The sequence below is a fragment of the Lissotriton helveticus genome, chromosome 11 (assembly GCF_964261635.1).
Source record: "Lissotriton helveticus chromosome 11, aLisHel1.1, whole genome shotgun sequence".
NCBI lineage: Eukaryota > Metazoa > Chordata > Amphibia > Caudata > Salamandridae > Lissotriton > Lissotriton helveticus.
In genome coordinates, this window is record NC_136072.1 from 927288248 (window position 1) to 927360336 (window position 72089).

The 72089-nt window shown below is 41.7% G+C and overlaps 1 protein-coding gene across 1 annotated transcript; it reads right to left on the minus strand.

Moving 5' to 3' along the window:
• Positions 1-1657: 1657 nt before the first annotated feature.
• OSM (oncostatin M) lies at positions 1658-35447 on the minus strand. The gene is made up of 5 exons (XM_078665999.1): positions 35272-35447; positions 32844-32992; positions 19111-19197; positions 16060-16143; positions 1658-3513 (listed from the first exon to the last, which is right to left on the minus strand). The coding sequence occupies exons 1-5, from the start codon at positions 35306-35308 to the stop codon at positions 3079-3081; spliced, it is 792 nt and encodes a 263-aa protein (XP_078522125.1). The 5' UTR covers positions 35309-35447; the 3' UTR covers positions 1658-3078.
• Positions 35448-72089: the final 36642 nt, after the last annotated feature.

Below are 72089 nucleotides of genomic sequence, written 5' to 3' on the forward strand. Positions count from 1 at the left end.
CGGTACATTATTAGAGGTACATACCATAAAAACTTACTACAAAATAATAATTATAATATTTAGAATAAATAGAGGAGAAAAGCAAGGCAAGAGATTCGCTCAAACAGCTTGGCCGCTACACAAGTACTTAATGTAATAGTGATCCCCACCTTTTTAGTTAATCTTACCATACACATTAAAAAAAAATCATATGCCTTTTAAAACTTAGCAATAAAGAACAAATATAGCTTCATTGGTATTTTTTTTCAATATTGCAACCTCAAAATTATATTTGTTATGGCAACGTTCTGTATTACACATACACAGAAAAAATACATAATTGTAGATAGAGAGAGGCTACCAGGTTCACCATCTGTGCCTTATCCCCTTCCCCCTCTGAGCCCCACTGACTAATTTAGCTCTAGCTTTTCACAGTTGTTCATCCTTACTGCGTAACATAGGCACTAGTAGTAATAAAAAAAACGGATGCAAAATAACATTTGTGTGGGTTTTTACATTGCCTGCGATCACAAGCTAGGCATAAATTATACTCGCCCTGGTTCATCCTGGTTTTGGCTGGCCTTAAAAAGCAAGTGTAAAAGTATGAAAATATTGAATTAACATATAAATAATGAGGAATAACTTTGTAACAGCAAAGGTCCCATGGCCCTGAATTGAAGCATAGAAAATGGATTCCTCTGCCCTCTTGTTAGGTATTAAACGATAGCCATAACTGAGGTGAAGGAGGCCACTTACACCCCTGGTCCAGTGCTTCTGCACTAATGATAGCTAAACCCTATCAAATAGCGTTTACGCGGCTTGTTACACATTGTTTACCCTGTGAATAAATAGGCTGCAAACACACAGCAGATATCTGCTCTCTGGGTGGTTTTGTGCCCATTTGTGCACCAGAATCTAAATGAGGTTATTAGCATCTGTCCGAAGCTTTAAATTATGCTGGTTCTCATATGAGCTAACCCAGCTCATTAAATACATACATACACTCTGTAAATAAATACATACATATATTTATGGAATTATATAAATATACCCTAGCAGTACACACACACACACAGTCCGTTTTTCTCCTTTTGGTTCCTGCAAGCGTCTTGGAGCGTAAACTTATATATATATATATATATATATATATATATATATATATATATATATATATATATATATATACATATATATATATATATATATATATATATATATATATGTATATATCAACAACACAGTCCTTTACGGGGGAGCGCAATCCAGCTGGTGCTCGTGGCGAGAAAGGGCCAATCAATTCGCGCAAAATATTATCTAACGTTTAAACAAGTACACAGCACTCTCCTTGACGTAAACAGGATTCTTTATTTTAGACCATTCCTCTCCTCCTCCTACGCATTTCGAACATCAAGTTGTTGTTCATGGTAGTACCGTGAACAAGAACTTGATGTTTGAAACACGTTGGAGGAGGAGAGAAATGGTCTAAAATTAAGAATCTTGTTTAAGCCAAGGAGAGTGCTGTGTACTTGTTCAATTGTTGGATAATATATATACGTATATATAAAACTAAATATATTAATGAGAAAAAAAATATATATATATATATATATATATATATATATATATATATATATATATATATATATATATATTATTCCAGTTTATAAAGCAACCGGCATGGAGTTAGCTGTCGCCCCTTGCTGGAAAAAGGCTGATTTCCAGCATAACTCTAAAGCACCATTGGGAAGCTGACCTTTCTAAGCCAAGGCCCCTCATGAGTGCATCATGTAGAGAATAGTAACTTCTAGATACCAGAAGTCATCTTCTGCATAAGGCAGTGTAAGCAGGGGGATCTGCTGCAAGGACAGACAGCATCTGACTGTGCTCCTTAGAGGGGAGTCTCTTTGTAATAAACACTTACGTTATCCACAATTTCCAAAAACACAAGAATACATACACCTGTGTTCAGTATCCTAGTACCGTACAAGGTCACCATGGAATGCCTTGGATATTTTTCATCAAATCAATGCTCCAGAAGAGTCAAATGGAGGTGATGAATGCATTTAAGTGGACTTCAGTTATTAAACTCCTGCTTGAGATAAGCATCAGTGAACACAGACTGAATTTAGATCAAGGAGTGACATTTCAGGTTAGGTCAGAGACCTTTCACTATGGCAATCTTCCTGGGAGATACAGAGGATCAAGTTAAGCACTCAGGGATGGCCTCTATCTAGAACTACCAGGTTACAAGTTTCAACATCAAGTTGGCTGACGTGGCTCTTATGAGGCTAACAAAACAAGCATACTTCAGCTCAGTTATGTTAGTACCTGCCACTGTGCTGCAAAATGGGAAATTCTATGTAAACATAAATATTATTGACATCTTAAAGTCCTTAGCTATTACGTCAACACAATTACTTTCACCTGAGTATTAAATATCTTCATGTGATACCTGGGGACTTCCACCTGAACATTTTTCCTCGAGGACAACCTCAAATTTAGTTGCAGACATTTTTCTGGACTGAGGTCATTTAATTTCTTAATGCATAGGGTAGTTGAGTTACACTTTGAGTATGTCTGTTGAATCCTCCAAGGAACCACTCTATAGTCTTCCTCCTTTTCTATAGTTTGATGACTTTAAAAGGCCTAGGGGGCTACCAGTCCTTTAGCTTTTGATGCTCACCAGTGAACCTCCTTATTGAAGCCTAGTTAGAGTCAAACAGGGAATACAGAATACCATTTTAGCACACGTTTGGTGGCCAATTTGTCCACTCTGGATTTTCAGCATCTATCCGATACACAGGAATTTACACTTATCATGAAATGCAGTTCAATCTATGAATCCTGGGCTGGTGTCCCCTGCTCCACCTAATGAACCAGGACTCTCTAATACCTAGAGGAATAAACGGCTGGTTATCCAATTGAGAGCATGAAGAAACCTGGACTTAGTAAACTCATCAGAGGTACTCCACACTCTAAACGAACTAAACAATAACCTAAGTCTCACAAGCTACTTTTGCAGCTGGATCTTGGAAGTTCTCGGATAGAGGATGATTGGTGTGCGGAGTAAGCAGTCCAAAAATTCACATTCGACCTATCCTATCTATGCCGCCAGCAGCCATGCTGGATTAGTTTTGTCAGCCCTGTGGACACCTCACTGATGAACTTCACATATGTTTTCAGAACTCTGCACCCCTGGACCTTCTGTTCAAAGATATCGTACGGGGTTGGCATATCGGTGGGGCTGAAAGAAGGTGGCACTTTACGCAGGATGTACAGGACACAGTAAATGTTGGACAGGAGCCCTTGTGTACTGTGCTCAACAGAGGTCAGAGAATGAATCAAAGAACTGTTTGGATTCAGAGCTTTCTGCTGCCCTATGATGCAGGTGATGGCCTTTTCCATTGTCTCCAAAGTCCAATAAATCAATTGGAGCATCTTTATCTCTGTCAGACTAGGTATATCCTCCTGAGGGAACCACTCTGCTAATGCATCACAAAGTTTCAGATTCCTCTTCAGCCCTTGTTCAGACACCTAAGAGTAGGAAAAGGGAATCGAAAATTAATTAAATCAGGCAAAGGAAACATGTTGTTGATTTTTTTTGCATAAAATTTGAAGGGAAGAGTATAGTATTACAGTGACATTAATGCACAGCAGATGGTGTGTGAGAGCATTGATGACAATAACAAATAAACATATTACAACATTTCTGAGCCAGAATATCACTGCTAAAATATAATGAATGTAAGTTTATCTAGGTAAGTGTAGATGCACTTTTTCTGCCATAATAAACACCAATTCCTGGATCAGTGGCCAATATATATATATATATATATATATATATATATATATGATGGAGAATATATGTATATATATGATGGAGAATATATGTATATATATATATATATATATATATATATTACCTACTGGCGGTCGCCAGTAGGTAGTTATAGTTAGGACCTAGTTTCCATAGGAAATCGTCAACATTCTATTTGGATTAACTTTGGCCCTGGTGGATGAATCTTTGCGAATTTCTCAAAGAAGATGGCTTGGTCCACTGCGCTCCTTCCCTGAAAATTTGGGGGGGATTGGTGAAGTGGGGGCTGAGATAAAAGGGGGGTCCCAAAACGTGTTTTCTCCATGTTATTTTCCATGGGACGTTTAGACACGGCTACAGGTCGAACGGCTGAATGGATTTATAAGAAATTTGGCAAAACTGTAGAGTCCGGCTCGCAGATTACGCTTTTTGTGGAATGGTGTAAATCCATTCAGTAGTTGCTGAGAAAATGAAAGTTAAAGTCAATTATATATCTATAAGCGCGGACGGGTGCGCGCACTCAAGCGGCTGCGCGCGAGCGGAATTTTTTTTTTGCTGCGTGACGTCTGTTAACGTTCGATTCGAAGGAAATCAGGAAGTGTTGACCGCCATTTTGTCACTGCGAGTAAATATATTGTCATTTCAAAGCGTTGGAACATGGAAAGGGGAGAAGGTAGAGGTTGTTTTGCTGCGTAAGTTTTCTCAGGGTGTGCAGTAAGGTCCTTAAAGGCGAAAATATATATATATATTTTTTTTTTAAATTGCGGGGTGCGCGCACACCTATTTACAAGAGTGTGAAAATGGAGATAAATCAGAAGTTTGAGTGCTTTGATATAAGGTGGCTCTGAAAAGAGCCCTTGTGTTTATTGAGTTGTTTCTGCATTTATAAGTAAGTACCGATGCAGAGTCTGATGTTGCAGAGGAAGATACTGTTTCCCTCATCCGTGAAATGAACACCATCTGTCCTATAGATGTCTTGCATGTGGTAACGCAAGTTGTTGTGGTAAATAGAACCCATGCTATAATCTCTGAGGAAAGCAGAAACAGATTTATTAACATGTCTCCTTGCTTTCTCAATTTGTGCACAATGTTGATTGGACCAATTCCATTTCTGTCTTTGGCATATATTGGAATATACCAAGGCAGTTCGAGGAAAAAGTGTCATCAATTGTCTAAAGGTGTCTTTTAGAAGCATTTCCAGACCTACCCCAGTCAATCTGCCTAGATCGTTCCCACCACAGTGCACAATTATAAGGTCTGGTTCTGGGAGATGCATAAAAGTTTTCACCAATGGTATTAATTGGTGACATCTTAATCCTCTTTGCCCAATCCACGTTATCTGCACATTTGGTAAATCAAGTTTGGAAATTCGTCTGCTTGCTGCATATTTTCCACTCCAGTGAATATAGCTGTGTCCTAAAAGCCAAACCTTCATTTTCAAGGCAGATGCAGTCGTGCTCCGATGGGTTGTGGAAGTGGAATGGCAGTTAGAAGCTGAAATTCAGGATAAAAAAAATGGATGAGGCTTGGTGTGGTTGAAAAACAAAAGATGATTGGTTGATTCTAATACGTGAAGATTGAAGACTATGTTGCATGTTAATGTTATGTAAAAGAAAAAGTAGTATTGGGTGTGAAAAAAATAACATGTAACAGAGCTGTGGATAGGCAGGTGTTTCTGGAGGGAAAACAGTGTTGTTAGTTTGCTGTAGAACGTTGAGATATGAACTTTTGACCTGTGCCTTCAGCCAGGTGCAGAATGAGGTGTTACCATGGAAACAGCCAGAGATGGCAGTGGGTGATGGGTGACTTTTATGTGACATTGAAAATATTGTGAGGGACAACCAACTGAAATGTGAATTTGAATACAAAATTTTGCGGGAGGAAATATGATTGGCTGAAGAGACATATATGAGTCTGTATTGACTGGATATCTGTGCCATTGAATTTTGGTTGCAGTGATAGCAGCATAATTGAGACTTCCGTCAAACGAATATCTATTTTGTGACTGTCACTGTTGTACATCGTACAAAGCATTGGTAAAGGTAAGTCTGTAACTGTTTGTTTTGTCATGTACTGTAAAAGAAAGGGTTCACGGGCTGTTATAGGCCTGTGGGTTCTAGTATGAGTAAATCAGGTCGACAAAAGAAATATTATATGGTTTTTATATTATATATTATATATATATTTTTATATATATATATATAACTCAATAAAAAAAATATATATATAAACAAATATATATAAATTTACTGAAAATATTAAGTTAGTACAGCTGAAGTTACGTGGAACTCATGAATACTGTTTCAATATACAATCATTTTAGTTGAGATTATGGATTAAAAGAGAGAACGTGTATATTTGAAATGTTTATTCAGAAATGCACTGTTTTCAAGGCAAGTTTCTTATCTAATACGAGTGCAGACATTGTAAAAAACAAAGTAATCGGTATAGCCACTAGTACATAAAATACAAACGGTATAGTTGATGAAAAATGAATATGGTTTAGCAAAATTAATTATACACTCTTATGAGGAAGTATATTGGGGCAGATTTATGAATGCCTTGTGCCACCGGTGCGTTACTTTTAACATAAATAAGGCTCATTATATGTTAATAAATGGATGAAGGTCTCTGGCTTTTCAGTTTAGGAACGATACATGAAAATGCTAGTGGTTAGACCAGTGTTTCCCAAACTGTGGTCCGCGGACCCCCAGGGGTCCTTGACCCATTCTCAGGGGGTCCGCAGGCAGCAGTTTTAAAAGCACTTCAAAGTTCCTTGCAGAATTATCAGTTTTGGAGCAACAATAAAAGTGTCACGATAACACCAGTGATTAATGTACCTGCTGGAGAGAGGAGAGTTTTGTCCAGTGGCAACTTCAACTTATCTAATGTAGCACAGAGGGTTACTGCAAAGAATATGTACCATGTATTTAATTTAAAAAAAATTATATGCATAGGTCAGTGGGTTACTTACTGCTTTTGTAAGTAACTTATTTTTCTTCCCAGATTGTCGTATCCTTGTGCATAATAAGGTCTTCATTTACTATTCTTTGAAAGCTAATAAAATTCAATCTGTAATGATAACTGTGTTGTAGACTGCACCATTGTTTCCCAAAAACCTTTGGGGGAGAGCATTCCAAAGCACCCTCTGTAGTGGTCAGGCTCACTCATTGCACTTGGTATGCACCGTATGGGGACTGGTCTGAAAACATTTTCTAGGGCTGCTTTTGGTTTCCAGACTGGCCCTTGCAGGAGTAGGAGCCTCGAACAGCAAAATAAAACCAGCCATGTAAAGGTTTGTCACTGGGATGCAGCACCAATCTTCCCATTAAATTATTTAGTTTTTTGTAAATTCACAGAAGTGGCGGTGCAAAAGATTTGCTATGTGGCGACATATTTACAACTTGATGCATCTAGGCAGATGTGTCATGCTGTAAAGTCCTGTGCCACATGAAACCTGCGTCAGTTTTCATATGGGTGTTTTGTTGCAAGGTATGCATTAATTTGCATGAAAGCCCTGTAAAACTAACACGGTGAAATTTAGAAAATTTCACTGAGTCAGCTTTATGGCATTGCTGAATCAAATCCTTACGCCTGTTTGAAACAGGCATAAGGAGTGATGCACCATGCAATGTGTGGCTTGCCCCTGTGCATTGCAGTAGACATGTCGCGCTTACGACGTGATTCCTGCAATGTGCTGCTTTTGCGGCACAGATGCGTGACGCATCTGTGTTGTTTTTGCTCAATGGTGCTCCACATTGTAAATGCGGCACACCATGGGTGGCAGAGCAGCGGTGCACATTAACTGGTGCAACTCTGGGGATGCGCCAGTTAACATAAATCTGCCCCTTTACATTTAAGTATGAGCAGGGGACACAGAGTTGGTGAGGCTTATCCAAGGTTAAAAAGAGATGAGTCCTGTTTACTATTATAGTCTCTGAGATTTGTCTCTTACTCTGCAACATCTCATTGTTGTTCTCTTTCTTTAAAGATAACGACAACATTAACCATGAGTGATAATGAGCAATCCGTTGATCTCGATCTTATCGTTGAACTTGTCATTGAAACGTCAGTGGAAGTGGATCCCTTAGATGATTTAAATCCTGAGGATGATGAAGAACATGATGAGGATGCCGATTTGTCAGAATTGTATGACATAGGGTGGGAAGCTGACGTGCTTCAGCCTATGGAACTATAAACATTTATTTTTAGAATTTATTGGAAATAAAAAGTGAAAATGTAAACCGTTTCATTTAAAATTAAACATAACTTGAAAAACAGGTTATGTGTAGTGTCTTTCATAAAATAGTCAAATATGCTCATAAAAATATTTCTAAACCAATGAAAAGCTTTATTAACAAGTCACATGACCTGTTATGCTTCCGTTACGCGCTCCGCGCCGCGCCCCGGATTGCTTCCGGGAAGCTGTGCTTCGCGCCTCGCGCACCGGAGGACTTCCGGGTGCGCTAACGCGGCGTGTCATATGACGCATTATGCAACAACGCGATACGTCGTTGGGGCTCCACCGGAACTGATTGAATTGGTAGTCTACAGTGTTTCTGGATGTTTCAGACTGAAGCTGGCGTTAGCATGAGAGCACCCCGTGGCTACGTCGTGGCCATTCTGCGAGCAATCATGGCAGAAGCTTCCCACCGGAACTCTGCGGGAGTCGGGGGCCCCGGTGACTCTTGTAGAATCTTCAAGGCTGATTGGACGCTTTTGGGAATGGGGCCCATGCCGTAGCAGTGAAGCGTTCGCGTTCCAGGGTTGTCCAGAGCCATCCTTGCAGGCCAGGCCCAAGTCTGTGGAGCCGACCGCCATTTCCTGAGCTCCGTGGCAGCCGCCTGTCGCTGTACCGCAAGAGTGGGTGCAATTCAGCCGGATGGCGGGTGAGACGCTGTAATAGCAAGAGCAGGCGTAATTGATCTGGCCGAGCGAGGGAATGTGCCGCAGGATCGGGCGCAGCTCAGCTTGTCGAGTGAAGCGCTGGGGTGCAGCTGAGAAACCTCCACCTGGGGAGGTGGGGGAGGCTCGTTCGCGCCGCCTCTCCCTTCCAGTGCACCCCACGCCGTCTCCTGGTGCAGGTATATGTGATGGTTGGACCAGGGCACCGCAGGACGTGTCTTCAGGTCAAACGGATTGTGGGACAAGGTCCAGAATGGAAAAGTCACCAAAAGGCTAAAAGTTCCGCCGGACCCCGGGAGCCGGCCGCCTATGTCGAGTGAAGTGCTGGGGTGCAGCTGAGAAACCTCCACCTGGGGAGGTGGGGGAGGTTCGTTCGCGCCGCCTCTCCCTTCCAGTGCACCCCACGCTGTCTCCTGGCGCAGGTATATGTGATGGTTGGACCAGGGCACCGCAGGACGTGTCTTTAGGGGTGTAGCTGAGAAACCTCCACCTGGGGAGGTGGGGGAGGCTCGTTCGCGCCGCCTCTCCCTTCCAGTGCACCCCACGCCGTCTCCTGGCGCAGGTATATGTGATGGTTGGACCAGGGCACCGCAGGACGTGTCTTTAGGTCAAACCCTCAACTATGGCACCCAACATCCAGGACTTATGACATTTGTGGAAGGCTGTGACATCGAAGCATCTCAGGGACCAAGCATATGCAGAGTCCTTTCTACAGCCTCTGCGTTCCTTCTTACCTAGTTATGGTTTTTTCACTGCCACTCCAGGCTTTTAGTCTGTGGATGGCAATCTATGAACCTACACTCACCTATGAAAATCTTACTATTGATGCTTGACTGAGGACAAGGAGATCAGTGAAGCGCTGGGGTGTAGCTGAGAAACCTCCACCTGGGGAGGTGGGGGAACCTCGTTCGCGCCGCCTCTCCCTTCCAGTGCACCCCACGCCGTCTCCTGGCGGAGATGTTGCAGCAGGCTGCCATGTAAATAGTTCTTTAATTAAACGTTTTACCATGTTACTTTGTTGGTGTGTTGTATATATTTATAATATTTGCATAGGGTTTCTCGTTATTTTGGGCGGGGTGGGCGGTGGAGCAAATTCACTGAAAAAACCATAGGTTATAGACCATATATAGTTAAATATCTCAAGTCCTTCTGTGCACTCGATGGAGATACAGGTCGTCGATCAGAAAATGTGCTGGCCACCTCTAATGGTAATAGCGTGGCCAGGGCTTTTGTCGATGCCTCTGCAAATTGCACAGGGTGCACTTGTTTGACATGCCGCACCATGGTATGTATGGAAAAGGAATCTTTTTTGTTGGATTTCCTCTTGAGAGAAACGAGTCACATATCGTGCAGGTTACTTTTGGTGCATTTACTTTCTTTTGATCTTCAGGATAAGTGAAAAATTGCCAGATGAAAGATTCTTTTTTTCTTCTTAAAGGTAGTCGATCATTTTGGAAGTGTTGTTTTCATGTTGCAGCAGGCTGGCATGTAAATAGTTATTTAATAAAACGTTTTACTCTGTTACTTTGCTGGTGTGTTGTATTTATTTATAATATTTGCATAGGGTTTGTCGTTATTTTGGGCGGGGTGGGCGGCGGCGCCGAGCTATGTTGCAGCCATCATGGCGTCGAGCTCGGTTTCTCTCACTAGTTTCATATTTCTCATGAGGGGTTGTTCCTAATGTTTCTATTTTAGCGAGGTCAAAAAGAGATCCTATCAGTGGCCTACTGATTTTGCTCTATTCTTTTTGTTTTCTCTAACGATTTTTAAGTTAAAGTTTGCTAGTACGATACAGCGGCTAGTCCGCATTTTATATATATGTCTTTTTTATTAGGGGTGTCCTCCGGTGGAGTCGGACGATCTACCTCTAATAAACGGTAAGGGTTGTATGTTTTTTCAACGAACTCCGTTGTAACGCATGCCTTTACCACGCATGCGTTACAACGGAATGCTATTTACACGCCTATCTTTTTCCACGTATTTTAGTGTGGTGACATCATTAGTAAAAAAAAAACGGCCTTTTCCTTCCTCTCAGATGTCGATTGCCTGCACATCACGTCTAATGGTGAGTGGTTTTTTTTGGGTGAGGAAGCCCCCCCCCAAACCCCCCTTTTTTATATGTACCCTTTACCATACATGCCTTTACTACGTACCTCGTAGTAAAAGTATGCGTGGTAAAGGCTGTCGTTGTAACCACGCATGCGTTGTAATGCATGCGTGGTTAAAGTTTTCGTTGAAACGGCCTCGTTGTAGTGGTCGTTTCCCTTCAGGCCCATGCTGTTTCAAAACTGTGCATGTGCTTGAAGCAGGCGTAGGTATTGACGCAGCATAGAAACTACTAAGAACCAATTGGAAGTGTTGTTTTCAAGTCACATGACTTCACATGCGCGTCTCAGGACGTGTACGCGGTGATAGTATCTAGTCACGTACGCCATTTGGAAGTAGCGGTCTAATTCAACGAAGTTTCAAAACGTGAAAAGGAGTAAATTCAAACATATCCGGATTTAATATATCTTTTGAGCTTGATTCAAGCATACAATTGTTAAAGTATAAAACCTTTTATATATTTTTTTGAAAATAGCAAGGTGTGTACATTCGGTCACACACGAAAGTTTAAAAAGACATTCGGCTCCATTTAATGAAAATTTTCATAATAATAAAAAAGAAGCCTAGGTTTAGTGTCTTTGACGTAGTATAAGTTCTTTGATGGGTCTATGAAGAAATTCAATAAGTTCAGATTGCAAAGTTTTCGCGAAATATGTAGGTGGGTGCGCGCACACGGTCGCGCACGAAAGCCTGGAAATGCGCTATTCATTTTATTGAGAACTGTTGCCGAGAGTGCGCACACCGGGTCGCGCACGAAAGTTTAGAAAGGCTATTTTTATTTACAGACAAATTTTAATGCATTGAAAAAAAGGCAAGGTACAGACTTTCTAATTCTGTATCGCTTTACAAGGAGTCTCTATGCAACCTGAACAGTGAAGAAAACGGCTTGTTTCCGAAAAAAATATTGCCAGAACTTTATTGACAAAAGTATAGGTTGTATACACGAGATATTTCTGAATTAGCATTTTAAAAACCAATGAAATTCACTGAAAAAACCATAGGTTTTACACACGTTATAGTTAGGAATTAGCATTTAAAAAACCTTTGAAATTCACTGAAAAAAACCATAGGTTTTACACACGTTATAGTTAGGAAGTAGCATTTAAAAAACCTATGAAATTCACTGAAAAAACCATAGGTTTTACACACGTTATAGTTAGGAAGTAGCATTTACAAAACCTATGAAATTCACTGAAAAAACCATAGGTTTGACACCAGTTATAGTTAGCTGGAAATTTTACTGATATAAAACCAATGAAATTCAACGTTATAGTTAGTTGGACTCACTATAACTTGCGCGTGTAATGCACTGCTGATGACGTCACATATTACATCACTCATGACATCACTGATGACACCATCCTTGTGACACAGTGACAGACCTCCTTTAACTGTAATCTAACCCTTGAAACGCATATTCAATAATAGAAACTAAAGTTTTCAAAAAAATGGAGATACCCATACCAGTTACAACAACCAATTCAATAATTCCACCATCTATATACACATGCACTAATTCACCAACAGTTCTATATAGTCACTCATACATATATTCACTAATCATATGTAGTGATACACCTACACATCCTGTTACACACCGACAGTCATCCAAAACTTATTCACACACATACTCACACATGCAAATAAACTATTGAACATCCATTTATTTGCATAAACAGCTATACACACACTACCACTTTACTTCTAAGGAAACTTACACATACTTACTCTCTTAAAAAATCACTTATAGAAACACATACTAATTTAAACAGGAACTCTTACAATACCTCACTCTCACATATACTCACTTATATACATCAATATTCACATATACTACATTAAAACATATGTAGTTACTGATAAAGACACTAATAAGAGAGTCATTCACTCACTAACACAGACATATACACACTCATCCACACATACAGTCCTGCACATATGCTGTCTTCAAAACACATACAAACAGAGACTCAGTCATTCTTGCATCTATGTACTAAGTAATACCCCCACCAAACCATGCAAACACTCATACTGATACTAAGACAAACATCTAATAACCTATATACATACACATGTATCTACTCATCAACCCATGGAGCCACTTATACACAAAGTGAAACACTAATACATATATTTAAAAATTTAAGCATTACTCAGTAATATATGTATTCACTAAGATATTCAATAATATATACATATGTAACACATATTTATTTTTCAGAAAGACACACATTCACTGGATGGTGTCATCAGTGATGTCATGAGTGATGTAATATGTGACGTCATCAGCAGTGCATTACACGCGCAAGTTATAGTGAGTCCAACTAACTATAACGTGGAATTTCATTGGTTTTATATCAGTAAAATTTCCAGCTAACTATAACTGGTGTCAAACCTATGGTTTTTTCAGTGAATTTCATAGGTTTTGTAAATGCTACTTCCTAACTATAACGTGTGTAAAACCTATGGTTTTTTCAGTGAATTTCATAGGTTTTTTAAATGCTACTTCCTAACTATAACGTGTGTAAAACCTATGGTTTTTTCAGTGAATATATATATATATATATATACATATATTCTCCATCAAAGGCTTACAGTATTCCTGGACGCACTCGATGGTTGCTGTAAAACTCTGCGGTTTATTTCTTACTGGCAAACCCACATTTCGGACCGGAATTTAGCTTCTTTTGCCAACGCGCTTTGAGATAACTACCTCTTCTTCTCGGGGAGCTTCACAAATGTCTTACAGAGAGTTTGCATGCTTTTGAATCCGGCCTATTGGTAGGCGTGTGCTTAGTGCATTTCCTTACTTTTCTTTGTAGATGTGGGGGTGCGGCGTAAGCCTCGTAAGCCTCCGAACTCCCACTTCTGTCATGTGCGATAACATGAGTTACCGCGCATTTTGCAATTAACCAAGCCACTTGGAATATTTTTTGCAAAATAACATTTTCAGTCCCTCTTGCCATCTTGGATGGGGATATAGTTTTGAAATTTATTAGTACACATGGGGCCTCATTTATGAGGCTGTGCGTCACTTTTACGCCGCCGGGGGTCACGTTTTGTGACGCACCAGTGGCGTAAAAAATACGCCTTGTTGCGCCATATTTACAAAGTGACGCATCTAGGTAGATGCGTCACTTTGTACACCCCGGCGCCAGGTATAATGTATGCAAGGAGGGGCGTTTTGACGCAAGAAAGGGTCATGGAAGTGACGCAGTGAATTCTATAAGATTTCACTGTGATATTTCTTGGCTGCTAATGCGTCAAAATCTTACGCCCGCTTCATGGCAGGCGTAAGACTGACGCAGGCACTAACAACATGGGTCTTGCCCATGTGAAAGTACACATTGCTTGAGTAGCGTCACTTTTGTGGCACACTCCAGCAATGCGTCACTTTTGCGCCTACAGATACGTCAGAAATACTGCCGTATCTGTAAATCCTTGCGACATGATGCGTCATATTATAAATATGACGCATCAATCCTGACTGAGAAGTGACGCATCGCTGCTTTCACGCAGCGATGTGTATTTCTCATAAATGAGGCCCATGATATTTAAGTCTGTGGTCTCAAAGACATTAAAAGTGAATTCTGCAATGTTGCTTTTTCTCTCAGCCCACAGGATCAGTTATCCCTTTGCACAAGAACCTCAGTCATTATTCCCATGAGTCAAACGGTTTCTTAATTTCCTCATTTAAATTTTTAAAAAATCTATGCTATATCTATTCTGGATCTTGAGGCCACCCCAGACGGTTTCATGCTTGAAAATCTTTCTATGAGTAAAATGGGCAGGCTAGATTGTAGGAGTAGGTACTTGTTAGTTGCCAAGGTAATTCTTACTTCTTCTACCTCTCCCGTTCTTCATAAGGACTGTTGCCCTTTCCACTGCTCGGTGATTGAGTGAATATGTTCTGCAAGCAGGAAGTGAAAAGAAGTCTGATCGCAGGAGTCAGTGTTTTTCCAAGATAATTTGGTCACATCACTCAAGCCCATGTTTCAGAATGGAGGCTTTTCAAATTGTTGCTTATGCCCCCTTTCGGCCAACTAATTGATTCTGTAATAGGAGCTTGATCCTTTTCATGTAAATTTAACTAATGCATTTTTTAACTTGTATCATACTGTTTTTATTTTTTGTGTACTTTTATGATTGCTCGCAGCTGAATAAAGATGAAATGATGATGATGAAAAGAAAGTGCAACAGCGAGGATAGGGTCTATGTGGTTTGGCACACACTAGGGCCATCCGCTTATAGTGCTTGAGCACGTTTGTTAGCACTGTTACAAAAGAAAAGGGAAATCCTATCTGGATAAAAACGCAGGTATGGGCGCAAAAGATTCAAATGTACTACATTGAGTAACTTTAATTGAGGAGATACTGAAAACAAAATGTGTCCTGATTCAGAGCAGCCACTTAAGAATAATAGGCTCCAGTCTAAGGGAGACAGTGGAGGCAGCAAGAACTGATAGCATCTAAGCTTGTTTCCGGTCCATGGAAGGCATGGCTGTCAATTCGGGCTGGACTGTTCCCATGAGGCACAGGGTCAGACTGATTTGCATATGGCCATGTCTGAACTGGGGTGGCAGAGTGGGCTAAAGAACGGTGATAGATTAAACCCAGATCTGTTGACTGGGTGTGAGTGTTTGATTGGTTCAGATGCTCCGTCCATCACCACCTCCTTTTGTACCACTTTGTTTGCCATAAGTTGGCAGGGTATGCTCAGACGTGAGTCCCTTGCTCACTTTGCCACTGGATTCAAGCAAGCCGGGCTGAAGACGGCTGAAATGCCAGAAACTGGTCCTCGGAAGCTTGTTTCCGGTCCATGGAAGGCATGGCTTGGCAGTTCGGGCTGGACTGTTCCCATGAGGCACAGGGTCAGACTGATTTGCATATGGCCATGTCTGAACCGGGGTGGCAGAGTGGGCTAAAGAACGGTGATGGATTCAACCCAGATTTGTTGACTGGGTGTGAGTGTTTGATTGGTTCAGATGCTCTGTCCGGCACCATCCCCTTTTGTACCAGCATCTAACCTGTGACACAGAACACACAGTGTGCTGGTTCTGACATTACAGAGGTTGACAACAGGCTCTCAATTGCTTCTACAGGGTTCTGAAGAGAGAACAGCCGGTCCCTTCACTGTGAAGGGAGTACACCAAAAAGAGAGCGAGAAAGAAAAACAGGGACTGACCTGTTCCATAAATGTATATGGTCACTGAGATGACATAGTAAAGCCATAAAAAGACACCAGGTACTTACAAAGAGATCGAAGAGCCGCTTGATTTCCTCCTCCATTAAATCTGCCTTGGCTCTGCTCTGATTCAAGATGTCCTGTATGTCTCTCTGTCATGAATTAAAATTACAGAATACACAAATTTTAATACAGAATTGCACTATATGTATATATATATATATATATATATATATATATATATATATATATATATATATATATATATATATATATATATATATATAGAGAGAGAGAGAGAGAGAGAGAGAGAGAGATATGGCAGTGACAGAATTCACATCTTCAGTTAAAGTTGACACAACAATCAATGGGAAAATCAATTTTGCATGGTCAATAACTACACCTTCCATGACCAATTTGCACCGAAGTTTGTAAAATCACTGTTGAAACCTTAATCCTACAAAATTAGGTAATTATAACTCTTGCCATAGGGTAACAATAACTCGTGCCCCCACCATGCACAGTTTGCTCATCAATAATTTTTTTCCAAATGTTGCAATGATATTATCAATGATGTCATAGAAGATGTTATGAATGATATATTATGTGGGGTAGTTAGCAATGCATGGCGAGGCCGCGAGTTACAGTTATCTTATAGCACGAGTTATAGTTAGAGTTATCTGAAGAAACTATAACTGCTGAATTTCTATAGTTTTGTGTGGGTAAAATGTGAACATAACTATAACGTCCCTCTAACTTTTGTTTCTTTCTGTGAATTTCTAACAATAACGCCCCTGTAACCTTTAGATTTTTTAGCGAATGTTTATGTTTTTTTAACGTAAAGCAATATTTAATTAACATACATTAATCCGACTGCCGATTTTTGCCCCGGGAACCCCAGGGCCTGGCCAGTAAATGGTGGGTGCCCTGGCCCAACCCAGGGCACCCAGTTTATTTTGGTGGGGTCATAGGGGGATCCTCAATGCCTGTTGTTCCTGGTTGAAGTGTTGGCAGTCAATCAGATCTCACAATGAGATCTGTCAGATCTGCTGAGGATGCACGTCCCTAGATATACATATAAAACTTTTGTCTTTAATACCTCCAAACTACAGAATGGATTTGCACATAAGAGATCTTTCTGGACCAAGAGCAATTTGGCGTAATTTGGCGTAATTCCATTCAGTGGTTCGGGCTGTAGTCTTGTTCAAAATCCCTATGGGAAAATGCATGGGGAAAAAGCTTTTTGGGATCCCCTTTTTTCTTGACCCCGCTTGACAGATCACGCTGGAAAGTTCAACACAGCGGCTGAACTGACCGTTTATGTTTTTAACATTTTGGGAAGATTAGTCGAGCAGCAATAAAGTTATTGGCAAAGCAATAAATGCCCTTCCTATGGAAACTTGGTCATAACTATAACTATCTACTGGCGACTGCAAGTAATATATATATATATATATATATATATATATATATATATATATATATATATATATTACTAAAATTATAAGGTTTTGGCAGACAAGAGACTGAAAAAGGATCATAAACCCCACGGCCCAGTCCACACTAAGACTAGGGCAGGCAATTTGAGTTTGAATACACACCCACATAGCCACAGGTCTTGGGTATAATACAATGATAACCATAAAAGAGTATATCGGCCTCTAACCCTCTGTATCGCCAGGCAATAGTGGTTCTTATCACTTCCATTCCCGACCTTGCCTCAGTGAGGTATTTCATTTTCACTTCATCGAAGTGCTATTTGACTGTCCTAGCCTCCCCAAAGAGCTCTTTGGGTTTTTATGTGCCCACGTTTGTTTCTTTCTTTCTCAGTGGAAGGGGGTAATTTCCTGCTACCATGCTTCTGTCTTGTTCAAGGGTGGGGGTGTTAACTTCTCCTCCCACCATGCCCAAGGGTGATCTTTAGTGTATCCTTTGCCACTTTTTTTGCTAAGCACGGGGGGATTTAGTCCCCCTGCATTGCTCAAGGGCTATGAAATAATGATAGGCAGAGCTAAAGCCCAATTACCCTGTTGGTCTTTGTAACTGGCAATCAGGGTAGAGGGTTGTTTGCTGTCTCAGGCCTCCATCACCCTTAAAAGAAAGAAGAGGATGGATATCCGGCACAGCTGACAGCTGCCCCAGTGCTTTGTTTACATCTGGAAATAGACTACCTTGGCAGCTGTCTCGATCTTCCTTAACCTAATTTTGCTGGGTTGAGGAGTGAGACAGCCAACATCTGCCCATGTCCCATGTTCACAGTTGCAAACATGTCACCAGGATGCCATTAGCTGCCCTTGGTCTCCATGACTCTGATCTTTTTGAGAATGAAGGATGGCCGAGACTATGGACGTCTACCTCAGTGCCAGGTTTGCAATTGTAACCACAGAACTGGGGACACTGCTTTTTAGGCCATAAATACCCTCAACTGCTACAAGGCTGGGTTTATTGGTGGGGAAGGGGGAGGAGGGCACTGAAAGGATTCATGCACAATTTGTACGGAGGATTCTCGTTTCCCATAGAGGCCTGATTTACAAAGATAAACTTACACTTTTGTGTAAGTTTAAACTTGCTGTTGTAACTTTACTACTTTTTGATATTCACAAACTGCAAGTGTAATTTTACTCTGGTAATTTTACAGTTTTGCTGTAGTAACTTTACAGTAGTCCCCTTGTAACGCAACTGGTGCTATGTAAAGCGCTCTGATACCTGATACCGGGTCAAGTTTGCACTATATAAAACTCAGTTAAAAAAAAAAAAAAAGTAACTACAGCATGAGTAAATTTAAACAGAAGTGTAAAGCTTACCTTTGTTAAGCAAGTGCACAGGGCCTGATTCACAAACGTAAACTTTCATTTTGCAGTACGTTTACTTCTGCTTTGGTATTCACAAACTATGAGTGTAATTTTACTACTAATAAAATTACTAGTAGTAAAAATACACTGGTAGTTAGTTTCAGATAACCAAAACATTAGTGTAAGTTTACCTTTGTGAATCAGGCCCAGAGCACAGAAACGTCAAACCTACTGTATTGCCCTTTTTGGTTTTCTACTTTTTAATCTCTCTGTCATTCAGAGGCTGGCACACAGTAAGAGGAATGAACAGACACAGATAGTACTTACATGCACTTTGCAGAGCTGCTTGAACTCTGATTCCACGTGTTCTGTCTTCCTGACCACACTGTGTTTTTTAAGCTGCTGTTTGTGCCCCTGTCATGAATTAAAAGTACAGAAGAGATCACTCTGATTGTATACAACACACAACACCTATTACATGACTGTAAATGCAATTAAAGCAGCCCATATGCTGACTACGACGGTCGGTCAATGAAAGGTGGCTGTAGCCTGACTGAGATGGGTCTAGCAATGAGACCTGGCTGTCATCTGATTCAGATGAGGACAGACAGTAAGAGTGGAGTATAACCTTGGTTTGCCAAGATGTGAATAGTGAGAACAAGCTGCAGTCCTCCATAAGGGCTAGATGGACAGAAGAGCCCTAGAAAGACCACTTTGTTGAATATTGATTCTCCAGCAGCTCACACAGTCGAACTACATAATCTGATTCAGAGACAGAACCCTGCCATCCCACCATGAAAGGAGATTCTAGGTTTCCACGGAGGCCTGCTAGCTCGCCAGGTGGGCGACGCCCTAGCCTCAACCAATTCTACAGACTATATTAGTATATTGAGTGATCCTATCTTGCCTAGCAAGGATCTGTTTACTGAAATTGCATTTGGTGATTTGGAGGAAACACTTTCTGCAAACATGAATGCTGAAGGGCCCGCCATGTTGTTACGTCCTGTTCAGCATTCCTTTTTTGACAAAACTAAAGACCAAACGCAGAAATGAAATAAAGAATACTACATCAAAAAACACAGCTGCAGGAGCAAAGGGGTATTTGTTTGGCCTGCGATGGAAATCCATGGGAGTAATCACACCCTATTAGGCCCTTTCGACCTCCAACCACGGTTACCTGGTAGCTCTGTAGCAGATTGATTACAGAGTCAAGGGTTTTCAAGGGAGAGACAACACTGTTGGAAATTTGGTGGATGCTCATGGATACATGATGCAGGGGAAACCACTAGTGTGGAATGATGGAAACTCTGCCAACTTATGGGAGAACTCTTACTCCAATAGACCGTAAATTATGCCTCATTGCTTGCCAGCATTCCAGAACTCCAACTCGCCCAATAGCAGAGACATGTGAATGGATAGTGTCTAGAACAGGACACCTAAATAACTCCAAATAGATTTAGTTAGCCCCTTGTTATGGGGTGCCTGATAATTAAGAGGATGGTATAATGGCTGGATTTAACGATTCTTGGTGGTATCTCGCTCCAGAAATCGTACTCAGATGTTTCCAAGCCCACTCTTAGAAAATATGCATGTCTCAGAATTAACAGGTCCAATCTTGCACGTGGTTCCTTGAATCAAGGTAGTTTACCGTTCACATTTTCCACCTTCAGGCAGTGCTGTCAGCCCACAAAGAAGCATGCCCCATTTGCCTTATAACGGATGTACATCGTTACACCGCGATGTTTTACATCGCAGTACTTTATGATGCATGTTTTACAACGCAAGTCGTTACCACGACTTGCGCTGTTGGGGTCTGGATAGTGAATAGTTTAATTTACTATTCCAACTCCAGTCCCCGTGGATAGTAGGGAAGGAGTTGGATAGTAAATTAAACTATTTACTATCCTGGAGCGCCCCCCCAGCGCAATTCGTTGTTACAACTTGCGTTGGAAAAGTTGCGTCGTAAGGGAACTGCGGTGTAACATCCGCGTTGTAAAGGATGTTCCCCCTTATAACCCAAGTAACAGTCATAAGATTATTCAACCAATCGAACGCAATAACCCCAAATCTTCCTTGGATCACCATTGCTAATTAGTCTACTTATGAAATATGCTGTCACATTCGCACCAATAATATGGACTAATGAATTCCTCTTTCTCCAACAGATCCATTCCTGACAAACATAAGCAGCAAAGGAATGCTGAAAAATACCACTATGAATGAAAGTAACCCGGCCAAATAACTGGGCAAGAAATATCCCTATTTAAAATGTCCCTCCTGTTGCTGAAATGTTTTCAAATTTGGAGTATCCACCCCAAAACTAACCAAACATATGGGGGACTAGTCACGAAGTACAATCGGTATAACTTTAGTAGTAGTACATAAGTACCACTAAAGTACTACAAGATGCCATTTACAAACCTACGAGAGTAAATCTCTCTTCACCTCCACCTCTCCTATCATTTCTATGGGGAGAGCCTCATACATGTAAGTTTAATACTTAGTAGTAAATGTAAGTTTAATACTTAGTAGTAAATGTGGGAGGGACCAAGGGGAAACGCTGGTAAAAGGGGCTACTTGCTACTAAAGTTGGATGGGTTTAGGGAGGAGTAGGAGGGGCTTACACCCACCCACAAAAGAGTAAGCCCATTGCTATTGACTTTTATTTGAATGAAATCTCTGATTATTTTTCTGAAGTATACTTTAAAAATATATTCCCACCTAACATAAAATATATGCATTATTCATTTCTAAAAGTGATATATATACAATTAATTAAATGTAATTTTATTATATTTTAATAAACGTTTATGCTACATTAATTTATACATTCTAAAAAGGTTGTCAAAATACTTTATAATAATGTGATCTCTTATGTGCATTCAGTTATTTACATTGTAACAATGTTTGAAATGTAATGTTGTTTCTATTGTATAAACGTTGATGTATGAGATTTACCATTCTATATATGTACGCCTAGAAGCTAGATACTTTTTTTACAACACTGGAGTTTTGAGAGTTCCATTGAAGACACATACCATGGTAGACGGTCAATGATGGCTGATACAATATTTTTTGTTTAACATCCTAATGCATGTCATCTGTTTCTCCCTTTTCGGTTGCGATTTGATAGTTGCCTCAGTCGGTGGAATGTTCTGATAGTATTGTCCACCTTCTGCCTCAGGCTATAACAGTTGTTAAATGACCTCTCACCCATTATAGTGTCAATACATGCAGTGTCATAACAAGGATGCCATTGCCTTACCGAAACCAAGTAAAATGGGCCCCTCTAGAGCCTTGGTAGGCTTGTAACAAACAACTATAAATACGATACTGTCAGCCTCTTGCACCAGAGTGCCCTGGTGAAAGTGCACCTACCCAACTATAGAGAGCGGCATAAGTGCTGCAGAGGAAGAAAAGCATCAATTCTGAAAATGTATACACTAGTAACGAGGAGAGACAATACATATTGACTCATTCCAAAGATATACCTGCTCAGTTATCTCATTCGTGTGCACACTTATAAAGCCCAGTCAGTGAGCATAAGTACCGTAAATATGCAAGTCATTATTTCAATATTATATCACACACAGTATAAAATAAGCTGCCACATAAAGTTTCAGTTTTTTGAATTAAACACATGTTTTCAAACTGTATATTGCATTCAGACAGTACCTATTCGAGTGTAAAACAGTTTTTAATAAGTTTCTATTAGAAGGGCAAACACCATAACTCAGCTGTTAAAAGTTTTTCAGTACATCTGAAAAAAGAATAACTCTGTCATCATGAAGCCTCAAATGACTCCATCAATTTAAGCCACGGGCTGGCTCCCATGAAGCCTTTAGATCGGTGATTATTCGTCGTAAGACTGTAGAATTAGCTTTCCTGAGGTTGTGAAGAACGGAATAAACAGCTTTTTATGACTGTTGTATCTTAGTGCTTTCCCGCTACCGATCCTAAAGTGAATATTTATTTAATGGTAATTAAAATAAGAGATTAGTGCACAGTTAAAGCAACTTGGTTTGGGTTTATTCCGTGGAGTGTCGGGGTAAGAAACCCCGGTCACTGAAAGGCAGGGGCTAGGAAAGAGCTCTCAGTAGCGAGCTGCGGTGCTGAGTTAGCAAAGACTGTAGAGAGGGGGGAGGACTCAGCAGTAGCAGCCGATGGTGGTGCTGCTGGACGCTGATGTGGGGTGGGGGGGGCAGTAAAGTACGGATTACGGCTGATTACAGGTAAGTAACATTTAAATAAATAAAATGAATTTCGTGTCGTGCGCTGCATCGCATTCATGTATACTTCATGGCAGTATACATGAATACATAAGTATTGATTTACTATTTTTAACTCCACATCTACCTACCTTGAAGGTTCACATATGTTCAAGATAAATAGATGTGAAATCTAGAATGTAAATCAAATTAAACTCTTTATAAATACTTACCCATGATATTGTGACAGCCAATATTCTGGACGCAATATTTTTTCAGGACGATATTTAAAACTTGATATTGTAGAAGCACACCAACCTCCCAACATGTAAGAAACAGTGAAGAGTTGCTAACATCAATTTAAGGAAAAGTTTCATCAATATGAAATGCTTCCACATGACTAATGAAATAACAGCCACAGGAGAAAATGCGCAATGGTATAAAGGAAATACTAACAGGTATAAACATCCGTAGCTCTGTTTGAATTATTATTCAAAGAGCAGCTATAAATATATTTTGTATTTTTAATCCTTTTGTTTTCAAACATTTGCATATTCGGTTGTGTTTTCTATGAAATACGAACATTTCATATTGGGTAAATACACGGAAAGAATATCTTGCCTTTTCCAACATAAAAACTCACAATTTTAGGGTACAGAAATGCTTAGCACAACCATCACTAAAACTGCTAGACCCTCTGAATTACTTACAATGCTGGGCTGCACTACAGGGAACTACTTCCAGGGTACTGGCAAACTACCAGTAGCTCCCGGGTTGAGACTCTGTGACGTCAGGCCCTCTTCCAAAGGCTGAAAAACCTCCATTTCCCAACTCGTCACCCTGTGATGACTTGGGAAAGGGAGGGGTCGAGAGAGTCACCTTGGAATTGAGAGTCATCCCCTGGAACTTCAGGGTCAATAGTGTACGCGTCCAGGGCTGCTGTCAAAATATGACGCTGCATCACGTCAGTACTGGGCGGCCCCTAGGAACCCCAAGTATTGAAGGCTGGGCTGGCACCTTGTCAGCCAGTAGGATGTTGAAAATTCACACCAATAACTGGAGCATACGCACTAGCATATGTGCCCAACAAAGAACTGTTGACCACCTAACGTCTGTTTCGAGGAGTGTCACTCTAGGCAGGCAAAGGCAATTTGAATGGCAATTGCTTGCCATCCTTAGGACTTGTAAAGCCCATGGGGTGCAGCCCTTCCGCCCATTATCAGGAACCGCCACTGCATTTGAGGTGTGCAGATCAGCGGGTCGGTGGTGTTGTAGGGTGCTCCATATAAAGGAGCTGCTCTCCACCTAAATTTGGGAACTGTGCAGGTTTGTGAATAGCATTCTGTAGTACTTGAGTAATACTACTGTAGTATTACTAAACATACTGCAAAGTTAATAGGCCTAATTGTTTCTGGATTCATTTATGTTATCTTCTTTCATGTTTGCTAGCTTTTTATATCATAACATCAGTACTTTATTGCACAAATCAAAAGTACTGATAATGTCATATACTTTACATACTCAGACTACAAGTCAACAATTCTGAGGCTGTCAATACTGCCTTCCTCTGACTGACACATCTGCAGAAGGGAGAGCAGTGAGCAATAAGAAGGTACAACTACCATCACAAAGCATTATCTAGTCTCTCTATTCACTGACAGCTGCTTTGGTCCACCTTCCAAAAAAACTGTGCATATGATCCTAATTAATTTTGTTCACATTAAAGAAAACATTTCTGTGACATTCATCGTTCTTATTTGAACGCACCCAGTCTGTCTGCTTAGGATCTTTCTCAGCTCCTAAAATCAATTCCTTCTGTGGGGTCCCTCAAGGCTCTTCCCTGTCCCCCTTATTATTTAATTTGTATATGCGGCCCCTCTTTTTTGCTTTAAGTAAACACAAAGTCACTGTATATAATTATGCAGATGACTTGCAGTTAGTCTTCACACTTAATTCCCCAAATGCTGTGGAGGATTTTCAAGCAACCATGACCCTAATCCAGAACTGGATGTCTCTAAATCATCTTAAATTAAACCCGGGGAAAACCGAGCTGATTCTGCCCGGCAAGAGCGAAATCGGTTGGAGTCCTAATTTCTGGCCTATGGACATGGGCCTCCCCCCTAAGAAATCACAAACAGTAAAGAGTTTGGGGGTAACCATTAATGAGACCTCACCTTAAAATCCCAGATTGGTACTGTGGTCTCTTCTGGTTTTTTCCAACTGAGAAAGATCAGGAAAATCGCACACCTCCTCACCCACACTGCCCTAATCCAGGTGGTCATGGCCCTAATCCTCTCCCACATTGATTTCTCTAACAGTCTCTATCTAGGCTTACCCATAGGCCAACTTAGAAGACTGCAGTACCTACAGAACCAAGCCGCCAGACTGATCTGTAACGTTCCCAAATGGGTTTCGATCAAATCTGGTTTAGAGACCTTGCATTGGCTTCCTGTGGCTCAAAGAGCCGAATTTAAAGCTGGCTGTATTATTTTTAAGGCTTTGCAAGGTAAGGGCCCCTCCTTCATCAAACAGCTGATTGGCAGATACGTCCCTTCACGCAGCTTGAGATCAGCCCACAAAGAACTACTTGAGGTACCTCGCTTTAAGAAGAAACGACAGGGAGGCAGCAGCTTTCATTTTTTAGCCGCAACCCTATGGAATTCTTTGCCGCCAGCTCTTAGACAGTGCAAGGATCTTCTTGCCTTCAGAAAGGCATTTAAAACGCACTTATTCACACAGGCATATCTGAAATAGAGACTTTCGTTTGATCCACCCTTGTTATGTTTTTTATCTCTTTCCAGCGCCAAGAAGCCTCTGGGCGTATGCGCGCTTAATAAATATTAAATAACAAATAACAAATTCATGGTATGGCCAGAGTTTTCAGAATTGCACTACCGCTGACAGTTTTAACCCACTCCAGTGACCTTTAGTACCCTGCTCTACTCTTTCCCGTGCTGCCTGTCTCTCCACTAGCTCTCAGATGCACTAACAGACTCAATCCAGCTCTCTTTTAGTGCCAGATAGTCAACAATGAGATTCACAAAGACAGGTCACCGAGCGAACTTACAAATAACTGAAGCTGAGTAATAGCTGCACACCCCCTGCGCCTGTGGCTATGGCCTGTAATGTGGGGAGTGCATTTAACAACAGTTTTGACCCTCCTCTACAGCAGACAATAATGCTATGTTATAGTGGTAATAAGTACATGAATAAACAATAAAAGGAAAGGGAAAGGTGTGAAGCATGCATCAAAGCCTCGTGCTGCAATGTCTAATTATCATAATAAATTTAATTGGGACCCATAGTGTCCATGTGGACACATCACTGTACAGACCCCTCTCCTAAGAGGGGTGTCCTGCACACTTGCCCCTACCCATCTACGACCCGTGTCACAGGCCATATGACCGGGCTAAAAAATAGAAGATGGCCACACGTGCTCCCACTCTAGTTTACTACACCTAATCTAGTACCTATGTCTTTATCCAGCCCAACAAGGTTCTACGACAGACATTTCTTCAGGACCATCCTTCATCACATAACAATTGACGGTACTAGCTGCTTTCTCCATGTCTTTTGTGGCGCCTCTCAGCAGTTCTTCCCTCTTTACACTGTTCTTTAATGCTAATCTGTCACTGGAATTATACAGCGCTGTAGTAAATAAGAAATATGTCTATGTAAGGGTATTCATAAAGAGCAGCTGCTACTCCAAGGAGTGTCCTGGCGCTGGATAGCTGGAAATATATAGGATAAAGTACCCTCCTGCTGTAGATTATAAGGATATTGTAGTCACAGAGGAGTTCCATGACCATATAGAGGAAAGAAGCTGATGATCGAGTTTAGGGATCAAACTGCATCGACTGCTTGATGCAGCATGTTCCTCTGCCTATCTTATGATAGTTCTGAAGAAGTCACCCCACATTCAGACAGAAGTTTGAACATGCAGGTTAAGATATAAAGAAGCCCTGCAAGCTAGGAAACACTCTATAAGGGAGGAGGTCATGTGTCCCTGGTGATGGGAATCGCAACCACTGATAGTGATCTTTTTCAGAAAGTAATTAATTGGTCCTTTAATTAACAATGCATTCTCCATGAAATTGAGGCTTCGATACCAGCAGACTGCTTGGCGAAATTTTTTACTATTGTTTATTGTTGTACATAAAAGGCAGGAGTCTTCGTGGGCAGTGAATATCAGTTTAGTTTATTCACGATAGTAGGTATAAAAACCCGACCAGCAGTGCCGGGCTCTCGATTCCGTCTAACGGCTCTGTGTCGAACATTGAGCTCACCGACACGAGAACAACCCGGCACTCGCTCAGCGCGAGTATAAACATAACACATCTCCTTTCCTTTAACATAAAATAATGAAAGCAGGATAAACAAAAAATGTATTAGCTAGTAACTTAAAACCATAAGACATTCTGAAGGTAAACATCATGAAAAATGTTATACATGAAAGCATAAAAACATAAACACGGTAAAACGAACATGCATTCCTACCTACCCCTTTCTTACACTTTAAATAAAGTCTTTCAAATATGAAGGGGTTCTTTTTGTGCGAACAGGTCTGTGCTCCCTTACACCAACAATTTTACGAGGGGTCTTCAGAACTATCATAAGATAGGCAGAGGAACATGCTGCATGGTATAAAGCAACCCTACGCAAATTCCATGTCTGACCATTTTGCAACCTGACATAGTTATCAAACACAGACTTAACTCGAAAAGGCCCCTTGAATTTGTTAAACATTTTATGGTTCCCGCCCGGCTTGACCTTAACTAAATCCCCTTCAGTAATTTTCGTTCTGCCAGACGTGACAATGTGACTCTCCCTTGCCAAATGCGATTTCTGCAACCATGTGGGAAGTAATTTTGTACCAGGTAGTCTCCCTCTCATGAGTTCAAAGGGTGTTTTGTTCATGTTTTGGTGTACAGTCGTGCGATATGCCCAGAGCATTTCTTTAATTTCTCCTTGGATAGATCTATTTGAAGCTAAAGCAAGCTGCATTGTGCCCTTGACCAATCTATTCACCCTCTTGCACAAGCCATTACTCTGGGGATTATAAAGTGACTTGCGTAAATGCTTCAAACCTCTATTAGTAAAATATTCCTCCATTTCCCTGGAAGTAAATTGTGTCCCATTGTCTGACAAAACCGTGCGTGGGATACCCTCCCTCCTGAAAATACCATTAAGCACCTTTATAGTGGATTGTGTGTTGATACTCTTCATGAACGCAATCTCAACCCACCTTGAAGTCGAATCAACCAGTACCATAGCAAATTTCCCATTCTCGGGAAGTTCATGAAAAGGGCCTATAAAGTCTATGCAAAACTTTGCCCAAACTCCTTCCTCAGATACTATATGTCCACCTAACCTTGAACTTGCTCCTACCTGAAGCCTTTTCTCTGACTCCTTACATGACTCGCAGCGTTCCACCCAAACCTTAACCTGGGAGTCTATCCCTCGCCACCAGAAGCTCTGTTTAAGGTGCCTTGCCGTGAGAGCATAAATGACCCTGATGTGCTATGGCAATGATGCGAGGTCTCAATGAAGTCGGTGGAATGTACTTTTCCCCTCTCACTACAATGGAATCTCCAGGCATAGATATTTCGTCCTGCAATTGTACATAAGGTCTAAGATTAAGTGGTACCGTGCTCTGCCTGGAAACCCCTTCCCTGCACATCCTAACTAAACTTCCCATAAGCTGATCTTCCTCCATGGCCCGTATCCATTCTTCTTTAGAAATAGACTTAGCAAGATCCTCTACAAGGTCTTCCAAGTAAGCAACAAAGTTTTCAGTAACTAACACCTCTGGCCTAGCCTTAGTGTCTGGCAACCTAAATAAGCAATCGGCCACACTGTTGCACCACCCCGGTACATACTCCACATTGCATGTATAATCTTGAACACTAACTGCCAACCTAGCCAGTCTACACGAACAATTTTTGATGCCCCCAGGAGCCAAAACCTTCAAGAGAGGTTTGTGATCAGTTCTGAGTGTGAATTGAACACCCCACAAATAGACCCTAAAATATCTTGTTGCCCATGCGGCTGCTAATGCCTCTCGCTCGATGACCGAGTAGTTTCTCTCACAACCCGGCACACGCTCAGCGCGAGTATAAACATAACATTTATACTACACCCCATTTGTCCTCATAGTGTTCTTCTGATGGTGGGGAGGTACAAGCAGTAAACAATCATGTAGCAAGTATACCATTTGAGATCAAGGAAGTCATTTCAGAAATCCACAAGAGCCCAAGTGGGAAGGCACCTGGTCTGGATGGCGTCCCAATGGATGCTTTTAAGAACAACAAAGAATTATTGGCTCCAATTGTAACTGTTGTTCTTAGAGCTGCAGTTATGAATGTCTTACCTACTTCTAGGTCCAAATCAGTTATTGTACCTATAGTTAGGAAAGGCGACCAAGGTGTTACTGTCCAATACCTCTTCCATATTCTGCTGTTAAGTTTATGGGCAGGATTCTGTTTGCACGTATGAAAGCCTGGGCTGAGCAGAACTCAATTCTTACTAAGATGCAATATGATTTTCGCAAACGCCAGGTCACATTTGATCACTGTTTAGATTTACATTTCCTTATCAGCAAATATACAGTAAGAAATATTAGATCGGTCTATCTCACATTTATTTACTTGAGTTGTGCTTTTCATTATGTCAATAGATCAAAACTCCGGTCCATAATGTTATCAATGGTAATAGAGGAGCTCATTGTCTGCTCACTGTGACAAATGTACCTGGATGTAACAGTTAAGGTGCAATACAGACCCAATGGGGAGAGGATGTGGCCTAACGGCTGGGGCGGTTGATCTCAAATCTGGGGAACCGGGTTCGATTCTCTGCAACGTCGCTCACCATCCTGTGATTCTGGACAAATCACTTAATCTCTCCGTGCCTAACAAAAATGAAGGTGTCCTTATGTAACGCAACTTGTGGTCATGTAAAGTGCTCTGATACCTGATACCTGATACCTTAGGAGTAAGCTTGCGCTATATTAAACTCAGCGGGAAAAAAATGGTGAGTGCACCAAATCATGTAAGCCTAACAGAGGAGTCCACCAAAACTTGCATCATTTTTATTTACTTTGAATATAAATGAGTTGACAAGCTTTCTGTTGGAAAGGGGACATAACATGCTACTGCTTGCGAAATGCCCTGTACTGGTACTGCTTTATGCAGGTAATGCAATGTTGATTGCTAGGGCAGAAACTATTGAATGCCTTCACCACCTTTATGGGTTTAAACTAATCTTACTAAATCCTTCACTGTAGTGTTCGGGCCTAAAACCGCAAAAAGACATCACCATAACATTGGTGGCCCAGCGGCGGGGAGTGTCCAAACGTTCACATACCTGGGGATATCCCTGGACTCATTGTTAAGCTGGGGACATTTATACACTATCAGATGCCAACAATTTAATAGAACAATGGAGGCTGTTTTTCTGTTGGCAGCTAAGCTTAATGAAAATGCCATGGGGGAAATGCTCTAAGTATACAAAAATATATGCATATCTGCTGCAATTTATGGTGTGGGTCTCTGTAGATACACAGATATAACTAGTTTACAAATGGCAGAAAACATTTTCTTATGAATATTATTGCCCACTTCTCATAGCACCCTTGCAGAAATTTGGCATATTGAACTGGGGACTACCTATATAGAAGATCTGATTCAATTACATCCACTTCTCTCAAGAATATCAATTTGGATGAAGCTCGAGGTGAGTTTCACAAGTAAATAATTCAAAATTGCTTAGCTTTGGATAATGTATTAAAGATCCCTTCGTTATCATACATTAAAAGGTTCTGCTCCTGGTTGAGTGATCCTGAATTATTTAGCAAATCTGATTTGATAAATACCATAACTAAAGTTTTAATAAAAGATTTGTTTTGTAACTTTTGTGAGAATATGAGAATAACAAGAGAATGCAGTAAACCCACGGTGCGATCACATGCTATTGTTTCAACAGTGGGGATTATGAAACTCTATCTTTCTTTTCTAATCAATTCAGAACACTGTTTTTCTCTCACACGCTTTAGATTAAAAATCATACATTTTTTTGTGGTGTGGTGCCTGACTTCAGGAACTCCTGTATTGCCCATGTGATAATGAGTCATCTCAGAGCACAATGCACTTTATGCTTTTTTGCAAATTGTATATGTACCGAAGGAAATTGTATTTACTGCGTAATTTGCGTGTATTGAATATAAGACATTGCAGACCTGCACTTGTTTTTATTTAACAGCTTTTATCTCCAGAACTTGCTTGTCTGTAATACATTTTGTCCAATCTCTCTTAGAAAAAGGACATTTTTGTAGACCATTGATAAATAGTTATAGGTTTGTATGTAGCTATTTTATTGAGGATTTATTATCAACCTTTACAGGCGCCTATAATTAATTATGTTTTGAATATTGTTTGTATAATATGAGATTGTGAATTAGATACATTTTTCATGTCTTATTTATTTAAAATTAAGGGAAATTGATGATGATGATGACTGATTTCCTTTTAAGATCATAGAACTCTAAGGTGACTTGCAATATATTATTCAGTGGATACATCATTCCTTATAATGCATGGTCACAGCATCACCATTCCTACAAACTGCTTACACCCTTGGTGTGTTTGCTCTTTCATATCAAAGAGATAGGATGCTTACAGACATGAAGAATAATAACAGAATAGTATTCTGTAGTGCTTGAGTAGTACCATTGTAGTGCACTAAAGGTGCTAAGAAAAGTGAATAGCCCCATAGATTCTGGACTGCAAAATTAAACATACTAAAAGCAGACAGATATTTATTGCAAAAAGTTATTTAAATCACTTTCATACAAGTCAGATTTTAAAAAAAGTTATATCTTAGAAAGTGCATACACTTTCAGAGATATTCTATTATTTACCATAAAGATCTCATTTCTATCGATCGCTGTTCATCTAGTAACAATAGTCAGAGGAAGGAAAACGTTGTTTTCGTTTTCTTTGTTTAATCTGTAGCTTTACTTATGCTCCCTGTCCTGCTTTTCCCCTTGGTTGCTGGCTCTGGCAGCAGATATTATGATGTCAGAACTCAAATCTAATCATTTATTACTGTTGAGCAGCTATGTCACTTCATTATTACAGGTGACCAAAGCTGTTACAATAAGGAAATGATAGATGGGCGTTTATGTAGGGATTGCAGGCACCCATGTATTACAGAGACATATACATGGGTTTAATGCTTTATGAAATGTTAAGACCTCCATGATTTCGGGGACATGACCTCTGTCTTTTCTTTATTCTGGTTTATGGGCTTTCTTCTACCCCATCACAGCACGGGTTAGAAGTAGAGGGCACTGGAACTGTATCCAACAAGGGCAACATAACGAGCATTGGCAAAGAAAATAGGTATGACCTTAGCAAGCTTCTGCCATGGTTATGTACTTTTTAAAAGTTTAAATGCTAGCAAATGCCACTAAAATAGAAAGAAGAAAGAAGGAGCCATGAAACCTCCTAGGCGGCCATATGTTTGCAATAAAATGTTTAATTTGAAAAAAAATAACCACTGCATAGACTTTGATAGAATAATACAGGTTCATCCTAGCAGGTATATGTACTTATAACATGTATATAAACTCCTATTGGTTTTAATTCACATCAGAGAAAAACATGACTGTTATTGGAGCAAAGAAAGGGTATTTTTTGGCTTTGAATTACTGTAATCTGAAAACATGCTGGCAGGCAGACAGCCCTACTCACTCCACATGCATTGGGACATGTTGTAGTGTTGAGGTTGTTGAAGGGTGGATGCAAAGCTCATGCACTTTTGTCGTGAGTGAGAGCTGAAGAGATATGTACTTACGTAGAATTTGAAGACGTCATTGGCCTCTTGCTCCATTAATTCAGCTTTGGCGTCACTGTGATTTAAGATCTGCCACTTGTTCTTCTGCCAGGGGATACAGTTAGTTGTCACTAGGATGATAGACAGCATGCAAACCCTACAAAAAAGACCTGGAGAAAATATGAAGAGATCAGACTCTTGGACAAGAGCAGATGTAATTGTCACTTGAGGACACTTTTATAGGCTGATCCATTCTGCATACTTTCACTGCGTCGGTTCTGGAGCACCAGCTTTACTATTTTTATTATTGTTAGATTCATTTAAATGATTTGTAGAAGTTCATATGATTTGAGTGTGATTTTTTCAGTCTAGGAAGTCTAGGCTTGTCACTTGCCCCACAGGGAACCAATGTTGGTTTTCACAAGCTCAGCACTGTTTCATGAATGTCACAAAGCAGGCACTACATTCATCAGGCTTCCTATCCTGGACTATAGACTGGGATAAAAGAACCTGGAGTGAAAAGGCTGCATGCATTGTAAACTTGCAGGACCAGTTCTGTGTCCTGGAACTGCACAGCACCCTGTAACCCTAGGTCTGGACGGTACTTTAGAGTTATAGGACATGCACTGTACCTAGGGGCCAAGGCATGAATCCTGGAATTTGAAATCCTAGACTCCCAGGATCAGCACTGACTGCTTGAGTCAAAGCACTTGTACCAAACACTGAAACTTTCCATGGATCCACAGGGCCTTAACTCTCCTGCAGCCACATGTACTGTTCTCCATCTAAGAGTCAAGGACACTAGCTGTATTTTGGAGTAATATAATCTCATTGGACCATAGGCCCTAATTATAGGTGGGCCAGATGATGGTGATCAATGCACAAACACTTGTTTGCTCAGGGATCACAATTAAAAGTGCTTTGAATATTACCACGCACTAAAGTCTGCACTCCCCATTAAAATGCAGCACCTGCCAAAAGTACAAGGTTCCCCTATCATGCCCCACTTTTTGGACAAAACTTGAGAAAGGCAGAATTTTTCGAACCCGATAAATTCCGAGCCCAGGGGTTTCGGATTTGATCAGGTGCGATAATGACTGTCTATCCCTATGTGGTACTCAAATTAGGCCCTAATGAACATGAGGCCAGCACTTCATTGCAAGGAACTGCAAGGTATGCAGTTCCTTGCACCAACTGGGCGCTGCAGCAATCGCAAGGTAATTTGTTGTATTTACTTAATTACTTACCTTACTCCTGTCCATCGTATGTCGGACTCCACTACCCCCCCCCACCATGCCCCTCCCCGCCCCACCACCCCGCAGCACTCCCTCGTCAAGCCACCACTGCTTATGGGGCAGAAAATGGTGCCGCAACGTTGTGTGATCAAGGCCACATTGGACCGCCAAAACGTGTTATGGCAGAAGAGCGTAAAATAAATGAACTTGAGCAGGAATCTTTGGTGTCTGCAGCCAATTCTTTTGAGATACAATAAAGCAGAATGAGGAAATCGATCTATCTATCTATCTATCTATCTATCTATCTATCTATCTATATATATATATATATATATATATATATATATATATACATATATATATATATATATATATATATATATATATATATATATATATATATATATATATATACACACACAATTTTACTTTTACCTGATTTATACTTACTATTTTGTTGTAAAGGTATGCATGGTGAAGGCATATAAGGGGTAAAGACATGCGTGGTAAAGGCAGTACGTTGTAAAGGCATTGCATGGTAAGGCCTGCGTAGAAAAGGCTGTTCCCCTCTGGAATAGCTGATACCATGTGTGTTGGGTGGGAGAGGTGCAAATTGGAAACAAGCGATATGTGTTCTCTTTTGCAGTGAGTTTTCACTAAGATCAGTCTAAAGCATACCTCAACAGAGTGGGAGAAGCCACTAGAGCCACTAGAAGTAATGATGTTTGTGGCCTGTTGTGACTCATTTAGCTACATGAAATGAAAGGCATAGTCTGCTTTGTTCACCGACTGAGTAGGTGTTTATGTGAGTCGCTAAATGCAGATTGAGTCGCTTCATGTATGATGAGAAAATGGACCTTCTGTGCTTTGTGAGGCATTCTTCTGGAAACTAGCTTTCCTGCAGTTCTACCATTTTCCCCAAAGTAAAGCCTTTAGACAAGAAACAGAGCGTTCATATTAACAGCACATGAATCCTTGGTCCTTTAGGTCTGCCTGTTTCCACGATCTATTTCTAGTTAAAATGAATCAGACACTAACCTTTGGTCACATGCTCCACAGAACCAGACAGTGGCCCGGTCACCAGTGCAAACAACCCTTTAACCTGTACCCATGAAGAGCTGCTGACACCTTCTAGTGCTCAAGAACAACACATCAACCCACGCTAAGCTACCCCAAAAAGATGATCAAAAGATAGATTAAATATATAACCGTACCTCGTAGAGTCCAGAATTTTTTGGAGTTGCCAAACATGCTAAAAGCACAGCTGTTCCTGCGTCCTGTGAGGTTGCCACCGCAGCTCTCGCCTTTCTGAACAGAAATGAGGAACCTTGCCTCTTTTCTGCACTGATGAGTCAATTCTCAACGCAGACACTAGACCAGCCCTCCTGGAAAATTAGTATTAACCGACTGATACCAATCAAAAAAGAAGTGCTGCTTTGTGGCCACACAAAAAGGAAATGACATCAATTGGCTTGTTCTTCGAACTAGTTCCTAGAAGGTTGTATGCCTTCAATAGAGGGCAGCTCGAGCTGTTCCTTGTATTGGATGGGGCAATGACCTGACACAGGGTTGGGCCACTGTGCCATGTGCGGTGACCCAACCCCCTCTGACTTATCTGAACCAGATTACAGAAGTGATGACATTACGCTGCCCTAAAATGAAACTGAAGCCTCCACATTTTCTTTAGCAGCCTGAGCCGATTCAGATCTGTCCTTCTGTCTTTTTACCCCACTGGATGGAGATGCAGGAGTGAAGTTAATCTTTGTATTGCTATTGAATATTCATATATAGGAAACAATGCTCCGACCAGTGTGTGTTGTGTGGAATACTTGAATCAGTAATCCAGATGGATTACTAAATTTGCTGGTATAGCACTTTTCAGCATTAATGAAGATGTATTAAATAATCTGGGGCCAGATGTAGGAAGCTTTTTTCTACGAGAAGCATTTTCTGATGCACCAAACCCTGTTTGAGATTCGGTAACTTATTACCAAACCGCAATTAGGGTTTGTGATTTGCTGTTAGGAAGGGGTGTGTTTAGGGTGTTGCTTCCTAATACTGAATCGCAACTGTATGTTAGAATGTTTTGCAACCGAAATGCGGTTGCAAAACATTTGCAACTTCAAGTTGGTGGTAACCCTTTGCAGATGGGAAGGGGTCCCCAAGGGACCCCTCCTCCTTTGTGAATGATAGTACAAACATTTTTCCAGAGCAGGCAGTGGTCCCACGGACCACTACCTACTCTTAAAAAATGAAATGACAACTTTTCATTTTATTTTTGTAATGCAGCCTATTTTTCTTTAGGGAAAATAAATTGATTACAAAAATATAATATTGCTTTATATAAAAAGCAATCACAGAGATGGTGGTCTGCTGACCTCATCAGGCCACCATCCCTGTGAATGTAGCCATTCCCAATGGGTCGCAAATTGCGACCTGCCTCATCAATATTAATGAGGCATGTCTCTTTGTGACCCATTCGGAATCACAAACAGTTATCTGAGACACTGTTGTACATAGCTGTTTATGATTTCATAACTGCGAATCGTAAAAATTCGCAATTAGGAAATCTCAAATTGACTTTTTGGCCCATGGAGCAGTAGGAAGCACGGACACAGTTAAAAAAATTTAACACGCTTGCAATGATGCTACACTATGTGCAGGACCACAAATCTATTGTTGTCTGTCAGACTAATATATTGTGTGGACTGAATATCGTATCAAAAGTATGAGGATCAAAATATCAACAAGGTAAGTGCAATAAGATAAGTATAGATTTACTATTCTAAACTCGACAGCTACATACCTTGAAGATATATATCATCATACATTTGGTTAAGTATAGTAAAACTGTGCTACTTATGGAAACTTACCTTCATATTTTTGTCCTTGATATTGTTGACATTATATTTTGTATGTAGCCTTACGGCTAGAGTGGTCGACGTCACAGCTGGGGAACCGGGTTCGAGTCTCATCAACGATGCTCAACATCCTGTGATTGTGGGCAAATCACTTAATCTCCCCGTGCCTAAAAAAATTAATGTGTCCTCATGTAACGAAACTGGTGCTATGTAAAGCGCTCTGATACCCGATATCTTTGGGTCTAGTTCGCGCTATATAAAACTCGGTAAAAAAAAAAAACATGATATTTTTGATCCGATATTTTGTCCAAACACCAAATCTTTATGTTAATTACTTTTAAGTATTGTGTGTTTACATTTTTCAAATGTGTGTGACTGTGATGAGCTTAATAGTTATAAACTATGATAACTTATGTTTTTATCTTCTTCTTGCTACCATAGCCTTGCTCTCACAAGATCTGTAAATAAAATATTTTAGTATAAAACAACTCAGAGTTTTTTTTTGTTGATTAGGTTACCCACACGCAATGCATGCTCGGCCTCGCTCCACAAGTATCATGACCTGGGATATATTTCTTGCACCTGACAGACTGTCAGTTGTTTTGATGAGCGTTGTTTAACAGACCACTGGAGTGGGAAATAAAGAAGACACTCCCTCAACCTACTTTATTCATTGTCTGTACCTCTTTCACTGTACCAAATGTGCTGACAAGGGCTTTCCCTCTACCTTGAAACAACTTCTGACAATTTATTGCCATGCGGATGACTTTTCAGCCTCATCTGCTGGTCTCCATGACAACAACACCCACACCATGTCAGAACTCCTGTCCTGTGATCCCTCACATGCCAGTCAGTTCTCTACTTGTGCAATTTGTAGCCTTATTTGTCTCATCCTGCTTAAGAGGCCACGTCTTTTTCGGCCCCCAGATTCGACATCAAAGCCTGTTTCACTGTAGGGGCCGCTCTTCTTTGCAGACTGAGGCACGTGTCAGCTTGTCCCCTGCTTCCTGATCTGAAATTCTTAATTGATCAGGACCATTGTGTACATCCATATGGACCCACTCACACCTTAGTTTAAAAAAAAATGATCTCTTTATGACATGATTAATTCAACTAGTGCATTCAAAGCAGCGTTCCAACTTTTATATATTCTTTACTTTACCAAGGAGAAATAATTTAACTAGAACACATGCTGGTACTCTGTCGGGCTGCCTCCTTAATGCGCATAGCACGCAGCCTTAAATCTTCACTTTTCTGTAAGTACTCAAGCACTACAATGAAAATGACTCTGCCTTACCTCAACAAAATACCTGCTTTGCCTCCAGAGTATATCATTTCTGTTTTGCATCAGCCGTGTTGTATTGATGCATGTCTCTGTGATAGCTACGCATCTGCTGCCCAAGCTAAAGGTCGACCCATTCTTCATTTGTTGCTTGCTCTCTGTGAGCTACAGTCAATATGGCACTGAGTCTTCTACAGTGAATTGTCTCTGCTACCCGGTAATTTGCCTCTGTTTTCATGTTCTACCTATTCCTTATCCCTCCAGCATGCATGGAAAACTAAACGCTCTATTGCTTATTCTTGACGACCATGGAGAGCCTTACATTACGTGGAGAGTATTCATGATTTAGAGTTTGGCAGTCAGTGGTAAATCAATTGGTATGGGAGAGTACTTTACTCCCACCAAACCAAGGGTCTTCCCTTGGCCAAATTTAGAGTTGTGCGACAGACTTGCAATAACATTGGCAGGGGCCGCTGTGTCAATGTTACAAAAGTAGACTGATGGCTCTGTCAAACATGACGGCTGCCTGTCAAACTTTTACAGTGTCTAAGGATCGTGGTACAGAATGCTTTAAGCTGCTTCACAAAAACAACAAACTTGTTTCCACCATGTAGGAAAAGTCAAGGGAGTCACCCACCTGATCAAGTAGAGTTAATTGTGCTCCTGTGAACCACCAGTTACTAACTTTACTCCAAGCCAGTTCAACCACCTTGCTAAATATTACAAATAATTTGCTCTGGGGGGGTAATTGAACTATAGATTCTGCCCTATGGGTTCATCCACTTTTCGTTGTAATAAAAAAAATGGCAAAGTAAGGGGTCTATTACGATGTCGGGCGGATTGCCACCGCCCGCATGGCGGTGACGATCCGTCCGACATAATCCCCCGCCCGCTTCCCATTTACCCCCGCTATATTATGATGGCGGGGGGGGGGTACCGTGGTGAACAGGAAGACCGTCAGCCGCTTTTCCACCCGGTCGACGGGGCAGAAAAGGGTTGCATATGGTGGTGGTGTTTGCTAGACACCGCCATCCATGGAAGCGGGAAGCCTTTCCGTGGCGGCAACGGCATGCGGTTTTCACATTGCCCATTGCGGGCCCCCAGGATATTGGGGGGGTGAAGGGGGCACCTGGGGGGTACCTATGGCACCCCCTACATTGCACCGCACTGTGCAGTGTGCAGCCCCAGCATTGTGGTGGGCGGTGGTGTGTGCACCGCCCGCCACAATGATTTGGATGGGGAATGCCACCGCCACTGTGGCGGTGACATCCTAATTGCCGATGCGGGACCACCGCACCACTGGTGGCCGGTCCCAGCACCGCTATCGCCATCCTTATAGGCCCCTTAGTGTCAGAAATGACCTTAAACCTGTCAATACAATACTTTGGTACACATCCATCCTTAGCCATGCACTGTGCACCACATTATTGAATTAACTGATGCTCAAGTTTTCAATAATTCTATATGTCCTTAGCATACCAGGGGGTCAAACTTGAATTAACCTACTGTGGCCATATTACGTAAGCGCCCCGAGAGTATAATAGGCGTTTGCACCCATTTAATGCTTCCCCGGGGCACTTTGGTACTACAAAAGGTTCAGCAGATTCTTGTGCAGCCCCTTTTGTAATACAGATAGTGCTGGCATACATAAAGCACCACTGCTATTATTAGAGGACGTTCCCTCATTTATATGGGGTTGTGGCCCCATGCAAATGAGGGAATCACTGTGCCTTTGCACCCATGCTGTATTACCGACGTGGTACAAAAGGGGGTGGCATCTGAACCAATCAAACACTCACACCCAGTCAAAAGATCTGGGTTTGATCCATCACCGTTCTTTAGCCCACTCTGCCACCCCAGTTCAGACATGGCTATATGCAAATCAGTCTGACCCTGTGCCTCATGGGAACAGTCCAGCCCGAACTGCCAAGCCATGCCTTCCCTGGCCGGAAACAAGCTTCCGAGGACCGGTTTCTGGCATTCCAGCCGTCTTCAGCCCGGCTTGCTTGAATCCAATGGCAAAGTGCCACCCCAGTTCAGACATGGCTATATGCAAATCAGTCTGACCCTGTGCCTCATGGGAACAGTCCAGCCCGAACTGCCAAGCCATGCCTTCCCTGGACCGGAAACAAGCTTCCGAGGACCGGTTTCTGGCATTACAGCCGTCTTCAGCCCAGCTTGCTTGAATCCAGAGGCAAAGTGAGCAAGGGACTCACGTCTGAGCATACCCTGCCACACTTATGGTGGCCAAAAGCGGTACAAAAGGGGGTGGTGATGGACGGAGCATCCAAACCAATCAAAAACTCACACCCAGTCAAAAGATCTGGGTTTAATCCATCATATAGCCATGTCTGAACTGGTGGGGTAGCAGAGTGGGCTAAAGAACGGTGATGGATTAAACCCAGATCTTTTGACTGGGTGTGAGTGTTTGATTGGTTTGGATGCTCCGTCCATCCCCACCCCCTTTTGTACCGTATTACCGACGTGGGCACAGAACCAAACATGGCTTTAGAAGGCGCACTGAAAGTGCTCTGAAAAAGGTGGCACACTTTCAGTTCGCCTTCTAAATGCACCCCTCTAAAAAGGGATGAAAGGGGGTCCCATGCACCCCCCAGACATGCAAGGGGATCTCTAATCCCTTTGAAAAGTTCAGGCAGGTTGCCACCTGCACATGCACAGAGAAGCACAGAACAGCTTTTAAACAGCTGCTCTGTATTTCTCTTGAATGTACTGCCCTGGTGGCAGCGCAAGTTTGCTGCTAACCCGACAACAGTGCATTCTTCCTGATAGGGCGCACTTTCCATGTTTTCTCCTGGAGCACCTGCTTTAAGGTTTGCCGTGGCGCAAACATGGAAAGCGCGCCCTATCTGTAATAAGGGCCGTGGTGTATTTGGCACTTTTTTTTCCGTTGCAGTCCTTTTCCTGCTTGGCCACATGCCATTCGGACTTCCCTCTCTGGCATTAGTGTACTCGTATTTCAAGACATTTTTACTGAAAGATATCAAAAGTCAGGATGATATATTAGTATTTGGCAATGACAGAAAAACACATGACAAGATCATAGACACTCTTTCTGCAGCTGTGTTGATTATTTGAGATATGTATTCACACCACATAGGATAAAACCACATCTAAGCTTCATAGGAACTAGCATACAAACACAATCACCTCAAAACAAAGATTAACTAAGATCCTTTTAGATTTGTGTGAATTTTCAACTAAATTCCTGTAAGGTTTTGCTATCACGACAGCCACCCCAAGAGATGTCATGAGTAAAGAAATTAAATTTAGTTGATCAGACACACATTATGATAGTTTTGGATGGATGAAATCATCGTTCATTTGAAATGAGAATGCCACATTACTGTTGATGCCAGTGATAGGTGGATGGATCTCACTTAGATGCAATAGGGTATTCACTCCTAGATTTGTTTCCTGAGCATAGTGGCAGATGGAATGGATGTAATCTATCACTGAAAAAGAGTTATTCACCTGTGTCTGGGCTTTCAGTTAATTTTATTGATTTGTCTGGGGAAGACAGCTTTGTTCTGCCATTTGATGAACTGTAAATCTGGAAATAAATAAACTGCTAAGATTGTAAGGCTTGGTTTTCCTTCTAAATATTGTTTCAAAAATATCATGAGACACAAATATGTTGCCAACTATATTGTGTTGTAAAAATATCATAGCACAGACTATAGATGGTAAGAATATCATTTGTTAAGTCTTCCATATATTTTTTAATGTAGTTGTATACAATATTATTTTATAATTGTTTTGCCAAATTTTATTTGTTTTTTTGTTTTGATTTATTATCTTAATGGTCAATTCCATTTTGGTTTGAGTTTTTTTAATGTGGTATTAAATCTTAAGGTGTTTTTATTTTCTCCCCATTTTTGTTTTTTCTGTTTCCAGTTTGTTGGGTTTGTAGGGGAATAGATTCGAAAGTTGTTTAAATATTTTTGTTTTAATTAATTATGACATAATATAATTTGCCATATGTTTTTTGTTTGATTTTTAATGTTATTGTTTAATAATATTTTTAAAATAATGTGCATTGTTATTGTTTTCTGTTTATTATTTAATTTGGTTTTATGTCCCCTCCAAAGCCTAACAATTCTCTTACTGTTACTCAGGTTGGAGTGGGAATAGCAAATCTAACCCCTCCAAAGACCAGCAATTTCCCTGCTGTTACTTACGCTGGAGTGGAAATCATAAATCTGACTTCTCCAATGGCCACCACTTTCCCCACTGTTGCTCAGGTTAGAGTGGTAATAGTAAATCTGACTCCTCCATAGTCCAACATTTTCCCCTATTGTTGCTTATGTCAGATTGAGAATAATAGATCTAACCCTTCCAAAGTCCAACACTTTCCCTACTTTTACATACGTCAGTGTAGGAATAGTAAACCTAACACCTCAAAGATCAAAACTTTCACTACTGTTGCTTACATTAGAGTAGGAATAGTAAATCTAAACCCTCCAAAGTTTAAAACTTTTCATGCCGTTGCTTAGGTTGGAGTGGAAACAGTAAATGTGACCCCTCCTAAGTCCGATACTTTCCTTACTGTTTTTGAGGTTGGAGTCGGAGTAGTGGATTCTACCATTTCATTGTCCCACAAAATGTCCCTTCTGTTGCTTATGTTGGAGTAGGAATAGTAAATCTAACCACTCCAAAGTTCATCACTTTCCTTACTGATGCGTATATTGGAGTGGGAATAGTAAATCTAACCCTACCAAAGTCCAACACTTTCCCTTTAGTTGGTGAGGTTGGGATGGGAGTAGTGCATTCTACCCTCCAAGTCGAATTTTTTTCTTCATATTTTTAAGTTGTTTAAATATATTTTTGTCTTTATTTAAATGTTAGTTTAATGTAAATAATTTTTGTAAAGTTTTTTTAATTCGCTTCTTATGATATTATTGTATAAATGTTTTTAAAGTGTTGATGTTTGGTATGTGTCACTATAATTATTGTAATTAATATTTGTTATTATTTATCTTTAAATAATATTTTTAAATATTATGTTTATTATTTTTGCAACTATTTTAAGGTATGTATTTTTATGTTTGTAAGCAATACTTTATATTATAAGTATATATATTGTAGGTTAATATATATGATAAAGGTAATATATTGTAAAATAGTTCAAATCAGATATACTTATCCATTTTTTAATGATCTTGTGCTCTTCTATATTTTTGTCACTATTTTTTACTTTACATACAACTTATGTAAAGTTGATATTTGATGTAATCAATATTTTTTGGGCACTAATATCTTTGTCAGTGATATTTCTTCATACTGCGGAGTACATCTTGTGCAGCAAAAGTGTTGGGGTAGACTTCCTTTTTTGAGTCTCCCATTGACTCTGACAATAACCAAGACTTGTCTGATGATAACAAAGGTTTAATTGCCACCGTTAACAGTAGTATTAGTCTGTTACACAAAGTGTGGTTTAAAGGCCATCAAGATGATTCTATAATGAAAAATGTCTTGTAGGCTATTGTTAGTGTGTGGTCCGATGAAAAAAGCTTAACTGAAAATCGACATCCCTTCTGGAAGGTAGAGAAAGAGCTGTTTGGTGAGAAAGGGGCTATATTAGGAGATAGGGAATTAGTGACCCCTCTTTTGGTCAGCAGCAAAATCAATATTTCCCACAGGGTTTTTTGGGTACTACATTTACGAAGCCCAGATTTGACTAAATGAAGCAATGTAGATAGTGCAATAACAGCAAAACAGCACAAATGCAGAATGTTGAAGTTCGTGAATGACCTTGTTCCAAGCTGATCATTGACATTTTGGGCCTCTATTATGTCCTATTATAACATTTATTCTCAAAGGGGACAGAGGTCAAATTTGTAGTTAAACCAGACACCCAAGGAGTCATTGACTTTTAGACAGATTTTTTTCCAAGGAGTGTTTCCTATCAGAAACTGTTGCTGGCAATGCCATTCAATTCAGCGCTAATAACATGCTACTTTTCCTAAAAGAGGTTAGGATCTATCATAAAAAACTTCATTCTCTCAACCCCCAGTCCAAAGGTCTGGTAGAACGTGTCAAAAGATGTACTGTCGATGCACCCAATGAGTGGTAACATGCAATAAATATATCATTCTTTCAGATCACTTCTTTGGTCCTACCTAAACTTACCCCATTTGCAACTGGGTATTCTCTCTTTCTCTCACCCAAGGACCTGTCAGATAATTGTATGAAAGAAAAATAGACCTTAAACAAACGCTACAAAAAGCATCAAAATGCAGGCAACCAATCTAATGGCAGATATTAGTTCAATGTAAAAAACAACAACATCAAAACTCAAATTCAAGGCCAATCATAGAGTTAATGTAAAAAACACCCATGACATGTACAGATTGAAGTTTCAGCCTACTGAAGTTGTTGAAGAGAACAGTGCTCTCAAAGTTGACAGTAAATAATGTAATGTTAGCCAATTTGCCAGTGATCATTCAATACTTTTGCATGATTGCTTGTAAATGAAACCTTTGCCCAAACCTTTGATTCGTTGATGCATATCAATCTGTTGTTTCCAACATTAAATTTTTAGAAGGAGCATTAAAGAGAGTAAAGGCTAGCCTGGGTGAAGGATTTTGTCAAATGGCATCCCTTTTTCCTCAAAGATCGATTTAAGTGTTGCATCGTTGAGGCGTGGGAACATTTCTAGAAAGATGTTCTTATGGTTAGAATACTCTTTTTTGTGCCATGCTGAATGAGGCTTTTCTTTTCAGATGACTGATGCATTTGTTCTTTTTCGCAGTAACATACTTTTTCTACAAGCTACGAAGGATGAAGGACCGAGATGATATACTGTAGTATAAACCTGTGATATGCAAGAAGTTCTTTCTTAAACAGTACTATCTTACAAGCTTATTATACAAAACCAAAAATCACTCATTGAATACAGGTTTGCCACATATTGTATTTAAACACACCTCGTCCATCAGTCCTTTAGTGTATTTGAACATTCAAAGACATACTCCATAGAATAGTGTACAAGGTAGTAAAGAAAGGTCAAAAGAACACAAAAGGATAATATGAAAATTAGAAAGAAATAGGCAAAAAAAACAAAAGTAAAAAATAATTAAACAATTAAAAGATATTCTTACTAAAATGTAAAAATGTTGACAAATAAGGCTCATACAACCTTCCCAGTAACAGTGATGTGAAACCCCAAAAGAGATAGGCGAACTAGAATGAAGGAAAGAATCAACAGAATCAATCCTTTATCTTCACAGTGCACCTTTGGTCCAGACGCTAGAAAATGCATCTTATGTTCACATTGACTACGTGGCTTTCACCAAATTGACTTTAAATGAGGATAGAGATGGGGAACAATCTTCAAGGATGAAGTTTTTCTTTGTTAAAAATTATTTTCCCAAATATCTTTGGATGTACCCATCCGAATAGCACATTATTCTTAGTTTTTTGCCATTTCGGTTAATTTTTGTAGTATTTCAAGCCAACATTATACTTTTAGCAACCTGCAAAGGAATACTTGAGATATTGTTACGGTAACATTCATGTCACTCTTTTCATATATGACACTTTATTGCATTCCAATACATTGATTATAAAATATAACCCATAGCTGAAGGATTATGCCATGGTGTTTGCTAAATTACTTGCAATGTTTGAAAAGATTTTCATTTCTCAGATGGCTCATGTAGGGTTACACATTTTACATAACGGTGCACATGGAAAGGAGTTGGCCTAATGGCTAGCGCGGTCGACCTCGAATCTGGGGATTTGGGTTTGAGTCTTGCAACAACGCTGAAAATCCTGTGATCCTGGGCAAATCACTTAATCTCCCTGTGCCTAACAAAAAAAAATTAATGTGTCCTCATGTAACGCAACTGGTGCTATGTAAAGCGCTCTGATACCCGATACCTTCGGGTCAAGTTTGCGCTATATAAAACTCTGTAAAAATATAAAAAATCGTGTGGCCTATTTTGCAACCTTTCAACTGTCCTCAGTATCAATTTAGTCCTCTCAAAAATCATTCTATCACCCTTGACTTGATTTGGTGATTCGTGTAGGCCAACAACAGAATGGATGACAATGTAAACAACATCCACAGTACATAAAATCTTTTACACCAGTCTACTGAAAACTCAAAGAATTAGTGTTGGGTCTGAATTTTGAAGAAACTGTGCAAAGAAATGCACAGATATCCTCACCTCCCTCGAAAGAACCAGATACAGAAAGGAAACATGTCTATTGAGGTCAGATGGGACATTTTTTATGCAAATGACCAAACTTGTCAGGAAATGCCATTGCTCGCTATTAGAAAGCAGATGAAGATCAGGCATAATTATGGAGACATGGTCTGCTACCGCTTATTCTCATTATTTGATTCACAAACATCTGTAGCTCTTTTGACCAACATAATCAGAGGCTTTGCATAATGTCATGGACAATTTCTTTGCCACGTTGTCCTGCATTGTACTTGTGAAAAAAGCAGAAAGCTGAACTCATACAGTTGTAGGTGGGACTGCACTCACTTACGTAGGTATGGGTGATGAGACACAACCATTTGTCCTGGTCAGAGACTGTGGTAATTTGGAATCCATAGTGCTTGGCTATGGATGATGGAATAATGTTCCTAGACCCCGGGTAGCCCAGCTAGTTTACCCAGAATAATCTTAATGGACCGTGAGAGAGGGAAATAATGGCTTAATACCTTGTATGAAGTTGGTGAACCCAATCTTAGTAGACAGTTCGGAGCTATAGATGGCTCTGCCTGGCATATGTAACCCATAGTGAACTCAGATAAAATGTACAGGGGAGAGCAACAGTATTGTCGAGGTGAACAGTGTTTTCTAAACCAGGACTGGTACTAAGTGATGTTCACAGATCACAAGTTAGTTAGAAGGATGCAGTTCTGGAGTCAAAATACACATAATCACTTATAGATATTTCGTGGCACAATCAGCTTGAAAAAGCCATGTTTCCCAACTCTCCTGGCATATGTGAATCACAGAGTGCATCAATAAGGAAAGTACATTGCAACACTGTTTGTGGAATGGTTATAGGCAAGATATCTGTTGAGCAACTTAATGTTTTGGGAAAGAATAATCAGGGTCTCAAAGGTTCTCAAAAGGAGATTGGGTCCAAAAATAATTATTTCTCTAATTCCATGTGTTAAGCCCAAGAGAAAGTTTGCCAGCTTTTTAGATGTTTAAGGTCATGCTTATAGATAATTGATTGTTGTGATTCGGCATAAGCATGAACCAAGGCTTAGTGAGTGGCTCAGCTGCTCTTGCAGGTGTGACTAAAAGACTTTGGCCCAATCTTATGCATCAGTCGCTCTTAAAGTTTTGACCTTCTTGGAATCCCTTTGAATCTCTGCTGGATGTCTGGATTCTGGCTTTAGCGATTTCTTCGATTTGAATCTCAACACAAAAGACAAAAATACAGGAAAGTATACATCAACAAATACACAAATTATGAAACATTGTATTAAATCCACCAACAAAAAAATACACACACTTTAGATTTTAATGTTAAAAGGAAGATTAGAGCTGTTCTAAATGAGGTTTTATTTCTAAAAGTCAAAGCAATTTGTTAGGCTCTAAAATATCACTTTTTTCTACTCCTAACACATGCTCTCTTTTTGTCAATAAAAATGCACAGGGTTAGGCCCATAATCAGTAAGGCTAGGCCCTAATAATCAGTGAAACAACACAAAATCCAATACTGATATCTTTCCATGTAATCATTCACTCCTGAGATCAGACACACATGTTGTGTGGGCAATGTAAAGAATAATTTGAAATAACAGAACATAATATTTTTTGACTGTTTTTGATTTTTGAAAAAAAATATTGATATTTGTATATGTGGTTGATGTCCTCCTTGTGTATTGATAAGTTTGTCCAAATTATGTTTGTAAATTGACTTTTGAAATGATTTGTTTGAAAAAAAGTGCAGATTAAAAGAAAAAGGAACAAAAAAAAGTAATAAGTTGCTATTGATCATAATGTGTGTGTGATCTCAGGAGTGAATGAATACATGAAAAGATATCAGTATTGCTATTTATGTTGTTTCACTCTTTTTGTCAGAACATACCAGCACTTCAAATGAGGCCGCCATTCATCCATACTAGATTCTGTTTGCTGCACTTACACTGCTTCCACAAATCAGGCAAAAGAAGCTAACTTGATTTTACATTTTGAAATGTACGTTCTTGTATTCTTTTTTATGTACATATACTTTAATAATCTGCTAATATTATTTAATTTTGTAAACAAACACAGATTCCCTGAGAAGGTGTCGTCAAACTAGGACCTAATTATGATTTTGGCGGTCCCACGTTTGCAGTGTGGCTGCCGCTGGCTCAGCACTGCTACTGCCAGGGATCTGCAATCCCTGGTGGTCTTGCAGTGGTCGGAGGCCCAAAATACGCTGCCGGTACCGCTGCAGCACCGCCAATCATATTGCGAGTTTCCTCACCACCACAGTTTTCATGGCAGTGAGGAAACTAAGAGGGCATGCAAGGGGAACATGTTGTGCCCCCCCTGTCCATGCCATGCAGGAACATGCTTTGGTGGTCCCAAGGCGATAACTTGCTATGGCTCACATATGAGCCTGAGCACGGCACCGCCATGGGACCGCCAAAGCAGATTCCAGTCGGTATCTGGCAGGGGGTCGCAGTATGGGCTAGCTGGTGTGGCAGCAGGGCACTGGTATAGCAGCCCACAGCCCCACCGCCAAACTCGTAATTAGGCCCTAAGACCCAATAATATGCAGCATTAGAGGTTTAGCTGTCTTGTGTCCTATTTACCTAACTTTCAGACCTCAGCAATCAGTATAGAAATGTTATTTTCTTCCATGATAACATTTATAGCATTGCTGCATTAAAAAATGCTTGTTAAAACTTTCCTTGTTGTGGCTTCATGCCTTGCAATAGAGTGTTAAACATTGCACTCAATTTAAGCAAAAACCTTTATGCTTAGCTGGTGTGGTACAAGACAGTGTTTGATGTGATTGAATCTATGAATGCTCCTATTATCTTAAGTACTCACTGATTACATAAACACAATTCATCCATAGATTAAACTGAGCAGATTAACACATTTACTCCCCAAATAGTTCATGGCTCCTAGCAGTGGAACACTTAGAAGGTCAAATATTTGATATATTCAGTAGAATAAACTCCATAAGAGGATAATTTACTACCCTGTGACTAGCATACCTTGCTGGACATCCCCAGCCGAAAAGGAGTGGCCATTCTACCCACACAGAAAATATAATTAGTGAAATGAATCCAATGGAAAAAATTACTCGTAGCCATATCTATGCCCTGTCTTTCTAAGAAGATCAATAGATAGAGAAATATTTCGATGAGAACTTGGGTATGGGAATTTTTCTGTTTTCCATTTCTCTATCACGCACCCATATTTGTTCTGCCCAGTCCTCAAAGGACATTCACCCTGCACCTGTTCTGTAATGCTGCCCAGGGCTGTTGACAACGGTGCACAGACATAATATCGACTCCAAAATATCGTTTGGACAGAATATCGAGTTTTAAATATCGTTTGGACAAAATATCGACTAGACAGAATATCGACAGCCAAAATATCGTTTTTAAGGTAAGTGAAGTAATATCGACTGTAAATAATATAGACAGTGAAAATATCCAAGTATATAATCTAGATAGTAGAAAATATCGTTTTTTAAATAATATTTAATTATTTATAGTGTTTTTATGTTATAATATGTGTGAAAAGTGTCATTTTATGTTATAATTATTTTTAATTAATGATTTTTTTTAATTATTGTGTAATTTTATTCTGTAGCGGGTTGTGGGTTTATAGGGGAATAGGGTGGGAAGTAATTTAATTATAATTAATTAAATATGTAAATGTATTTATTTGGTAGTAATAATTAATTAATTGGTAATTAAATAATATATGTTAATTATTTAAAATTTAATTGGTAATTAATTTAATTTAATTGATTAATTGCTAATTATGTAAATTAAAATAATGTATTTTCTGTAGCGGGTTGTGGGTTTATAGGGGAATAGGGTGGGAAGTAATTTAATTATAATCAATTAAATATGTAAATTTAATAATTGGTAGTAATATTTAATTAATTGTTAATTGAAAAATATTTGTTAATTAATTAAAATGTAATTGGTAATTAATTTAATTTAATTGATTAATTGCTAATTATGTTAAATTAAAGGGGTATTGTTAGGGTTCAGGGTCAGTTTTGGGTTTTTGGGTAAAGGGGTATTTTTAGGGTTCAGGGTCAGTTTTTAGTTTTTGGGTAAAGGGGTATTTTTAGGGTTCAGGGTCAGTTTTTAGTTTTTGGGTAAAGGGGTATTTTTAGGGTTCAGGGTCAGTTTTTAGTTTTTGGGTAAAGGGGTATTTTTAGGGTTCAGGGTCAGTTTTTAGTTTTTGGGTAAAGGGGTATTTTTAGGGTTCAGGGTCAGTTTTTAGTTTTTGGGTAAAGGGGTATTTTTAGGGTTCAGGGTCAGTTTGGGGGTTTTGGGTAAAGGGGTATTTTTAGGGTTCAGGGTCAGTTTTTAGTTTTTGGGTAAAGGGGTATTTTTAGGGTTCAGGGTCAGTTTTTAGTTTTTGGGTAAAGGGTTATTTTTAGGGTTCAGGGTCAGTTTTGGGTTTTTGGGTAAAGGGGTATTTTTAGGGTTCAGGGTCAGTTTTTAGTTTTTGGGTAAAGGGGTATTTTTAGGGTTCAGGGTCAGTTTTGGGTTTTTGGGGTACATATACAATATTGGCTATTATTTAATTAAATTTTGTTACTATACTATATATATATGTTTTAAGAAATATGATTAAAAAAATATTATTTTTTACTTTCATTAATTATTTAATTATTAAAAGTTATTTTAAGTATTGTTAATTATATTTTAGTAATTAATTTTTTATATTAATGTAATTAAACATTGTTTTTAGTAAATTCGATATTTTTTACAACGATATTTTTGTAAACGATATTTTGTACTCGATATTTTTGTACTTACCTGTTTGTAGATAGAAACTCGATATTTTGACTGTCGATATTTTCTCAACGATATTTTGGGTAGTCGATATTCTTTCAGTCGATATTCTTTCAGTGATCCGTTGACAACATCGCCCTGCCCTTGTTATCATCAGTTACGTTTAGCTACTATATTTCTAATGTATATATATATATATAAAAGGGTATACATACTCATCAGGATCCAACAGTATAATAGTCTTAAACACCCACCCTAGACATTCTGACTCCTTTATATGACACAAAGTTTCTAGGCTCTGGCCTCTATGGTGCCATACTATGGGGATATTCTGACATCACTGCACTTACCAATGCTGAAAATAAGATTCCGAGGTCAGTAACACAACCCCACAGAGTACTCCTTTAAAACGTTTGCTTTTGGACCTGGGCAGGAAGGCAATAGCCAGCAGAGTAAGATTTCGTCCCTTACTCTATTGGCTCAGACTATGGTCCACCCCAGAATTAGCAGATTACGCTGTGGTCCTTAGAGATTCTATTGAAGCAGATCGCTCTAAAAAGATGGGTTGGCTCCAAAAAGTCCAAAAATCCCTACTAGACATTGGAATGAAAGAGTAATGGGATGACCCTTTGAGATCTCCGCTCCCTGCAGCCACTATCTTTAAAGAGCGGTATTGACAAGTAAAGTTTGCTGCTGAGGTGCGTGCAGTGGATAGTTCATTCTTGAGGGGAAGGTTGATGGAATTAAAACCTGCTTATTCTTTGGAGCCATACTGGGACGTCATATCTGTCCTCCTAGATAGGAAATTATATTTCCAATTCAGGGTGGGATTCGTGGGATCCCTCCCAATCAAATTTTTCAGTAAAAACTGGAATTCTGATAGGGATGACAAATGTACTTATTGTCCATCTAGTGAGGAAATCCTTTCCCATGACTTGTTTGTTTATTCAGCTTATAAAAATCCCGAAGAAACTGGCTTTCACCTATATGCAGACTATGAGGGACTAGAAGCTGCAATGGTGCACTGAGAATTCTAATGACAGAATCCAGCCGCCCAATTGTATTTTCTGTAGCCAAGTTTCTGGGAGAAGACAGCGAACGAACATTAAGTGCCCCTCACAAAATTATATCAGCCCTTAAATATTTTATGATTATGTTAAATTGGACTTAGTTTTTGTGCAACAATGTGTAATGTGTTATTTCACTTTGCCGTCAGCTTTTATATTTTGTCCACATAAATTTGTTGTATCTGCCACAGTGCGTCAAGTTGCCCAAATTTGTCTTTTTAAGTATGGAATTTGTATGTTGTGTACTGTACTTCAGTCTTATTGGATTTTATTCAATTCTTGGTTATGTTGTGTTATAACTGTTTTTATGACAGTTCTGTCAAATAAGAGAACCAGCCTGGTTATCGTATTTGACATATTTCAAGAAATGCATAAATATAATTTTACAAAAGAACCTACTGGTGTCGATCACTGCAATTCTTTCACACGAAATACCAGAACTGTACATTGACACTCTTAAGCATTACTCTGAACGTGTGCCCAGGACTTGGTCGTAATACACCTGACATGATTTGGTAGTTAAAAAAATCCTCGTTGAGCGCCTAAAAAAGAAAGTGCATATAAACTCTGTTTTGTTTGTTTTTGACTCCTGCACAGTCGAACCAATATATATAGCGTCATCTATTGGCTGTGAGAGTAGGCCATTGCAGGCCCCACTTTACACCTGGGGTGGTCCTGCTGGGGAACTAAGTATTCTGGAATGAGGGTCTTCTCTTGCAGTCGGCAGGGCAATAGGACCCATCAACACCACAGTGTCCTCAGCCAGGTCCTGGGGAACAGGACGCCACTTCTGAATTGGGGTGGAACGGAATGGGAAGGAACAGTGCAAGACTGTAGGTGGCAAAGGGGACAAGGGTGGAGATTAGCTCCCCCCAGGAGTGTCTCTAAGTGTGCAGGCAAAAAGGAACGAGAAATCTACAAACGTACACCACACCATCCCAGCTCCATGTGTGATCTTACTAACACAAAACTAGGAGTTGCGAGTGTAGGACAATTCTTAGTCACAACAGAGATATGACGTGAATTCTGTTGCCACTTGTGCCTCTATTGGCGCTATTAGGAGAAGAGGGCAAGCAAAATGTTCACACGCTGCACTTCATTACACATTCTGCATTTTCTTTTAGCAGCCCGACTCACAAGGGCTCAACTGTCAGGGCAGAGCCGCCATCTTGGTAGGTTTAGTAGACGTTAAGGAGAAGCAGTCAGCTACATTCCAGAACAGACTTGGAATGTTTGGGCGCACCTGGGACCTTTTCCACACATATGTTAAAATTAATGTGTGTGTTAACCTCGATCCCAAAAGTGTAACTGTTGATACGTATGGTATTCCTATTAGTAAAAAAGCACATACTCATCCCCCAATATATATCCATTTTATTTTATTTTCTAGACACCCTCGACCGTCTTCCTTTTCTACAAGTAATTAAGACAACACTTCTTTTGCGACGTATGTACCTGATGGAAACCTTTAAATAAAGTTTAAAAAAAGAATGACTGGTAAAAGGCTGGTAAAAAGTTGTAAGATTTTCAGCCAGATTACAATATAGTACCCTATCAAAGGACGTGACTAAAATGTAGCTGAATACTTAAATTACGAAGTCATATCAAATATCAAAAACTATCAAAATTATTGTAAAAAAAAAAAAAACACATCATCTCCAGTGCGCCAGAAGGCTAAATACCAATGGCAAATACTGTACATTTGTTAAAAATCAAAACCTTCTGCTGCCTTGCGGGGCTTTCCAGATTATGCAGCAGGCGCAAGTTCTTCTGTCTCAAGCAGGCTGTGGCAATGAGCTATATAAGAGGATCCTGAAATAGCTCCTCCCCATCCCCCACACCTCAGGGAATTCACAGCTGTGCTGATATGCTTCTGCTGTGAGTCTCCAAATGTGATCACATGCAAAAAGACCAGAAAAGCGCCACTGCTTTCTGTCAAATCATGCACATTATTTAAGTGCCTGGCTTCATGTCTTTAGTAGTAGAGGGATCTTACAAAGAGGAAACTCCCAGTTTCTAGGGATCCCCTAGAGCAGAGCACAAGTCCTAAAAAAAGAAGTAGGGGGACTAACCTAGGTAATCAGTATGCAAGTGACATCATGGCGCGTGACATCACGGCGTGTAACATCAAGGCGTGAAAACATCACGGCACGTGACATCATGGCACATGAAATCACAGCACGTGACATCACAGTGCATGACAACGGGACGTGACATCGCTGCACTTGACATCACAGCACATGACATCACAATGCGTGACAACGCAGGAAGTGGCATCATAAGAAGTGACACCAGATCTTAAGCCGTCACATATATGTTTAACACGTCTATCATGAGTACATTGGGGCACATTTCAAGCATATAGGGAAACCCTCCTGATTTAGGCAGAAGATTCACACGTTTGTAAGCTACAAATAAAACAATGTTGCCTTTTGTCATCGCAAACTTCCTCTACCCGTAATGCTCTACAAGAAAAAGTTGTGATATTTAAATTATTACAATGCCTCCTCAAAGGTAGGAAGCTGTATATAAATGCTATTTATTTTGTGTAAATAATGGGAAAGACCAACACATATGACATTCTTACAGTGCATGCATATCTCCCAAACAGAGCCTGAACAAAGTGAAAAGCTGCATCTCTTAAGTATGTGTGAAGTGCTAACAAGGTGTGAGCCTTTGTTTTCCCTCTGCTGCATTTGCTTCTAGGTGTGAGGCTACTGACTGTTGCCAGCAAGGAGACTCGAACAAAAGGAGGCCTGGTGACCCCTCAAATTTGGCCTTTGTTATGGGCCCAGCAGGAGTCTTAACTAAGAAAGCCCCCTCCCCGCCTGCACGTTGTGGCGGATCGAAAGCAGACAACAATGTGCAGACGCTGCTGAATGTGTCCCGGTGTTTGCAAATTACACCGGTACGAATTCAGCATACTATTTCAGTGGGCCCAACTTCTTGGCAGGTTGGACGGTGTTCACCATGTGAAAATAGTGGGTGGATGCCGTCCACCCACGTGTGAAAATAGTGGGTGGATGCCGTCCACTCACGTGTACCCCCGACTTGTGCCCTGCCCTAGAGAATGAAATTAAAGACTCAAAGTAGACTTACAAGGTCATTTAGACTCTGGTGGGATCACCACCAGCTTTACCGCCCCCAACCGACCCCACTTCTCTGGTTATAGAAGCCCTTTGCAGCAGTATCCCTCCCTCCCTCCCCCCGGATCTGGCAGAGGATCACTTAGCATGCATAGAGATCCTATGAAAAGTGCATCAGCTGCTGTGGTGAATGCACTTTCATCAAAGATGAATAAAGAGCAGGATTTTTTCTTTGGATACAAACTTCAACAGGTGGGGTTTGTTTCTGAAAAATTAAAAGCAATGTATCTGACATACAGTCAGTTTCTACCTGGGAGTTCAAGCCATTGTTTGTTTTTCTTGCCTCGGTTTGCCATGCCTCACATGGTGGTACCGAACAGGAAAAATATTAATCTGGGAGACCATCCTACAGAGGTTGGTTCATCGAATGCATTAAAGGCTGTGACGGATGAACCTGGAACTGACTGGTGGCAGTGGTTCTACCAGCAGTTGGTCAGCAGTTCCTCTACCTCTAAAAGAGGATGGTGGAGTGAGAGAATGCACCCCTCCAAACTCTAAAAGATGCCTTTGGTAGTCATTTAGAGGCTCACGGGTGCCCCACCTGTCTGGTGGGCCAGCTAAGGCCCCCACTTCAACTCTCAGTGAAGGACTAGCACCAAATTTAGAGATCCCCACTCAACAGGCACCACATACAGTAATGGGAGTCCCAAACATATCACAGTTTAGCCATGTGATACGGGATCATAATTCTATGTGTCAAAACACATCTTGAGCACGCTCCATTCCCCTCATGAAGTCCACTAAAGTCTTATATCAGTATATGGTAGAGTTATGACTTGCATATTGGTAACTTAGACCACCTCCATGTGTTTTCCTCTTAACTTACACTCACACATTGATAGAGTGACTCTCTAAAGTACATCCCAATGCTGTTTATTTGCAAGGTGAAACAGTACTTCTGTACTGTAGATAGTCCAAACAGTGGACCCAATAAAGCGAGATGCAGCCAGCAATATTGTGGCAAATGCTTCCGCATTTTCATTACAGAAGGCAGCATCATCCAGCGAGTCCTTGGTACTATGAGGGACATACCTTCCAGTATTGCAGCCATCCTCCTAACCCTTTTAAGAGTATCTGGTACAAAGCCCGGAAGAGTATCACTGTGCCATAACTTATATCATATTTAATAATTTAAGAAATTACTGTATTACCTCTGACCAGTATGGGAGATATAACCAGGTCATGTGTAAAAAGTCTGCATCTCCAGCAGTTATGACGGTATGAGGGATTTAATTTTTTTAATAACAAATTTTATTGGGTTTATACAGAAAAGCATGGCCACACCGGCCGATAAGTACACACAGGATGAGGAAATTGATTTACCCATGACCATGAACAAGAAACCTGCACAGTTGACCTCACCCATCCCCCAAACACCTATGCAAATATCCCACAAGTTCCTTATCAATCATGTGTAGCATTCCCCTGTTCACTCTCTACATTCGTCCGAATTTCTGTCTCAAGCAATGAGCTTACTGTGTTAATGGGTGCCAGGACAATCCCTCTGTAATTTTTTTACAGATTTTGGGGTGCTTCTGAGGACATCCCCTGGCCTCAAACACCGCAACCTCTAGCCCCATACAATGATCCAACCTCTTCCTCCACGCTGCAAGAGACTGTGGGGATTCCGCCTTCCACTCCCTCGCTATACCCCTCTTCGCTAGAGTTAGTCTCAGAAATGGGAGCAACCATCCATATCTCTCAATCGTACTTTTGGTAACCAGGTATAACACCAACTCAAGGCGATCTGTAACGTATTTAGGGGAGAGTTGCTAGAACAAAGTATAGGTGATGTTGCTAAGAAAGGAAATGTTGGTTACCAATACAACCCCAATTTGCCCTTCAACGGACTGAACACAATCAGCATCAAAACTCCAATCCGAGAACACAAAAAGTCCAAAGTCAATATTGTTGTTCAGCACAAGTGTGTTCTTGTTGTCCACTTTATTCCAGAGGATTAAGTCCAGGTCAATCAGTATCCAGTTCCTTTACAGCCAATTCAGATTCCTTACAAAAGTGCAACATTAGTCCATTTCACGTTATCAGCAGATATTTCTTCAGTTTTTGATGCTTGATACAGCCAACACGTGTATTGTCGTTCAGTAAATCTTCCCACAACATCTTCAGGGCTGCAAATTATGAATACATAGCATCAGATGATTCATTCCAATGACCGAGAAGCACCGACACCCACCACAGCATATTGCAATTAAAATAGTGCAAGTGCATCATTTCCTCTTGTAGAAAAAGTCATAAGGACCAAACCAATCAGTGAATCCAAAATATCTAAACAAATGTGTAATATGGATGCCCCGCTTAGGGCCAAGGCAATACACTCAAGGGCATGGCTAGAATTCCACCACCCAGTGCCTATGTTTCAAAAGAAGTAGTATCTGTAGCTATTTTGTAACATAGATCCTTCACTACCGGGCACCCAGGAGTTGCAGATGAATGGAATCAAAACTGTAACCTGGCATCAGCAATATCTCTTAGCCAGTATGCCCCACACGAGGTACTCCAACTCTCCAATACTCCTTCAATTACAGCACCACTCTCAGCTCTCCAGACAAGGAGAGGTGAACACAGACTCGAACATAGGCTCCTCAGATAAGTCTATTTTGGCTGGGTTCATGAGTCTGCACACCACTGAGAAGTGCCCCCCTTCGGTTTCTTGAAGTTTAATTGTAGTGGCCACTGTTGGCTTCTCACCATTTTCTTAGACAAGGTAGGTGCACAGGGTCAATCGATTAGTGCCTGGACAGTATTTAATATGTATGTTAGATTTTATGATGTATAGAATGTGAATCGCCATTCAATCAATTGCTCTTCAGATCATAAATTGTAAAATCTTTATGAAAAACATTGCTAAATTTTTAGCTTTATCAATTGACCTTCTGATTTAATCAGATCAAATTGGATGTATTCCAGGTTGCAGATTAACTGCAAATTCCCATTGCATAATTGAGTAAATGGATTATGCAGAAAACAAATCATATTCTTCAGGCCCTTGGATGACAAGAAAGCATTTGACCTAGTGAACTAGAAATATTAATAGAGTATTTATTTAAAAAAAATAGCAAACACTTACAGAGGGCAAGCACTTGTAGCCACCTGGGGACCCAGCTTGCCAATTGCCTGTGGCCTCCAGTTCCTGCTTGCTCCAGCCTGATCCAGTGACACTGCTGCTGCTTGGGTTTCCCCACCCATGTTTTCCCCACCTCAGGTTTTCCTGCTTACCATTCTTCTTGCCAACAGAAGCCCTGCCCCACCAGGGCCTACTTAATCCAGGCCGCAACGCAACCGTTTCGCTGGTGCATGGAAGGTGCACCAAAGGCAAACCCGTCTACAACTGGACCGCGCTCAGTGCCATGACCCCTGACCCTCCCACTCTCCCAGATACACCATCACTTAGCTCTACACCCTCAATCCTGGACACCGCAACAAACACTGCCACAGCGCCAACCCATGCTCTACGGTAGGACCTTTAACCTGTACCTACTGCCATTTTACCTGCCACCGCTCACACACCAGCCCACAAACCAGCCCACCCGGAAAAACAACAGACACAACCAGAACAAAAACACCAACTTGCATACTCCCTTCTCAACACAGGCTCACTATGCAAACACACCACTGTGATTTGGGACTACATCTCCACCCTCACAACCGACATCCTCTTCCTCTCTGAGACCTGGCTCAACCCCACTTCAACGGGCGACATTACCACCGCAATACTTGAATACTTGAAGGATACAAGATCACCCACCACATCAACAAGCCTGGTGGAGTGATTGCATCATACACAAGGAATCCAACCAATGCACCACCACAAATGACAACATCACCCTAGACTTGGAACATCTCAACTTCATACTCCAAACAGACAGCAACATGGCCACCAGGGGCACCTACACCTACTGTCCTCCAGGTCCACATCCAGCCTTCTGCAACTTCATCGCTGACTCATTGCCCCCTCGGTCTAGACCACAACAATTACATTTTCCTCTGCGACTCAACTTCCATCTCGATAACCATAATGATATCAACACTACCAACTTCCTTGACAGTATGACCAACATCGGACTCACCAAACTCATCCACGACCTCAAGCACACTGCAGGCCACACGCCATACTCCATCTTCACCTCCAGCAACCACATCATTTACAATCACACCACAAAACTCACCTGGACAGACCATTCCATCCTCCACTTCAACATCAACAGCTCATGCACCGCAGCTGGAGAAAAGTCTCAAAGGACACATGGATCAACGCCTTCAACACCAACACCATCCACCCCATCTCCTCCAACAACCTAAACCAGAACTTCAACAAATAGATCACCAACTGCCACAATAGCATCAATCCCATCAGCAACAATACCTAAAGAAGGTTCAGCAAGCAGGCTAGCTGGTACACTGAAGGCCTAAAAACCACTAAAAACACTGTACACAACTGGAAAGGAGATAGCGCTCCAGCAAGTACACAACCAAGAAAACCTCCTTCAAGACATCCCTCAACCTCTACTAAAGATATTTGAGAGAATCGAAGAAAAAGGCCTTAGCCTCATGCATTGAATAAAGGTCCAATAACAGCCAAGAACTCTTCCACATTGTCAAGGAATTCTCCAACCCCTAAGCTGCAACAAAGAACGTTACCCTTTCATAGGAACTCTGAGACAACTTTGCAAACTTCTTCCATGACAAGATCGCAAACATCTACCGACTTCTTTGAGCAATACATCGACCCTACTACCACCACAGACATCCTACTAATGGAATGGAGCCAGCTTTCCCCACAGGAGACTTCCATCATAAACTTGGTCGACTCGGGGGCCCCAACCGACCCATGCCCTCACCACATCTTCAACCTAGGCAAAGCCAGAATTGGCCACGTACTCACCATCTTGTTCAACAACTCAATTGCCATGGCCACCTTCCTCAAGGACTGGAAACATACAGAAGTTAATGCCCTACTAAAGAAACTTCAGCAGACCCCAAGGAACTTAACAACTATAGACTGATCTCCTGGCTCTCGTTCCAGGCCAAAGTATTAGAAATAGCCATCAACCAGCAACTCTCCTCACATCTGGAACAGAACCTCCTACTCGGCTCCCCCGTATCCAGGTTCCGCAGCAACCATAGCATCGAGACAGCCCTCATCACTGCTACCAATGACATCCAAGCCCTACTTGACTGGGGAGAGACTGTGGCTCTGATCCTCCTAGACCTCTCAACAGTCTTTGATACGGTCTACCACCACACACTCACCACAAGTCTGCACAACGTAGGCATCCCATGAGCTGCTCCCAGATGGGTCGCCTCTTTCCTCACAGGGAGAAGTAAAAAAGTCTGCCTTCCTCTCCAAACCCAAGGAAATCCTCTGTGGAGTACCCCAAAGATCATCTCTTATGCCCACCCTCTTCAACAGCACAGACTCAATATCATATCATACTCTGATGATATACAACTCATCCTCTCTCTCTCTCCAAAGACGCCACCAACACTACGACCAACTTCCACAACTGCATGACAGACGTCTCCAACCGGATGAAGGCTAACTGCCTGAATCTCAACTGGGACAAGACAGAGGTACTGATTTTTGGAAACAATAGCTCCCCATTGAATACATCCTGATGGCCCTCCGAACTCGGACATACTCCTACCTGTACTGACCACACTAGGCGCCTAGGCCTCATTCTGGAGAACAAGCTAACCATTAAAACTCAGGTCAACTCTGTTTCCTTCTCCTGATTCTTCATCCTCCACATGCTTCGTAAGATATTCAAATGGCTATTCCAAAGCTCAAGATGCACCATCACCCAGGCCCTCATCTCCAGCTGACTGGACTACGGCAACACTCTTTAAACAGGGATCACAGCTCACCTCCTCCTCCGACTACAGATCATAAAAAACACTGCAGTCAGACTCGTATTGTATCTCCCTGGATAAACTCACATCACCCACTACCTCAGGGAACTCCACTGACTCCCTGTATAGAAAAGATGCCAGTTCAAGCTTCTGTCCCATGCATACATCCCCAGGCTCCCAGTCAGCGTCAGATCGCCGAAACACAGCGCTCAGACCATTCACAACGCTGTTAAGGCAGCATTGTGATTGGTTGACTGGCAGCCTGGGTGTGCTTCCTGATGTTCAGGTCAGCATGGGAGGACTCCAGAGGAGAGACGTGGCATGGAAGCGGCAAGAAGGTAAGTTTTTTGTTTTATTTTTTGCTGCCTGCTTCCCCATCGTCCTCCCCACCCTCCCACCCCGGGCCCGGCGCCTATTTCTCCGATCCGTGCTGACCACTGCTGAATTTAAAGGCCTGTTTACAGAAACCAAGCACTTGTGGAAGAATACAGTAAACAATCTCTACTCCTTGGGAGGGACAATGACATGCTAGATAGCCTAAAAACAACAAAGTCCGCAAATAGGAAGCAAGCAAATGTGAGATACAAACTGCAAAGCCAATTGAAAGCAATGGTTGAAATCCATTCTTAGTTCAGCTTTCAGAATGTACGTGTAGGAATGTCATCCTTTTTGCCCTGATCACCTCCATTTATTTGACTGATGCTGGTGGTTACTAACTCTGAAAGTGTCCCAAACTCTGCTAATCAGGCACAGGGCCAGTGCTCTGTCCTCTAAAGGTATATGTTATTTTGATATAATTCTACTTGGCCAAGACAACCTACCTGTAAGTATTGTATTGTATTGTATTGTATTGTTTTGGTAGAGCGCAAACAGCTGCCCCAGCAATGAGGCGTCCCGGCGCTAAGAACCACAGACCCTGGTCAGAGCGGGAGAGGGTGGGAGGGAATTAGGGGAGAGGGAATAGGAACGTTTTAATTGCTTTCCGGAACGCCGGTAGGCTTTCTATGGAGCGGATGTGTTGTGGCAGACTGTTCCATAGTTTAGCTCCAAGGAACCTGAAAGAGCGGCCGCCCATGCGGCAGAGTTTTATGCGTGGAACACATAGGAGGTTTTGGTTTGAGGATCGCAGGGTACGTGACGGCGCGTAGGGGGTGAGGAGTGGTCGAAGCAGTGGAGGGGTATCCAGTTTGATGATTTTGAAGGTCGTGATAAGGGCCTTGAACTTAATTCTGGAGTCGACGGGTAGCCAGTGTAGCTTTTGTATGGTCGCTCTGGCTGAACATCTGCGGGGAAGGCCGACTAGAGTTCTAGCCGCAGAGTTTTGCACGCGTTGGAGTCGTGCTACCTCACTTTTGTTAGCGCCAAGAAGGAGAACATTGGCGTAATCAAGACGCGAAAGGATGGTGGCTTGAATGATAAGTTGGCGAGTCTTGGCGTCGAAGAAGCCAAGTATGTGGATAAGACTCCTCAGCAGGCCGATACAGGTGCCAGCAACTTTTTTGGTGTGGGCCTGAAAATTGAGTGAGAACAATTCCCAACAGGTATCAATTGAAAGACAGTTTAGATGGTGTATGCAATATGCATTACAAAAACGAACAGAAAAGGAGTCTCTATAGTTTTTTGAAAAAGGGTATTATTCACCACTTTAGAAGCAAGGCAGGTCTATAGCATGGTATACAGTTAAACAGCACTGTACAGATCAAATCGTGTGACAACCCGGTAGCACTTGGTGAAAGTGATATATACACAGATATATACAGTGGGTGATAGTGATAGTGCAAGTGCTTGGGTGAAACAGCGTGGTCGGCGCGTAGTGACAATTAGTGAAATTTGTAAAGTAGTGGCTCCAAGGATCAAGTAGTAATCACTTAAAACAAGAATAGGTAAATTCTCCAGGAGTACAAAACATGATGGGCGCCATAGAATTTAAGCTGTGTGGTCGACGGCGTTTCGATCCCCGTCAGTCGGGATCGTCATCAGGACTGGGTTGTCGATGGAGCAGTGATGTGGGGGAAAGGAATGGCTGGTAAGTGGGGGGCAAGGAAGAGAGCGCGGGGTGGGGAGGTGGAGTGGAACGCGATAGTTAATTACATGAAGCGTGCAGGTTAATGGTCTTGGCCAAGTCGGGAGACAATTGGCTCAAGCAGTCCGGTGGGTTAAGCTAAGGACACAGTGGGTCCGGACTTATGGCAAAAACTGCTGTTCATGAGGGCGTTCGTGTGGGAAGCGCAAAGGGGAAGAGAGCGCGTAAACTAGTGGCCAGTCAATAGGGTAGAGATCTGGCCGAGCAATGGCGCAGTCGCAGGGAAGGTGAGTGAGGTCAAAAAGCCAAATGGCAGGAGGGCTCGCTTGACCTGGGACACTTACATGATCACCCAGGGCAGAGTCGTACGGGTGATGAAACGGGTGTTTCGTAGCAAGTCCACGGCTACAGGGAAGAGAAATTTAAGTTATTACAGTTAAGTAAGTCTAGGAAGAGAATATGGGACGCTAAAGTTATCATCAACCCGTGTAACAGCCGGTGATTACCTGTACGGCAATTCGGATGGCTTAGTTCAGCGGGAACAGTAGGCGTCTGTGGAGAAGGAAAATAAGGCCGGCGTAAGGAGGTAACAAGGTACAGTGAGTTGGCAAAGCAAGATGGGCTCGCACGGGTTGTGCGTGTCTTGCGAACGTACCTGGATGAATCTAGACGAGGCGGCGATGAAAACTATCGCGGCGAGCTGGCAATGAATGCAGGAGCTCAGCGCGGCTCAGTGACAGCGCCTGTGATACTGGAAACCGAGGGGGGGGGGGCGGGACTGCGCGCGCATGCGGGACGGAGGCGGGGCGGTGGTTGTGTCTGTCGGTTGCGGTGGCAACGCCGCCAAACAGGAAGAGTAATGGTGGGAGCTAGGGCGTGCCCACCATTACTCTTCCTGTTTGGCGGCGTTGCCACCGCAACCGACAGACACACCCACCGCCCCGCCTCCGTCCCGCATGCGCGCGCAGTCCCGCCCCCCCCTCGGTTTCCAGTATCACAGGCGCTGTCACTGAGCCGCACTGAGCTCCTGCATTCATTGCCAGCTCGCCGCGATAGTTTTCATCGCCGCCTCGTCTAGATTCATTCAGGTACGTTCGCAAGACACGCACAACCCGTGCGAGCCCATCTTGCATTGCCAACTCTCACTGTACCTTGTTACCTCCTTACGCCGGCCTTATTTTCCTTCTCCACAGACGCCTACTGTTCCCGCTGAACTAAGCCATCCGAATTGCCGTACAGGTAATCACCGGCTGTTACACGGGTTGATGATAACTTTAGCGTCCCATATTCTCTTCCTAGACTTACTTAACTGTAATAACTTACATTTCTCTTCCCTGTAGCCGTGGACTTGCTACGAAACACCCGTTTCATCACCCGTACGACTCTGCCCTGGGTGATCATGTAAGTGTCCCAGGTCAAGCGAGCCCTCCTGCCATTTGGCTTTTTGACCTCACTCACCTTCCCTGCGACTGCGCCATTGCTCGGCCAGATCTCTACCCTATTGACTGGCCACTAGTTTACGCGCTCTCTTCCCCTTTGCGCTTCCCACACGAACGCCCTCATGAACAGCAGTTTTTGCCATAAGTCCGGACCCACTGTGTCCTTAGCTTAACCCACCGGACTGCTTGAGCCAATTGTCTCCCGACTTGGCCAAGACCATTAACCTGCACGCTTCATGTAATTAACTATCGCGTTCCACTCCCCCTCCCCACCCCGCGCTCTCTTCCTTGCCCCCCACTTACCAGCCATTCCTTTCCCCCACAGCACTGCTCCATCGACAACCCAGTCCTGATGACGATCCCGACTGACGGGGATCGAAACGCCGTCGACCACACAGCTTAAATTTTATGGCGCCCATCATGTTTTGTACTCCTGGAAAATTTACCTATTCTTGTTTTAAGTGATTACTACTTGATCCTTGGAGCCACTACTTTACAAATTTCACTAATTGTCACTACGCGCCGACCACGCTGTTTCACCCAAGCACTTGCACTATCACTATCACCCACTGTATATATCTGTGTATATATCACTTTTCACCAAGTGCTACCGGGTTGTCACACGATTTGATCTGTACAGTGCTGTTTAACTGTATACCATGCTATAGACCTGCCTTGCTTCTAAAGTGGTGAATAATACCCTTTTTCAAAAAACTATAGAGACTCCTTTTCTGTTCGTTTTTGTAATGCATATTGCATACACCATCTAAACTGTCTTTCAATTGATACCTGTTGGGAATTGTTCTAATTTACAGTATACACCCATCCCAACGTGGTATATGGGTCCCCTCCTGTTATTCTTATATATATTAGGAGCAGCTGCATAGCTGCGAGAGCAGTACCTTAGTGTACTTCATTGTTAATGCCTCAATAGTATAGGCATACATCTGTATAATACCTTTTGGCTTACACAAGATGTCTAAGGAGTCCCTCACCTATTCAGAGGAATATATTCAGTCACGCCTGGCCGGTCCTTCATTACTCTCGGGAGCGCACCCTTCTTCTTCTACCACCCCTGCCCCCAACACCTCTCGTGTCCTTTTGGACAAACTTGAAAAGCTTAAAAAGAAACAGATCAGGACTGATCTACATGCACGAATGCTGACGGATTACCTGCGCTCAGGAGTCATCCCCTTAGGGCTACAAATCCGTAATACCCCAGCCATCTTTACTCAGGACCCTAAGTTTAGAACCAACTTCAGCTATCTAGCGACTACATGCTCCAGGCATTGGATGGTTCTGGGTATAGATACGGCTATCGAACATAGCCGTCTAGAATTAGAAGAAATTGATCAACTAGAGAAACAAATCCAAGCAGACACCACCATCACTGACGCCAAGAGCCTTCTAGAAAAAATCAACAATACTATCTCCACCTTCAATACATTTGAAGTCAACAAAAAAGTGAACAAAATAGAAAAAGACATTAAAAACTATAAAGTGGAGAACACATACCCCTATCTAAACGAGGAGTTCTATAACACCCAACAGAACCCTCCCAGAACACGTAACTGGGGACGATTTAGAAATAACCAGCGGGTCACCTTCTCGGTCTCATCTAACAGCTCGGGAGACGACACAGACGCCTCTACGTCTGCCTCAACCTCAGGACCACAACCACTCTTACCACCTGGTTTTTTAGCCCGAGGCCGTGGACGCGGTCAACCGCCACCACAAAAACCCGCAACCAGAGGCAGACAATACCAACCTCAAATACCAGGCAACCGCAAAACACGCAACCGCTATTACCAATGGGGCCCTCCTCAATAAATAATGAAACAGGCCCGACTGGGATGACAATCCCCATCTTCAACCTGTCCAATCACATCCTGACACATGAAGAAACCACTTTGTTATCTCGAGGATTATCTTTTGTACCTACTGTAAGAACCAATTTTTTAGAATTGCAATCAAACCTTCTTAAATTCTTCAGAAGAATCCGGCTAAAACATTTCTTTGCCGACAAACCAGACTCCAGAATGGACATAATTTCCCCCTTCTGGCTGCCCTCCACCTTTAATCCTCCTTCCTATCAGATGCCACCCGAAATACTGGCCTTCGAAAGACTAGTAATGAAGGAAGTTATGGACCTCAAAGCCACACCTCGGTTCATCCCTTACAATCTCCCCTTAACAGAAAAAGAAGCTCTCAACTCCCTCAAAAATAACTGCGAAATTGTCATCAAGCCCGCAGACAAGGGCGGTGGCATTGTTGTTCTCAATAACACTCAATACGACCAAGAGATTGAACGCCAACTCATCAACACCGAACATTATCGAATCCTAACTAAAGATCCCTTGACTGATATCAAACAAAAGATCCTTTCTATCACTACCACAGCCAAGGATCGCAATATCATAACAAAGAAGGAATTTGAATACCTTAACAACCCACACCCCAGAACACCAGTCCTGTACGTCCTTCCCAAAATACATAAGGATGCCAGGAATCCTCCTGGACGCCCCATCGTATCTGGTTGCGGGTCTATACTGGAACCTCTTGGTAAATTTCTAGATTCGATTATCAAAGAATTCGTACCTGTCACAGACACATACATACGTGACACAATGGACCTCATTAACACCATAGAAGATCAACCCTTTGATCAAGATACCCAGCTGTTGGTTAGTATGGACATCGAGTCTCTTTATACTAACATCCCTCACCGTGAAGGTCTCGATGTAATCAAAAACCTCTTACTTTCCAGACCACAACCGACTCAGATCCCTACTGATTTCATCATGGACCTCTTACGTGTTACCCTGCAGAATAATTACTTCATGTACAAAAATAGCTACTACCTACAGGTCAAAGGAGTATCTATGGGCGCTTGCTTCGCCCCAAACTTTGCTATTTTATTTGTTCACGACATGGAGAAATCTTTGATCCTAAACTCCATTAATCTGTACCGGCCCCAAATCCACCTGTGGCGCCGGTACATAGATGACATTCTGCTAATCTGGAACGGAACATCAGACACTCTATTACTCTTTGTCGACTGGTTGAATACTGCACAGGAACATTTAAAATTCACCAGTGAATGGAAAAGTAATGATCTACCATTCCTTGATGTCACTATTCATGCTCAAGACGGCGCCCTGGGTACACTGCTTTTCCGAAAATCCACAGAACGTAACACTCTATTACATTACTCAAGTTACCACCCCAGAAGCCTACGTGACGGCCTACCCTATGGCCAGTTCCTAAGGATTCGCCCAAACTGCAAATGGCGTAAGGACTACTTCAGGGAGGCAGACGTACTGGTCACCAAGCTAACCAAATGAGGCTATCCCAGACGCCTGGTCACAAAAGCCAAGAAACGGGCCTGGTATAATCATCGTGAGGATCTGCTGGTACCAAACAACAACAAAAAGACTATGACCAGAATTCCCTTTGTCTCAGTATACAGCCCTGATAGCAACAAAGTTTCCAAAATAATTAAGAAAAATTGGCCCATTTTACGATCTGAAGAACAATTCCAGGAGCCACCTCTATTCTCATACCAAAGGGGCAACAACATCGCCAACCATCTGGTTCGAGCCATCACATGGCCTTCCACCTCTACGGAAAAACATACCATCACTGCCGCCTGGGGCTTGGATCCAGTTATTGGCCATTTTAAATGCCAATCTTGCAGTGTGTGTGAGTTGACTGCCAATACAAAAGAATTCTTGTACAATGGACAAACCCACCAACTCACACACCACTCTAACTGCAAAACCCAAAATGTCATCTATGCCATCCGCTGTCCCTGTGACCTCCTCTACATTGGCCAAACCACTCAAATGGTCAAGCAAAGGATAATACAGCATAAAAGTAGGATCAACTGCAAGGTTCTTACAGCTCCCCTTGTCACACATTTTTTGGAGAACTCTCATGCTGACACAGACCTGAGATGGACGGTCATCGAAAAACCCACACTACCCATCAGAGGGGGCAACATGACTACCCTTCTGAATAGAGCGGAGTGCAAATGGATCTCACGAGTGGACTCCGTCAATCATGGTCTTAACACTTTTGATGAGTGGAATAACACCATCACTGTCTAATATGTGCCATCCAACCATTTAGGACTCTTGGGATACATAACCCCATCCTGCAGATCATATTGCTTAGTAGACTACATAGTCCTAACATATCAGTTTTTCACTGCCTGTCCACCACCTGAGCCTTTTAAGCCCCACTAGCTCGAATTGTGATACTAGGCCATTATCCCACGATGGTTTCATACTAAGCCACCCCTAGATCTTTATGTAACTAACCCCCTGGTTTTATACCACACTGCCCCTCTGCCGACTATTGTAACTCTTGTTTGTATAGGCAGATCTTTCATGTATCCATGTAGAACTTGCATAATATGAACTTGCATAATATGGATTTCATGTGAATATTGTGCTCGCCTTTTATACAATATGATTTTGTCCTGTGATGGAAGGAACGTTCTTTGATCCCAACCTTCCCTGTTTTGTTAATAACCACAGACATACCCCTTTGCTGAAAATTGTACCTCCCTGCGGGTCGACCAATGTAATTCCAAGCGTAACTGTAAATGCAATTTTGACCGTAATTGTATATGTTTAAAACTGTCTCTATTGTATTTATCTCCTTATAATCCATGTACCGCCTCCCTCCCTGACCCGGTTTCCTCGCATTCAACCATGATCAGTGTTGAACCGTCTCCATGGTTCGTGCCTCGGCGATGCTGGCCACAAAACACACGCCCTGGCTCCCACCATTACTCTTCCTGTTTGGCGGCGTTGCCACCGCAACCGACAGACACACCCACCGCCCCGCCTCCGTCCCGCATGCGCGCGCAGTCCCGCCCCCCCCTCGGTTTCCAGTATCACAGGCGCTGTCACTGAGCCGCGCTGAGCTCCTGCATTCATTGCCAGCTCGCCGCGATAGTTTTCATCGCCGCCTCGTCTAGATTCATCCAGGTACGTTCGCAAGACACGCACAACCCGTGCGAGCCCATCTTGCTTTGCCAACTCACTGTACCTTGTTACCTCCTTACGCCGGCCTTATTTTCCTTCTCCACAGACGCCTACTGTTCCCGCTGAACTAAGCCATCCGAATTGCCGTACAGGTAATCACCGGCTGTTACACGGGTTGATGATAACTTTAGCGTCCCATATTCTCTTCCTAGACTTACTTAACTGTAATAACTTAAATTTCTCTTCCCTGTAGCCGTGGACTTGCTACGAAACACCCGTTTCATCACCCGTATGACTCTGCCCTGGGTGATCATGTAAGTGTCCCAGGTCGAGCGAGCCCTCCTGCCATTTGGCTTTTTGACCTCACTCACCTTCCCTGCGACTGCGCCATTGCTCGGCCAGATCTCTACCCTATTGACTGGCCACTAGTTTACGCGCTCTCTTCCCCTTTGCGCTTCCCACACGAACGCCCTCATGAACAGCAGTTTTTGCCATAAGTCCGGACCCACTGTGTCCTTAGCTTAACCCACCGGACTGCTTGAGCCAATTGTCTCCCGACTTGGCCAAGACCATTAACCTGCACTCTTCATGTAATTAACTATCGCGTTCCACTCCACCTCCCCACCCCGCGCTCTCTTCCTTTCCCCCTACTTACCAGCCATTCCTTTCCCCCACAGCACTGCTCCATCGACAACCCAGTCCTGATGACGATCCCGACTGACGGGGATCGAAACGCCGTCGACCACACAGCTTAAATTTTATGGCGCCCATCATGTTTTGTACTCCTGGAAAATTTACCTATTCTTGTTTTAAGTGATTACTACTTGATCCTTGGAGCCACTACTTTACAAATTTCACTAATTGTCACTACGCGCCGACCACGCTGTTTCACCCAAGCACTTGCACTATCACTATCACCCACTGTATATATCTGTGTATATATCACTTTTCACCAAGTGCTACCGGGTTGTCACACGATTTGATCTGTACAGTGCTGTTTAACTGTATACCATGCTATAGACCTGCCTTGCTTCTAAAGTGGTGAATAATACCCTTTTTCAAAAAACTATAGAGATTCCTTTTCTGTTCGTTGTTGTAATGCATATTGCATACACCATCTAAACTGTCTTTCAATTGATACCTGTTGGGAATTGTTCTAATTTACAGTATACACCCATCCCAACGTGGTATATGGGTCCCCTCCTGTTATTCTTATATATATGAAAATTGAGTGAGGCATCCATCCAAACTCCTAGGTTTTTCACTAGGGATTTGGGAGATGGGATGGTGCCTAGGGAGGACGGCCACCAGTGCTCATTCCAGAGGCTGGTGTTTTTGCCAAGGAGTAGCACCTCTGTTTTGCCAGCGTTAAGCTGTAAACAGTTATTAGTCATCCATTGAGCAACCTCGGAAAGACCGTTTTTAAAACTGGAGGATGAGACTGAAGGGGCTTCTGTAAGTGCGATGGCCAGCTGAGTGTCGTCGGCGTACGACACTAATGTAAGGCCCCACTCTTTGGCCACTGTCGCCAGAGGCTGGACGTAAAGATTAAAGAGGGATGGGCTCAATGCAGAGCCCTGCGGAACTCCCTGTGCAATAGGGTGGGGTTTGGATAGAAAGGGGGGAGCAAAGACCCGAAAGGATCTGTCTTTGAGAAAAGAGCGGAACCAATCCAAAGCATGGCCAGTCCCTGGTATATGGTAGGGAATGTAGATTTAGAGACCCCAGTGGACCTAATGCACTTACATGTGTACTGCTGTGGTGTCTGGTGTCATTTTAAAGTCAGGCCTGCCTTGCTGCCTTGTTTCAAAATAAAGCTATATAAAAATTCGACTTTGAAATTGAAAGTGCTTCCAAAGTCCCAAACTACCTTTTTATTACTTATAGGTCACTCCTAAGTTTTGGAAGATTAGGGACCCATGGTATCCAGGAAAGACCGATTCAAATGAATCAGCTTCTATATTTTACACAGGGCATACCTCACCCCAGAGAGAATAAATAAGGTACTTCAACACGGTCGGAGCACAATGCCTGAGGTGTGAGGAGGAGTGTGTGTTGCTCTAGCATATGCTGTGGAACTGCCCATAGCTGACTGCTATTTGGGAAGAGATAAACGACTGTAGTTGCTGACATCACCATGAGGGAGGTTCCCTGCTCCCTGGGTCATTTTTCATTAAGCTATTTTTTACATACCACCAAGACCAAGTTCACAAGTAGATTTCAGGACTTGGCCTTTATTTTAGCAAACAGGAAAATCACCAGACATTAGATGGCTCCTGGGGGACCCCGTCCCACAACTTGGCATAGAGAACTCGAGAGGTGGGCAGGTTATGAGGGTGATGTGATGCTAATGGAAGCTGGGGGGAGATA

What these genes read in the sequence shown, in the direction of transcription:
- OSM (XM_078665999.1), bottom strand. Translation starts at nt 35,308, where the DNA reads ATGTTTGGCAACTCCAAAAAATTCTGGACTCTACGAG. An exon ending in ATGACGTCTTCAAATTCTAC is followed by an intron (nt 19,198 to 32,843) that starts GTAAGTACATAT and finishes AATTCATGACAG; the next exon opens with GGGCACAAACAGCAGCTTAA. An exon ending in AGCAGCTCTGCAAAGTGCAT is followed by an intron (nt 16,144 to 19,110) that starts GTAAGTACTATC and finishes AATTCATGACAG; the next exon opens with AGAGACATACAGGACATCTT.